The sequence below is a fragment of the Nicotiana tabacum genome, chromosome 6, assembly GCF_000715075.1.
Source record: "Nicotiana tabacum cultivar K326 chromosome 6, ASM71507v2, whole genome shotgun sequence".
Classification (NCBI taxonomy): Eukaryota; Viridiplantae; Streptophyta; class Magnoliopsida; order Solanales; family Solanaceae; genus Nicotiana; species Nicotiana tabacum.
In genome coordinates, this window is record NC_134085.1 from 53,219,543 (window position 1) to 53,291,631 (window position 72,089).

The following is a 72,089-nucleotide window of genomic DNA, read 5'->3' on the forward strand; positions in this document are numbered from 1 at the left end:
TAGACCTCTGTAGAGTGTGGTTTGATTGCTTAAGGACAAGCATTGGTTTAAGTGTGGGGTGTTGATTGTAGACGATAATTATGCAATTTAGATACTATTTACACTCAAATTTGGCCGCACTTTATCAATGTTTGAATATAAAAGATAACAAAATGCTCTAATTAAGAGTTTTACGTTTTGCAGGAGCCACTCCAAGCTAGGAGGAAGCTAAAGAGTGTTTTGGAGTCAATATGGAGCATGGAAGGCCAATTGGAGGATGGCACGTCTAAAAGGAGAAAGAAGAGCAAGGACCAGCTCCGCAGTAAGGTCCGCGGTCAAATCCGCGGCCGCGGACAAAACAATTGTCAAATCCACGGTCCATCCGCAGTCCAATCCGCGGACGGGTAGATGGGAGTCAAATCCAGGGTCAATTATGTATCTAGGGTGGCTAACCTAAACCTATATGAAGCCTAATTCGTCCAAGAGAGAGGAGGAACTATTTTTAGAGAGATTTTGAAGGCAAGAACACGGAATAAAGACATAGAATTTTCCTTAGGTTTATTCTTCTTCGTTTTAATTCTATTGATAATTATGGCTTTATTTAGTGAATTTATATCTCTTAGTATGAGTAGCTAAACCCGTCATCTAGGGTTGATGGAACCAATTGTTGGATAAAGTCTTGACTACGTTTTGATATAATTGAGCCGTTTTTACTCTATGATTGTTCAACTACGTGTTGTCTTGTGATTAATTTAAAGGGCCCTTGATTAATTGTGTCTAGTTATCTTATGTTGCTTGAGAAAGAGCACTTGATTAGATTGTTGGTGAATAACACCACTTTCGGGTAAGTTAAGAGATTAATTGCTTGAATTTAAAAGTAGGGTTAGAGATAACAAAGCTTTGGTGGAAGCATTCTGAGTTGCATAAATTGTTGACTAAAGTAGTTCGAGAGAATGCTTCTAGTAAATTATCGTAATTGATCGAGAGATAATTGCGGTAACCCAGAACTCATATTTCTTATAGAGTGTTACAGCGAGATTATAGCTAACATGTTCGAAATTAATCCGACAATTGAGGAAATCAATAATGCTAGACCATTTTACCATTGAATTCAACTCTATTTTAGATAATTGCTAGTTTTATTGCTATTTTTCCTTAGTTAACTAAGTTCTACTCATTATCCATCAAAATCATGCATCCGAAAATTGTTTAAGCTTATCATTAGCAGTGGTAAAAGTTGTAGTAAATATGTTAGTTCCCTGTGGGATTCGACTTCGGATTGAACGGGATTATATATTTGCAGCGACCGCTGAGTCCATTTTATGAGGCACTGTTGGGCGTGATCAGTAGGCCATACCATACCATACCATAACACTTACTTCAGTTTATTATTACCGATGTTTGCTAAGCAACTCTAGGTTACGCTCTCGTTGCCAATCTTATATGTATAAATCTAAGTCCTTTAATGCTTTTTTATTACTGTTCATCTTAAGAATGACGGCTTAATCTCATCTCATACTTTGTAACTTTTATCCATCTATTGTTGATTCACCTTAATATTGACTATAATCCACTAGTGATAACTTGAAACTTCTTACATAATACATTTTCACTAGGGCTCACGTCTCGTCGGCTAACATCTGAAGTTATTTGCTTGATCCACCTTAGGGATGATACTATACTTTAATAATTGTATTTCATAACATCTTAACGTGATTTATCTTATGAGAGATATTCTAATCCCGTGTAATTCATAAAATCCCTTCTCATTGAATCATTACTCTAATCGAAAGCTATATTCCTAAACATCATCCTCTCATAATTTATCACACTCACACTCCTATTCTGCTACCAGGGCAATATTCTATCTCTTCTAAATGCTTCTAGTCTTAAACTCCTCCGAGTTCATTCAAGATATACTAAGCTTTCTATAACTTATGAAAACCATCAGCTCTCTCATTTTTATGGGCTTAATCCCGAGGCCTTACCTATTTTTGTCACCTTCTCACTCACCTTTTCTTATCCTTAGTCCTATCTATCTACGAACCTTGTCTCTCTACCATACTTTAGCTTGCGACCTGCACATATCTATTTATGCTACTTGCACCCATCCTTTAACTTGTTATCACCATAGATTTCCTTATGTTTTTCTAGAACATTAAGTAAGACATCATGTTGTCTCTAACTCTTCTTTACTCTCATAACTAGACCTTCCGATACCTGGAACCCATATGCTGGAAGATATGCTACTGACGACACCACTATCAGTTTTAGATATTGAATCATGGTGCTTCTAGCCCTATATTTGAAATCTGGACTATCCTTAACCTTCCGTACTTGAGTTTCTCGTACTCTTTTTACCTTTACTGACTTATCTTTAAATCTCGCATTGTATCTTTTATCGCTTTCATAACCTTCCTTCCACATAAGTGGAATTTATATCCATACCTTGAAGCTCTACAATAATATTTCCACCTCTGGTACATACGCAATCCATTAGGAGCTTCATACTGACTTCTTATGACTCAGCTCTATGAGACGATCTAGAAATGAAAAAAGGGTAACATTTCCTAAATTCCCTGTAGCCTCTCATTTATAAGTGTGGCGCGCAATACACCCATAAGTGAAACTCTAATAGACACGACTTTATAGACTCCCTAGGACACGACTGCTCTGATACCACTTTGTCATGCCCCAACCTGGGAAGTCATGGCTGGCACCTAGTGTCGTACTGGCCCGAGTGAACCACTCTGTAACTCATCATCGTTTAACAAAAACAAGAACATACATAGGCTGACTTGGTTGAACACATTCTTTCTATAACTATAACGGGCAAACATAGCCACAACTTGTATTGTGTAACTGTATGAAGGAAAATGATGTATCAACGAGCCATCACTCAAAACATGAATGCACACGGGCCGTCAAGGACTCTGATGTGCTGTACATACTGAACCTATGTCTACAAATCCTTTAAGAGTATCTGACATCAAAATATGGTTAGGACAGGACACTGACCTACCCATAAGTATATATTTACATAGGACAGTCTGATAACCTATAGACTCAGTTGTACTTCGGATGAAATGGAGCTTTGCCATCCTCAGTTGGATATTAACTTTGTCTATGACAAGAGCCTACCAAACTGGATACCTGAACCTGCAGGCATGAATGCAGTGCCCCGACTATAGTGCATTCATACAAAGATGTGTATTATGTAAGGCAGATAACATATAAATAACTTACTTAGAACTGAATGGACATATATGTATGATATATTTAAAGGAATCTGGCGGGTCAATGATATTCGAAAATCATACTTACCTTATTCTTACTCATAACATATCTAAGTATTGAATTATCCAACTTACCTTACAAAGGATGTAGACTGAAAAAGGAAAGTCTCCATTGGCCGAGAATATCTAATCTCATATATACATCTAATTCATGTAATGATATACCTAAACTTATTCCCATATGCTATCTGTACTGGAAACCATCATGTTATGGAACTTCATCTATAACATTCTTCTAGCCATCATACCTTATATCTGAATACTTACATCAAATAGATCAAACATCTGTAGGGATACCTTGAAACATAAAAGTGGCACTTACCCGTTTCATAAGAGACCATCCATAAGGCTCACCCATCAACATGAATAACCTTTGGCTCGTACGCGTAACATAGTAGACCGTTCGTACGACTCATAATACTGAGTACTAGTTATGCGTGCAACTGAGACCGTCCATAACCAACCTTCATTATACACATATGCATTCATATACCGTCCATAGGGCTTCACTGTACACCTACGTGTTCATATACCGTCCGCAAGGATCATGTCTTATACACATTCATTTCATATCACTCATGCAGACATCATTCAATCATCAATAGATAAACTCGTATTCATAAACATACAAGTTCGTGAGTAACTCATTACAATAACCAATCCTTATTCCCTAGCCACTTTCTACGTCATCCTTCGTATTCTATATTATTTAGCCATAAAGAATGTTGTAACTATTTTCAAATCTCACTTTTATCCTTATTTCACATCACAACATTGTTGGGGATTATGATTCTTTCTACTTATAGCTATGTAATATTCATAGCTTGTGAGGCTACTCGTTATAAAATTCATCAACACATAACAAGAGTTGCGGTATTTATGCTCTATCAACTTATATTCTTATTGTTAAGCTTATCTTATTCTCTAGTTTACGACTCCTTAAGTAACATATATCGTCACTTAACATCACCCTCATATATGATGAACCTTACTTAACTTGAGAGCATTGTAACTACCTTCATAGGTTTCTATCAATTTTGTGAACACAAACGTGTAAGTATCGGAAGTCATGCAATTTTTTAGGTCAAATAATTCTTATCTTTCTACAAACTATATATTATGCTACCTTGTTGAATTATTCGTATATAACTATCCCTCATTATACGGATACTATATTGTTTCTGATTCGCCAAACTATTCGTATGTAATGTTTCATTAACATCTAGACGTCTTGTTACATATAAAATACAAGGACCCTTCAGAAGGCTCTATTTACTCCTTAAGGATACATGAAACTGGGACCAACACAATCCATTCAACATTTGTATGACTATACTCGTGAACGGATCTTAATCGTCGGAATAATACATTTACAAAGACTTGCCCCCTTGAATTCCTTATACGGGCAACATAACTTACGAAATCATGCCAAATAAAAGAAAATAAGACCTTAATTACCTCATAAGATCCGGTCCAATCCTTAAGCTAGCTTAGCCTATAGCTCCTTTGTCTACAAGCAATGAACAATATTATCATCACAATGTGAATGCCATAACTTATTGCTTTTGAACGATATACTTTATTCTACAATAAATTGGACAACACCTCCCCTGTTTATATGACTTCCCACAAGTCACAACAACAAATAATAGCCCAAACAACATCAACAATACTCATAATAAACCTTTCAAAACAGTTTAACAATCCCGACAAGCAGCAAACTCGGTTTGTGACGAAATAACTATTGTTCTAAACCCCAGAATTTATCAATAATCAATTATACCTACTAATTTATAGCCATAATACAACTTTTAAATGACCCCATAACAACCCCAAAAGTTCAGCAACTCAAAACTTATTTTTCAGATTACTAAAATACGTTTCTGTCTTGTCTTTTTCTTTCAAATCGAGAAACACAACCAACAGTACACAATTAAGCCTCTTCTCATATAAACCAGCCATGAAATAAACTTAAAAATAAGTTCACAACCAGCAAATAGTGACACAATCACAAAAAATATACTACTCTTTCGAAACTCGCAAGTTCTAGTCGTTATGATCGAGCTACAACTCGTAGATGTTTGGATAAGAGAAGAGAAGCATAAACATACCTTGTACTGATTAGAATACACGGAACCTAGTCACTCTACATCCAAAACCAGTCCCCCAATGCAGCTATAAGAACGAGAAAGGGAAACTAGCATGTTGTCCGGGTTTTTCGGCACTAGAATCACTTCGTATCACCCGTAATCACCTAGGGTTTGTGTGGGATTTTTGGGGAAGGAGTTGCAGGGGTTTTCTCCTGTTTTTTGCTCATGAGATTATGTTGAAAATGTGAGATAATCATCCCATATAAAAGGCCCCTTAGCCGCCCTCAACCTGTGATTTATTTTCCCTTCATTTAAACAAGTAGGTGACATATTTACTTGTCACATACATGTCTGTGCGGTCTTGCAAAAACACAAATATCTCTCTACTCCAATATCGTATTGACAAACGATTTAACACGTTGAAAACTAGATTCGTAGATATTTAATTTGGTAGGTATAACATCCCGTAATTGTAAGTATATTTAGAGAAAAGCTCTGCTATATTTGACCTAAATTTCAGCATATTATGAGTGCAACTTGTGATGACCTTTGCCTAACTTTTGTTCCACAATTCACTTGACTTCAAACATAACACATCACTATCATACGGCTGAAAAAACTCATAACATAACCTCTTTATCATGTTAAGAACCCTAGTCTCATTCCAAAATACGGGTTATAGCATTCCCAACTTCTCGACTTTCGAGGAAACTTATTTTCTTCAATTCGTTTAGCTTATAAGCCTTCCAACCATCTTGGTACTTGTTATTCATGATCTTAAATATTTGTAACCTCCACGGTAATATTATTAACTTACTTTATGTACTTTTAAAGAGGTTCTCATTTCCGAGCTTGCATCAATTGACTTACGACATACTTTTATGTACGAAAATATGGGGTATAATAGTTATGCCTTGTAAGATATAGCTAAGAGCCAAATGCTCCCTTGAATGGATATTTCGATGCTAGAAGTTTCACTAAGGTGATATTTATAGTTGAGGCTTAAGCTCCTCCAATGGTTGATGAAGTCAATAGCTAGCTCATTCTTTCATTGATGAGCATTTGTAAGTTCGATCATGCTTACAATGTGTCTTGTGCTACAAAAACTATTGAGAAACTCTTGCTCCAACTGCTCACAACTATCGATGGAACCAGATTCGAGATCTATGTACCCATCAAATGTATTACCTTTGAGAGATCGAACAAACTGTTTGACAAGATAATCGCTATACATTCCAGCATTGTTGAATGTTTCAACAAAGTGTGTTACATGTTATTTCGGATTTCCCTTGCCGTCGAATTGTTGAAACTTAGGAGGTTGATAACCAACATGCATCTTCAAGTTATCAATTCTTTGCGTATACGAATTTGCATATTTGAGAGATAATTTGGATGACTCAAGCTTATCTTTGATAGCCTCCATGATGAAGTCCTTTAATTTCTCAATGGGAATCATACCTTCAATGGAGACTTGGATCTCCTTGGTTGTCGTTGCTTGCTTTTCGGATGAGTCTCCTTTCTCTTATGATCTTTGAAGATTTAAAGGTATTTGTGTGTATTCTCCTTCTACTATGAAATATAATTTATTTGTTAACTTGGAAAGTTTAGCATCTTGATCTTGCACACGCTTTGACAAGCTTTTAACTACTTTCGTCAAATTTTTAAGTTGTTCTTCTATGGTAAAAGCTTCAATTACCATTGCTTGCACGATCGCCGTATAGGATGAAGAATGATATAGATCATCATCAGGATAGATCTTAGAGGTTGGATTAATGGAGACTAAAGTAGATCCAACGCTCAAGTCATCATCATCGACTTGAATTGAAAGGTTTTTTGGACTTAGATAAACTAAGTTGGGAAAAAACCTTTTCAATCCTTTTGGCGATGTCATTCCCTTTTTGCATCATGCTTGTAGAGGATTTTAATCTTTTTGAAGATGAAGATACGAAAATAGGAATTGATGCGGACGACACTTGGAGTTTTTATTATCTTAAAGAGTTTGCTTTGCTCCTTATAACTGGCCCCAAGCTTCCTAAGGTAACATCGAGTATGCATTTCACATTAGCATAGAACTTGGAATTAGCAACCTTAGCGGATGTTGATCTGGAGTTAATTTTCTATGAAGCCATTTCAATGTTCTTGAACTTTGGTGATTAAAAAGTTGAGTGAGAGGTAGAGATTGTTCCACTGGGCGCGCCAAAATTTGTAGACAATAAAATTTGGTCGAAAAAATAAAATCAAGACCGAAAAATATTGCAATAATTGTAGTATTTGATTTCGAACAATATGAGTATTACAATATCTATAATTCCTCTGGCTCTTCTTTTCTAGTTTAAATTCAAAAGCATTTGAGCTTGATCGTGAATTTATGCATGTTTTTACGAACGATGATCTTGAATTCAACTAGCACAAACTTTGATTTGAACTCGTACTCCTTGAAACTTGATTTGTTCTTCGTTCTTGAGTTAGAACTTGATTTTTTGGACTTGAACTTGATTGCTTGAAGCTTGAAGCTTGTAGAGAAATTTGCGGCGTTTCATCTATGAGCTCTCTCTTGGTTCTTGTTATGATTTCTGGTATCTTTTCTAAGTTATGAAGACCCCTATTTATAGTTGTGGAAGAGAAGAGTTATGATAAGAACAAATTTTTTTCGGCCAATTAGATTGAAGAGCGACAAGGTCGCATTTGATTGGCCAGAACATGTCACTTGTATGCTTGGCGCACTTTCATTGGCCTTGATTTCACTTGGCATGCCTTGTCATTTTTGACACACGACATACTTTATTGACTCTTTTTTTGACTTGGTGGGCCACGTCATTTGATACGTGGTACCAAACTAGGCCTCTAGGAAGATGACATTTTGGGCTTAATGAGGTGAGCTCATCACTTGTAGCCCCAATCAAACGGGCTAGCCCAATAGAGTCACACTTATTTATTAAATCCATACATATTGGATTAATCCAATTATATTAGTCCAATAAATTTAAATTAATATATATTGAATTTAAAATATAGTCCAAAATTATTTTATGAATTTAATTTTAATAAAATTTATATGCTACACTAAGCGTAGCTATAATTTAGCTAATTACACCGTACATACTAATTGCTTGTCATGGGATGTATGTCGCTATATTCAGTTCGGTTATAGACACCATATTCAATTCGGATGTATTCGTTCTTATGTATTTTACAATGTATTCAATTTCATTGTATTGAAATAAGTTGTATTCAAAAATAAAAAATCAAAAAATAGGGTGTATACCGCTCTATTCAATTCGTTTGTATAGACTGTATTCAATTAGACTATATTCATTTTTTATTTAACATTGTATTCAATTTCATTGTGTTCACGTCGACTATAAACAACAACAAACTAACAAAACCAGTGATATTCGACTGTATTGAATTCACTGTATTTATTCATAGTTGTTTTTACACTGTATTTAATTCGGTTATATTTAAACAACAAACATTCAAAAGTACAAGAATTTGCCATGAAAAATAACCTTTGAAATACATAAATACAGCCGAAAATACAAAAAAAAAAGAAATAATAAACTGTATTGCATTGAAAATTACATTGTACCTGTACAGAACACAAAGTATTTATATCATTGTATGTGACTCAATAGGAAAGAAGAGAAGAAAGTTCGTCGGAGATGGCGTCTTCCGGCCAAGCAAAATAATGTATATATTGTATCAAAACCAAAAATTGAGATGAACAAAAATCCGCCAATTCTGAGAATACACTATCACATTGTATTTACCAAAATCCGGTCAGGCGAATACATTCAGATGTAAGATACAAAGAAGGAGAAGAAGCCATGGATTTTGGCATCGCTGTTAGATCCAGATATGGTGATGCCTCAAATCTTTCTCCTCCATTATTTTCGCCGTCGGTGACAGCGAAAATGAGAGAAGGGAGTACGCATCACTCATGATTACACCTTTATTGAATCGGCTTCAAACTTTGACCTAAACCCTCCAAAACCCACAGCTGAATCGGTTCGGTTCTCTCAGTATCGAACTGGTTCTTCTGCAAATTTTCTATTGTAGATGTTATACAAAATATTCAGTGCATTTCTCTTGTAAATCTAAACCAAAGGGTTTGAGATCTCGAAGATCACAAACTCATATAGGTTCATTCTTGCTTGTATTTAATAGAGATGGAGGAATCCACTTGTCGATGGCGAAGAGAGAGGGGAAAAGGGAGAGAGTTGAGAAGAATAGAGAGAGGGGTTGAGGGAAAAGTTAAGGGATCAGTTATATATATTTGTACATTGCTATAAAATATAAAAAGTGGCTATGAATAATAATATTTTTAAAGTATTTTGGTTTATAATAATTAGGGTGCATTATTTAGCTATATCATGTAAAATTTCCATAAATATAATACTCCTTCCAATTCAATTAATGTGTCTTACTTTCCTTTTGGTCTATTTTTAAACAAAATGATTCTTCCTATAATTAATAAACTCATTAACTCCAATAACCAACTTGACATATTTATGACCATAAGATTCAAGTATATTATAGATATTTTCTAGTTTTCATTAATAATTGAATTCCCTAATGTAATTTTAATATTTGTTAAAGGATATAGATATACTGAAAAAAAAGGGAATATATTTAAGGATAATTATATACATGCAGATTGCAGTTGTCGAGATTACATTGTCTGATTATCGGATCCTCCACTTCTCTCCGGCATCCGCTAATGTCTACGTTTCTCCCAATCAAAAGCCACTGTATTTTCCCTTCTCACACTCATTTCAAGAACCCCCCAATTAGAACCTCTCCTGCTCCATCCCTTTTGCCTCAGACTAGCTTTTCAAGATTCAGTGATGGACCCAGATACCGCTATTGCGTCCTCGCCAAAGCCGAAGACAAAGCCAGAGAAAATTCGGAGCGGCAGCTTGAGGTTTAGTTCGCCTTCTAATTTTATCAGTTCAGTATTTTGTATACTGAGGAATTCGTTGGATTAAATTTCTTAATTTCCTTTATGTTTATGGATAATGATGCTTAAGGACCATATCTAGTGTTGGAATGAAATGGGGTTGAATAGAGCAGAATGGTTATAAAGGATTAATGCATGTAGAGAAAATTTAATTTTTAAGGCACCCATTACTTAGAATTGGAATGAAATGGAGTTGAATAGAGCAGAATGATTCACAGAGAATTCATGTGGTCGACCCTAAACAGTGTGGATAGAGGCATAGGTGGTTCGTGCAGAAAATCTCTTGTTAACCCATTATTTAGTATTGGAATGAAATGAGATTGAACAAAGTAGAACGGTTATAGAAAATTCATATATCTGACTACAACTAGTGTATAATCAAGGCTAAGTTGATTCATATAAAACACCTCTAGTTTTAGAGAATCCATTATTTAGTATTGGAATGAAATGGAGCTGAATATGTATATTACAAGATGTTTATGAAGGATTCGTATAGTCAATCCCGACTAGTTTGGGAATGACATGTAATTGATTCATATAGAGAACCTCCAGTTTTGGAGAACCCATTATTTAGAGGGTGTTTGGATTGGCTTATTTTAAGTGCTTATTGGCTTTTAAGCACTTTTTTAGTTTGTGTGGTGTTTGACAATGATTAAAAGTGCTTAAAAGCACTTACTTTTAGGCATAAAAAGTACAAAAATAAGCCAAAATCCAAAAGTTGGGTATTACCAACTTATGGCTTTTGACTTTTAGCTCAAAAGCTACTTTTTATAAGCCAATCCAAACACCCTCTTAGTATTGGAATGAAATGGGACTGAATAAAGCAAAATAGTTAAAGAGGGTTCATTTTACTCATTAACGTCCATCTAGTTTGAGATTAAGGCATAGTCGAGTTGTATATAGAACCTTTGGTTGTAGGGAAACCATTATGTCTAGTCTTGGAGAATCCATTATTTTATATTGGATGAAATGGGATTGACGGGAGAGGAATGATTGTAGTTGATTCATATAGCCTAGTCTTAACTAGTTCAGGATCAAGACATAGTTGATTCATATTTTGGAGAATCCTTATCAAGTATCGTGATGAAGTTGGGTTGAATTGGGGAAATGATTCCAGATGAATCATGCAGTTGATTCCAACTAGATTGAGATTGAGGCTTAATTGATTTTCTGATGGATTGTTGTTCATAATGAAGCAGTTGTTTTACAGTGGCTAGATTCTTCGAAATACTCTGATGGTCTCTTTGGAACCAGATGAATTTTACAAGGGTTAATATTATGATGCAAGCTCCTTTTTGCTTTTCTTATCTGATTATTGATATGTCAAACACAGTGTTGTGAAGAGCGTGAAGCGAGGAAAAACGACAAGCCCCTTTTCGCTTAAAGCGAGAAGCGAAGCGCTCGCTTTTTTGAAGTGAAGTGGAATTTTAAAAAAATAAAAATAAATAAATATTGCATAGTATACGAAGAAGGGCAGTATAACTGAAACGAAAAAATGGGCAGCATTTCAATCTTTTTATCACTGAAACAGTGCAAAAAAATGAAGAAGAAGAGGAGAAGAATGAGAAAGAAGAACTGAAGGGAAAAAATAAAATTCGCCAGCATTTCGCTGCTATTTGGACACTGAAACAATGAAAGAAAAAGAAAAAGAAGAAGAAGAGGAGGAGGAGGATCACATGCCTGAGACCAAACTTGATGATCTTGAAGTTGAAAAGTGTAGAGAACTTGAACCCTATGTCGCCTCTTTCTAAATACAGCTTTTTTAATTAAATATGTTGGCAGCTTTTTTAATTAATTACGTTGGAAGTCCATTTATAAAGAGAAGTGCTCGCTTCTTACGCTTCGCATCGCTTCATCGCTTCTTGCTTTTTCAGGGGAAGTGAGCGCTTTTGTAAATCTGCTACGCTTCAGCTAACAGAAGCGCCATATACCTCGCCTCGCGTTGCTTCTCGCTTCAAGCGAGGAAGCGCTCGCTTTTTACAACCCTGGTCATATGTGTGTTAGTCTTCATCTCATCGAGCTATGTATTTTTCTAATTTTAAGTATGTAGCCTAGTTCCTTATCATATATTTCTCCTTTCTTAGTCAATAACTTGATTATAGTTTCCACAACTGCTTGTAATTTAGAGAATGGATTAGTGTATTACTAGCATAATAGAACTTTAGGTCTCAGGACCTTATGCATTTGATGAACTTAACAGCAGTTAAGGTTGAGGCCTCAAGAGTGAGTAAGCTGTTAGGTTTTATATATATATATATATATATATATGTATATAAAATAACAGTAAACTACTTTTGGACAGGACCTCATGCATTTCATGAACTTTAATAGCCATTAAGCTTCCGTGTGAGAGTAGGTTGTCTCAGGTTCACTTCCATAATATGGATGGACGGCCTGTAACTGTACTTTGTTCTTCTAACAGTATATTTGCATTTATCCATCAGTTAGTGGTGTGAATAGTAGTTCCATCTCTAATTATTATAGCAAAAGAAGACAAAAGACAACTAAAGAAAAGTGCAGTGGCTTGTCCTTTCACTTTACTAAGAGTTAGGTTTGCTTCAGGAACTAACAACTTCATCGGGAACATGTGATCCTTTATGTTCAGTTGATGAAACGAGCTCACAAGAATTTGAAGCCACTTACCAGCCAAAGACAGATTTATTGAAGGCCTTTGCAGTTCTTGTCGCGGCCGTCACTGGTACAGTAGCAATAAATCAATCATGGGTGGCTGCAAATCAGGTGTTTTAACAGGAGCCTGATTATCTTATTTCAAGGCATACTAATGAATTATCCTACCAAAATTTCGTTTGGTTGATCAATTGTTATGCTTCAGGATATTGCCATGGCGTTGTTGTTTGGATTAGGATATATGGGCATCATATTTGAAGAGTCTCTTGCATTCAACAAAAGTGGAGTAGGGCTTCTGATGGCCGTGAGTTTATGGACCATTCGAAGCATTGGGGTAAGACTTTCATCACTTTTTGAAACCACAGAAGATCTTTAGTTGAGATTACTTTTGTTTAGGCTATGTTGACTATTGAATGTTTGATAGAGTGAAAGTAAGCTGGACCATTAATAGGAAGTTTGTTCAGTCTTACTAAAAAGCAACTTCTTGCACCTACTTTTAGCCCTTTAATGCTCTATATGAAGGCTTACATTAAGTGAAACTTCTTTTGTAATTATCTTGTTGCTTTGTTCAACTTCATGTTCTAGCTTTACTATTGCTAAACTGTTGATCTGGTTTTGAATTAGAGTGCTGCTTTATTATGAGCATACTGTGAGAATTAGCACGGGAAAAGAATATTATTGATTTAACTATAATACAATGAGCCCAATTTATAACTATCACAATACATATTCTATTCCTATTCCGTGTGGGACTAGGAATATTTACATAATTATCTAACACTCCCCCTTAGGCTGGTGCATACAAATCATATGTACCGAGCTTATTACATATGTAACTAATATGAGGACCAGTGAGAGACTTGGTGAAAATATCTGCAAGCTAATCATTCTACTTCACAAACTGTGTAGCAACATCTCCTAAGAGTATCTTTTCTTTGACGAAGTGACAGTCAATCTCAATGTGTTTAGTTCTCTCGTGGAACACCCGATTTCATGCAATATGAAGGGCAACATGATACCACACACAAGTTCCATCTGGCTGATCTCACCAAATTTCAACTCCTTGAGCAACTGTTTGATCCAAACTAGCTCACATGTTGCCATAGCCATTGTTCAATATTCTGCTTCAGCACTGGACCAAGCAACCACATTATGTTTCTTGCTTTTCCAAGACACCAAATTACCTCCTACTAAAACGCAATACCCGGACTTAGAATGTATCAGAAGGTGATCAATATCAGAGTATCCAACGATCTGCTCATGCCCTCGATCCTCGAATAATAATCCTTTGCCCGAGGCTGATTTTATATACTGAAGAATACGGACAACTGCATCCCAATGACTATCACCGAGAGAATTCATAAACTGGCTCACATCATTCACAAGAAAGGACATATCAGGTCTAGTCACTATGAGGTAATTTAACTTACCAACCAGCCGCTTATGCAGAATCGCTGGCTCCCCTATCATGGCAGAAGTTTATAATTCGAATCCATAAGAGTGCCAACCAGTCTACAGCCTGTCATTCATGTCTTCTCAAGAATGTCTAAGGTATACTTTCATTGTGAGATCACAATACTTGACCTATAATGTGTGACCTCACTACCTAGAAAATACATTAATCTGCCAAATCGTAAATTTGAAAGTGCTGAAAGAGATGTTGCTTCAACTTAGTAATATCATCCTGATCATTGTCGGTAATAACAATATCGTCACCATAAATCACTAAATAAATACGGAGATTTGAAGTAGAATACCGATAAAATACAAGATCAGCTTTATTACGAGTCTTGCCAAACTCCTGAATAATTGTGTTGAACTTACTAAACCTTGCTCGAGGAGACTTACTTAGACCATAGAGTGACCGGCACAACCACCATACAAGACCACTAGACTCCCCTAAGCAACAATACCAGGTGGTTGCTTCATATAAACTTCATCCTCAAGGTCACCGAGAAGAAAAACATTCTTAATGTCCAACTGATAAAGAGGCCAATGGCAAATAACAGTCATGGATAGAAAAAGGCGGATTGGTGCTATGTTAGTCATAGGAGACAAAGTATCACTGTACTCTAGTCCAAATATTTAAGTATACCCTTTGTCAACAAGGCGGGCCTTAAGTCAATCAACTTGGGCATTTGGACCAACTTTGACTACATAAACCCGACAACAACCAACAATAGATTTACTTGAGGGAAGAGAAACAAGCTCCCAAATACCACTCGCATGTAAAGCAGACATCTCATAACTATAGCTTGTCGCCATCCTGGATGAGATAGTGCTTTATTTGTAGGCTTAAGGATGGAAATAAAGGACCAAGATGATACAAACGCGTAATGGAGTGATGACAGACGTTGATAACTTAGATCGTCATAATATGATTTAGTATTAAGTGTGGATCGTATACCTTTTCGAAGTGCAATCGGTCGATTAGGAGGAGACAAGTCTGCAGTAGGAGCAGGGTCAGGTGCAGGATGTGAATCAGCGGAGCCCGATTCTGGATGTAGATGACGACGATAAGTCAAGGCCTCAAAAGAGGTAAGGCCTCAAATTTATCAATATGGTCAAAAGAGGTAAAGTCAGGACGAGACTCAAAAAATGTGACATCAGCTAACACAACGTACCTACGAAGATCAGGTGAGTTGCAATAATATTCCTTCTGAAGAGAATAACCAATGAAGACACACTTGAGAGCACGAGGAGCTAAATTATTTTTCCTAGGGGCTAAGTTATGAACAAAACATGTGCTCCCAAAAATACGAAGAGGAAGAGAGTATACGGGTGACTGAGGAAACAATACTAATTGCGGGACTTAATTGTGGATGGAAGATGAAGGCATCCGATTAATCAAGTAACAAGCCGTGAGAACTGCATCGCCTAAAAACGTAGCGGAACATGGGGCTGAATGAGAAGTGTGCGAGCAGTCTCAATGAGGTGCATATTCTTTATCTCTGCAAAGCCATTCTGCTGAGGGGTATAAGGACAAGATGTCTCATGAATAATTCCTTGAGAAGTCATAAACTGCTAAAACTAAGAGGATAAATATTCTAAGGCATTATCACTGCGAAAATTATGAATAAAAACACCAAATTGATTTTTTTTTATTTTAGTACAAAAACTGGAATATAGAAAACAACTCAAAACGATCTTTCATTAAGAAAAGCCTAGTACATCTTGAATAATCATCGGTGGAAATAATAAAATAATGAAATCCTAAAGTGAGCTAACTCTACTAGGAACCCATATATCAGAATGAACTAAAGAGAAAACAGACTTTGCACGGTTCTCAACATTACGCGGAAAGGTGGCTCGGGTATGTTTCCTAAGCTGACACGACCCACAATCTAATTACCAGCCTGAGCAACCGAGGCTACTTGTGGAGATGTCTACTTACTTGCTCGATACTGAAGGAACACATTATATTCCCTTTTAGATAAAGAAAATCTCTGGGTACCTGTAGTCTTGGTATGAGCAACATGAGCATTTTTGGGTAGTGGATCATGTAAATAATAGCAAACTTCACGAGTACGTCCAAAACGACCCCCTCGTCGTTTATTCTCTATAGTCTGAGATGCCCGATTTTAAATTGTTTGGGATGCGAGAACAGAGGAGTCAGCTGTCTATGGTGAGATCACTGTGTTACTAGCAATGCAGCAAGACGAAGTAATCGAGAGAATAATTCGTCAATTGTAGGAGCAGTCGGACTAGCCAAAATCTGGTCACTTACTGAATCAAGGTCATTAGGAAGTCTAGCGAGTGTAAGAACTAGAAACATCTTCTATTGTTGCTCTTGTTGTTTTTAACACTAGCAGAATCTTGCATCAACTTCTCAAATTTATCCATAATTGCATGTTCTTGTGCCAAGTAAGTAGACATATCTAATTCCTGTTTCTTTAAATTTGTCATCCGCGATATCACATCATAGAAACAAGATATGTCATTAGTATATAAAGTGCGAGCCTTTTTCCCAAACTAAATGACATGTCTGGAATGGACAAAACAAGGGCATCAACTTGGAATCAATAGATCGGCATAAAATACTATATAATTGAGCATTGATCTTCTCCCAAAGTGCTTTGGCCTTTGCATCTCCCTCACTAGCCTTTTTAGTTAAGTGGTCTTGAACACCTTGGTCTTTGCACCACAACTCGACAGAGGAAGCCTGAGCTCATTAAGGATTTGAAGTAATCATGAAGCTTGAATTTCTAGCACTTGTGTTTTTGAACCTAAAATATCAAATCCGAGAGACATAGTTGTTCTAAGTAAATAATCCTCAAATAGACTGAATTCTTCCTTGAGATTGACTGAAAGTGGCCTGAAAACCATTAGTACGCGGGATCCCTAGTCTAGCTATTCAAAAATTTCTTTTAAAAATATGGGTCGTCTCGGAATTGCATGGCGACCTCACTGCAAAAAAAAAAAAAAAATCTAGTCGAAATTGTGCCGGAAAAGCTCACACGCGCCGACGCGTGAGACAGACGCACCGCCAGAGTCATAGATCTAACCGGCGCATGGAGGCGTGTGTAGGGGACTTTGCCGGAGAAACTTACTGGGGTTTGGTCGCCTTTGATATGGGAACCTTGTGGTGGTGTTGGATTTTGTACGATACTAAGAAAAAAGAGAGAACGCAGATCAGCCCTAAAATCGTCGTCGAAATTGAAGCACAACGACTATTTTGGCTGGCTTTTCTTTCCCGGATGTTTTTTCACTGCCGCTCTGATACCATGTAAGAATTAGCACGGTAAAAAAATATTATTGATTTAACTATAATATACTGAGCCCTATATATAACAATATAGAATACATATTCTACTCCTATTTCATGTGGGGCTAGGATTATTTAACTATCTAACACATACTACTTTTTAACTTGTATGCACTGTGGTGCTCCTCCTCCTTCCGCTAAGACACAAGTAAAGCAAAATTTACAATTAAAACTGGAAGGTCCAGGGCACCTACTAATTCCTTCAAATGTGGATCCTATTTAGACCATCAAAATATTAAATGGAAAAGAGTCTATTTTGTTGTATATATCTTAGAATATTATATAACTTGACAAGTTAACGGGGTATTGCGGCCAAACGCACACGCAAGTATACGCGGTCGTCAAGTAATAAAGTGACTAAAATTTGGATGTCGAACCCACGAGGACTTGTGATCAACTATTAACTAAATTTGACTATCCTAACTATCTAAACAAGAATTAAACCTAGCAGTATTTGATTATAAACTAATTAAAATAAAGAAAAAAAAATAGTGAACTCTGAACAAAAGGATAGCAGATTTTTATGTTATCGATGCGATGAAAACGATCTAGGGTTATGGGATATCTAACAATCATATTGTATTTTTCAATTGAATTGACTAATTAATTTATCTGGTTTATTGGTTGATAGGGTTAATATTGCTCATAAGAATCTGCCGAGTTCTTACTCGCCTATTCAAGCTAACCTAATGCGTATATGCCTATAGAATTGGAACTAACAAGAATGCATTTATAATTCCTGTAAATCAACCAAGCAGGACAATTATGTATATGTCTATCCTAATCGCGAATCCATTCCCCGATGCTCAGGTTCAAGAACTTGCTCTACTCAATCCTATTTGCAATCTAGAATTCCCACTTTCGAGTTCAACTCTAGATTCGTAAATAATATTCAATTGGTGATCAAGCAACCAAATAATTAAGCACAAGATTGAATAAATAAACCAATACGCTAAGTCAAAAAATCAAAATCAATATTCGAATAACAATAGTTATGAAAGAACCACAACCCTGGAACATGAAGTTTAGCTCCACATAAACATGGTAGCCAAACAACAAATCATACAAAAAAACATAAAAAATACTAAGTTTGGTGGAAGAAAAGATGAAACCTGGCCTCCACGGCGGCTCTGTGCTCTCCCTAGGTCAAAAGTTTGTCCAAAGTTACAAAAACAACGTTTTTACATGTATTTATACCAAGTAGGGTCCGGCCAAGATGAAAACACCTTCTCCCGCGCGAAATAGGACTCTGGCTCTATAAATTTGCACAGGAGCGCCGCATGGGGCAACGCGCCCGCGGTGTGCTTGTGGGGAACTTCAGAGAGCATGCAATTTGAGGGCAACAGCAATTTACACAGCCGCAGTGCGCTGCTCGGCGTGGCTGTGGAAATTTGGAAAAACGTAAAACATGAAAGTTGTAGCCCTTTTAAATAGTTTTCCAACGATATATTAAGGAGCCCAAACGAATTTCTAAGCGAAAGTTATGTGCATTTTACTTGACAATGCGCAGTATACCTGTTCGATTCTTCGTTTCGTTCTTAAAGTGCACTATCATCCGTTGATCCCCGAACATGATCCCAACTTAATCTTTGGGCTTTTACTCAAACTTCAAAACTCCAGAATAGCTTGAATTCATTCCATAACATCTATATAGATCAGAATCACTCATACAAGGCATAAAACACACTTTTAGTGCAAAACACTAGCGATTAAAGCCCAAACTCAATTAAAGTGCAGTAAATTAGAGTGTAATAAGTGACTAAAATACGTAATTATAGCCTATCATCAACACCCACACTTAAATCATTGCTCGTCCTCGAGCAATCAAACTACACTTTATATAGACACGACCTTTTTACACAATTATCCTAACTCATAACACCAAGATTATTTAAAATAGACTAAGCACAAGAGTGTAACATCTTCACCTCAAGATTTGACTCACAAGTACCACGCATTATTGACAGCTCACCCACTTACTCTAACATAGAGGTCAATGACATTACCTTTCCTTTATGAATCAAGTGCCCTCACACAACAAAAGAGAGTAGTTCCACACACAATACAATTTAAGAACAATTTGGAACTCAAGATAGAAAGAATTTCATCACTCTCAGAAATAACATTCATATGCCACAAAGATGAACCATAGGCTTGCCCGTAGTGTACTACTCTACTAATTGAGCTCATCCAGCCTAGGATCAAGTAGGACTTTAATTGGCTGTAATGTAGGTTGCAGGACGGGTAGGATACAATTGGATATAAGAGTGACTACACCTCCCTAAGCACTTTAATACATATACTTTACCTTCCAAAACCACACAGTTATGTCAAACCATAACTCCACCTTCACATCAATGTATATTAACTCCATACTTCTTTAAGCACAATTACATCAAGAGTCACCACTTATCGAAGAATGTTTGCACTACAATACAACTATTTTTTTCTTTCTTTTTCAATTCAAGTGGCCCTTACTTTTTTAAAACAGTGCACCTTTCTCCTTATTTCATTAGTTCAACTCAAAAGCCAAACCAACCATCCCACACTTTAACTTTTACAAAGTTCATTACAATTCAAGTGCTCATGAGAGGTGAAAAGGTTCAAATAGATAGTTAATTCAAACAAATGAGTAAGGCTTGTAATGTGGTTGTCAAAGAAATAGGATTACATGCTCAAAGGGTTAACTATGATACATAACAATTAGGCGGGTAAACTATATATATTTGGCTCAACAAAGAAATGCCTATATCACTTTCAAGACTGAACAACGCTACTATTTCGCTTTGCAAACACACCGGGCAAGTTCTAGACATCAAATGCAATGCACATGTGAGAAGGCACGGGAGAAAATATGATATATTGATATTGTGTGTGATGCAATACAAGAGGTGCTATTTATAGTTACTCTATACAAAGGGGATACTACTCCTATTCCAATGTGGGACAATTACATAGCTATCTCTAACATTTACATAGCTATCTCTAACAACACAGAATAACACACAAACCTCACACACACATGGCACATAACTTACTCAGGATTGGACTAATCAGGACACTCCAGTCAAAGCAGTTAAGCAAAGTTAAGATCATACAATTTAAAGTACTTATATAAGAGTCAAAAACTGAGCTTAAGCGTCACAACCAAAGTACTCACTATTTTCAAGGCATAACGAAGTCAAGAGATATTGGTTCAATTCAATTCATAGCATAATGGCTCCTACTCCTAAAAAAATTAAAACTAACTACACCCGATTCAAACAAAACCCTTGGAAAAGAACCGCGGCACAAAGAAAAACCAAGGGAAATTACTACACTGCCTAAAAAGAAAATCTTTTTGTCCTTTTTTCTTTAGACTTAGATCCCTCAAGAAAACTGTCTAGGAAATCCATCGTCGGGAGAAGTCAAATTTTTTTTACTTTTTTCGTTTTTATTTTTATTTTTATTTTTTACACACTACTACTAATCATCTAGGGAAATTAATCATCTAGAGAAATTCTCCCACCCCACTTAAAAGAGTGCAGTGTCCCTAATGCACAAATAAGCAAAATAATAACGAGGGTGGACAAGAAACTCCCTGAAAGGCCAAAGGCCGAAGCAATAACGGCGCACGAGTACTCAGACTTCCCCATGGATGGTCCTTTGTGTGACACCCCACACTTAGTTCTCACCATCTACTCGCTTTTGCACTCTTTCAATGGATTTGCTTCCTATGCTGATAATCCTACAAAATCAAAGCAAACACTGCAAAAATAATATCATAAAAATAAAAATAAAAGAAAGTAGTAAAGCTGGGTTGCCTCCCAACAAGCGCCTAATTTAACGTCGCGGCACGACGTGAATCACTTTTTATCTCCATCTCGAACTTATGAATTGTACCCCTAATTTGGCATCAAGTTTTCTGTTACGCTCCCGGGGTGGTGGGACAATTGTAATTGGGCCAAGCAACCAATATCGCACTTTACACTTCTTGGCCTTAAAATGAGGTATGTAATTCTGTCTCTCTAGAACGACAAATTCCAGAGTGTAAACGCCTCGTTCCTCATCCATTGGCTCTTCCAAAGGCTCAGATGACTCGATTTCCATGTCATCATCCAAACACAATGTTGAAAAATGTATGGAATGAGGACCAATATGCCCTAACTCTAGAATTGTATTACTCTTTACATCCTCATATGTTCATACACTAGAGTCTTCAAATATAACATTATTTGTTACCTCGCATGGCTCTAGTGTACTTTTCTCAACATGGGCATCATCAACAGAAATATGCTCGAATGATTGACTCTCCCCTTTTAGCTCCTCAATTTGGCGTATAAGCTCCTCTTCAACTTTAGACAACTCATTACTATTTTGTTGAGCCTTAGACGCATCAACCTTTGCATTCAATTGAGCCTCCAAGTCGTGAATATCAGTGCCAAATTTTTCAATTTCTTGCCCCAGTTCAACTCTTCCTTCTATTAAGTCTTTCATCTCATCTGTAATTTCCTCATGTTGAGCCTCATATAATTTCAATCTTTCAGCTTGTTCTACAGCCAAGTTTGACCCAAAATCTCCTCTTTTTCAAAATTTTCCTTTTGCTGGTACTCGCTCTCTTCATTTAATTCTTCCATATTGGCCTTCATTCTTATGATTGTTGCCCTCATTATTTTCATAGGTTTATTGAGTTCATCCTGTTGCTCTGCTACCTGCCTCAAAATATCCCTAATATATGCATCAGGTTCCATATCCCGTACTTCATTACCCCTATCAAACTCACAAACACTGTTAGAAAGATCATAAAAACGGCTCAGAGAAGGATGAAAAGAATTCGGACAACCATCCCAATGGCCATCTTGACCACCACACATATTACAGATATTCCACTCAAAAGACTGAGATTGTGCACACAACTCGCTACCGGGAATATTCTGACATTTTTTCCACCAGTGGGGTCCTCCATAATATGGACAAGGATCATCAAAATAAGAATAACCATCACGAATAATTTTCATTCCAAAATATCATGTTAAAATAAATAAAAACTACTAACTAAACTAAAAAAATTGAATAGATAAAAAAATAAATGTCTAATCTAGAAAAATAACTAATTTCTAAATCCCGACAACGACGCCAAAAGCTTGTTGCAGCCAAACGCACACGCAAATATACGCGGTCATCAAGTAATAAAATGACTAAAAGTGGGATGTCGAGCCCACGAAGATTTGTGATTAACTATTAACTAAATTAGACTATCCTAACTATCTAAACATGAATTAAACCTAGAAGTATTTGATTCTAAACTAATTAAAATAAAGAAAAATAAATAGTGAACTCTGAACAAAAGTATAGCAGATTTTTATGTTATCAATGCAATGAAAACGATCTAGGGTTATGGGATATCTAACAATCATATTGTATTCTTCAATTGAATTGACTAATTAATTTATCTGGTTTATTGGTTGACAGGGTTAATATTGCTCATAAGAATCTGTCGAGTTCTTACTCGCCTATTCAAGCTAACCTAACGCCTATATGTCTATGGAATTAGAACTAACAAGAACACATTTATAATTCCTATAAATCAACCAAGCAGGACAATTAGGTATATGTCTATCCTAATTGCGAATCCATTCCCCGATGCCCGGGCTCAAGAACTTGCTCTACTCAATTCTATATGCAATCTAGAATTCCCACTTTCGAGTTCAACTCTAGATTCGTAGATAATATTCAATTGGAGATCAAACAATCAAATAATTAAGCACAAGATTGAATAAATAAACCAATACGATAAGTCAAGAAATCAAAATCAATATTCGAATAACAATAGTCATGAAAGAACCACAACCCTAGAACATGAAGTTTAGCTCCACATAGACATGGTAACCAAACAACAAATTATACAAAGAAACATAAAAAATACTAAGTTTGGTGGAAGAAAAGATGAAACCCGGCCTCCACGGCGACTCTGTGCTCTCCCTAGGTCAAAAGTTTGTCCAAAGTTACAAAAACAACGTTTTTACACGTATTTATACCAAGTAGGGTCCGGCTTAGACGAAAACACCTTCTCCCGCGCGAAATAGGACTCTGGCTCTGTAAAATTTGCATAGGCGCGCCGCATGGGGCGACGCGCCACGTGGTTTGCTTGTGGGGAATTTCAGTGAGCATGCAATTTGAGGGCAGCAACAATTTAAACAGCCGCGGCGCGCTGCACGGCGCCCTATGCGGCGCCGCTGTGGAAATTTGGAAAAACGTAAAACATGAAAGTTGTAGCCCTTTTAAATAGCTTTCCAACGATATATTATGGAATCCAAACGCATTTCTGAGCGAAAAGTTATGTGCATTTTACTGGACAATGCGCAGTATGCCAGCTCGATTCTTTGTTTCATTCTTAAAGTGCACTATCATCCGTTGATCCCCGAACATGATCCCAACTTAATCCTTGGGCTTTTACTCAGACTTCAAATCTCCAGAATAGCTTGAATTCATTCCATAGCATCTATATAGATCGGAATCACTCCTACAAGGCATAAAACACATATTTTGTGCAAAACACTAGCGATTAAAGCTCAAACTCAATTAAAGTGCAGTAAAGTAGAGTGTAATAAGCGACTAAAATACGTAATTATAGCCTATCATCACGGGGCATGTTCTGAACTTTCCAACAAGTAAACAACTCAACATCTCCCAAATAATAGATACTTTCAAGTTTGAAAACACAGCTATTTTCTAGTCTATGCTATCAGCTGTGCCATTAATACCGCAGTGTTCAATGGAAAATGTATGTGGTGAAGTATCTTAGCAATCAGGTACACCCTGTCCAAATCGGGTCGCTAATCTGTCTGTATTCTTTCTTTTGCTCTTGAAGTTGTTTTCTATACTCGTGCTATGATCTTACTTATTTGCATTTTCGGTAGGAATAATATGACTATAGACATCATTACAAACTAAGCTGCATCTCTAATCATTCACATGATAGGATTAAATATTATTTTTTTGTTAACACCCAAATAATGTGGTGCAAGATGAAAACTATTGGTGAACTCTGAATAAAAGTTTTCATCCATAATGTGGTAAAGTAGCTTTACCAAACATTTTGTTTTTATGACGAATTTTGCCAGCATACGTGAAATAAGATGATAATCATAGAGATTGAATGATCATCGAAACAAGCTCTAGGATGGTTTTCTTATTAACAATAATGGAATTTAGAGCGAAGATGTCTTTTTATCTTCCGTCCAAGCGTTGTTTGACATTTTTGCACTCTTTTATGTCCTTGGCAGGCTCCTTCTAATGACGTAGCTCTTTCAGAATTGTCACATGCAACTGCTGAAGTTAGTGAAATAGTGTTCTTTTTACTTGGTGCGATGACCATTGTTGAGATAGTTGATGCTCATCAGGGATTTAAGCTTGTTACTGACAACATCACTACTCGCAAGCCAAAAACTCTGCTTTGGGTGGTTAGTGCTTCATTAATGTTTTCTGTTCCAAATCACTCTTCGGCTCTGTTTAGCTAAGCAGTTCTTTGTTCTTTTCTCTGAATCTGGAGATTCTGTAATATCTTGCTTTTGGTCTAACAAACACAGATACTGGTCTGATTTTTCATAAATTCATTATTTATTGACTGTACAGTGTACTCTTCAAAATAGTGTGATAATTACCCTTCAAAATAATATGATAATTTAAGTTACTCCTCGTAATTGAAGAATGATAAGAATAAAAAGGATTAATATAAGTGGATGATGACAGAAAGTCCACTTTCCCTACCGATTTAGGAATCTATTGAGGCCCATGTTTCATCGCAACATATTCAGTCGTAGTACTCTTTTTATAAAATGCATGTGCCAAGGGGGGAAGTCTCCATGCTAGAGTTAGGCATCTACCATTTTCTTCTGTTGGAAAGTCTTCTTTTAGGAGTTGACAATTCTCAAAATAAGAAATACTCATTGTTTCTTCAATACAGAGATCAGAGATGCACAGTTCTCTTGGAGAGGGTTTTCTGTTAATTGATGGATCTTAATAGTCTTTGTTGTACGTATTTCACATATAATTTGGCTTCCAAATTCCTTTCAATCGTAACTGTTCTTAGTAGTCTACTTTGTGAGTATTTAATTTAAATTTGATATCACTCCTAGATATTTTGGGATTCTATAATGTACAGCAGACTGAGGGTAGTATAATTGTCCTTATTAGATGAAGTACGTGATGTACATAGATGAATTACACACTAAACGCCACGCATGAAAACAACGAGTCAATAATATGAAATACCTGAGAGTTCAGACTGTTTCAACATTTTCGTATGCTGCTTGTTCCCTTCTGTTGTTATTAACTTTCTGATGTGCTTAATGTTTAATTGGTAATTTCAGGTAGGTTTTGTGACTTTCTTCCTTAGTTCAATCCTGGATAACCTGACTTCTACTATAGTGATGGTCTCCTTACTGAGGAAACTGGCACCACCTTCAGAATACCGAAAGTAAGTATGAGCATCTTTGAGCCTCATCTGTACAACCTTCTAATACGAGCTAAGATACTAAGGTTTTTTACTCTATGCTTGCTCTCATACGTCATCTAAAGTTCTAATTTGATCTTGGAAGTATGCACGATTGATATTGATTGCCAGAAGTCTCAAGAAGTTTTGATATCTGAATTAGAGAAAAAAGAGAGGAAAGAAATAGGGATGTACATGTTGAAGCAAGTTAGGTGTCTATAAGAGAAATGAAAAGCCCGGATCTTCCCAAGATGCAACTTTGTGTTACTTCAAGTTTCTTTCAAGTCAATTTGTGGAAACCTTCTTATAAGGACCTATTATATTCAATTTATGAATGAAGAACACAGTGAAATGGTTGCATGTGATGCGATGTTTTAAGAGCAATAAGTACCTTATCGGTCAGTGTCTTCTAGAACTTTACTCTTATTCTTTTAGGGGTTGTTTGTTTCATGGGATAATGAAAAATAATCTCAGGATAGAATGGTCATTTAATCCCATCTTTGGTAGTCCGGTATAATCAATCCCTGGATTAGTTGGACTTGGACCACAGTTCTCGTATTTTCTTATGCCATATTCAATGTAGGATAACAATCCATGGATTGGCTATCTTGGGATAAAACAATCAAATGACATAAATGTTCTTCTCCATAGCTCTTCTCCTAAAGTCCTTTAAGAAGGCTAAGGTTAAAACTGAAAGTAAAAGTTTATCCAAGTTTATCTATGGTAAAACCAAACATATGTTTTATATTATACTCCCTTTATCCCATTTCTAATCCAATGAACCAAACATCTACAAAACAAAGTATATCCACTAAATAATCCCGTCGTTATTTACTCCCCGTCTTATAATCCCCACATTATAGTCCCGGTATAACTTGTTTGCGAACCAAACGACTCCTTAGCAAACAAATCATGTTTGCCTTTCTGTCCAAGGATAGACTAGACTCTCTAGTATCTCACGCTATTATTCATTTCGAGTATTTTACCAGAATTCTGAACTATTTCTAGCTTTTGTTTGTTCAGCCTTAAAAGCTGAATATGGTGTTCAAATTAACAATCTTCAAACTGTGAAAATTGTGGATCTTCCAGCCCCTTATACAATAAATCTTAAATTTGAGGGATGGGCCCGAGAAACTTCTCATGAGATGAATATTGACAATTTATAATTACTTTGTCTTGCTCCTATACCTACCAGTTTCTTGCTCATGTATCCTTTTTCTGAAGGTTCAGATGTCTTTACTGTAAGAAGTAAATTATCTGTAAAGTATTTGTTCGCAGGCTTCTTGGTGCTGTTGTGGTTATAGCAGCAAATGCTGGCGGAGCATGGACTCCCATAGGTGATGTTACAACTACAATGCTCTGGATACACGGGCAAATATCCACGTTGCCGACAATGAAGGTTCTTGAATTTTTCTATCTGACTGCTTCTATTTTCTTGCATGCACATCTTTCCTTGTGTCATAACGGCGAAAACAATCTAAGGGAAAAGGGCGAGAAGGAATTATCAAAAAAGCTCTGGATGACTGATCGTCATTTGGTATAGCTTCCAATATTGAATGATGATTGGTCCACATATGCGTGATTTTCATAACATTGTTAATGTCATATTAAACAGTACATAACCGTACATACACTGACTTGGCCAGAAAACATGCTTGCATTGGCTTTGGAGGAAACTATAACCCCATTCTAAGTAGAGGAGTGCTCATTTAAGTTTACAACAACAACAACAAACCCAAGATATTCCCACAAGTGGGGTCTGAGGAGGGTAGTGTGTATGCAGACCTTACCCCTACCTAGTAAAGATAGAGAGGTTGTTTCTGATAGACGCTCGGCTCAGAAAAGGTGAGAAGGAGGAAAGAAGAAGAAGAGGAAGGAGAGGAAAAAAAGAAGAAAAAGAAAGAAAAGGGAGAGAGAACAAAATGAGGGAGAAAAAGAATGAATAGTACCAAATAGTAACAACAGGGAAATACGATAACTGAAACGAACTAAACAACATGACGTAATATAGATCTGAGAATAAGAAGGTACATGCATGCTACTAATACTACTGGTTAGAAAAGGAGAAACTTTCAACTCCTTACTAACCTTCTACCCTAATTCTCGACCTCCACACCCTCCTATCAAGGGTTCTGTCTTCGGTAAGTTGAAACAGCGCTATGTCCTGCCTAATCACTTCCCCCTAGTACTTCTTTGGCCTACCTCGGCTTCTTCTCAAACCCGCCATGGCCAACCTCTCACACCTCCTAACAAGAACATCCATGCTTCTCCTCTTAACGTGCCCGAACCATTTCAGCCTCGACTTCTACGGAGACCACTCCCACATTGTACCGAATAACTTCATTCCTAAACTTATCTCTCGTGGTACACACACTCATCCATCTTAACATCCTCATTTCTGCTACTTTCATCTTCTGCACATGGGAGTTCTTGATTGGCCAACACTCAGCCCCATACAACAGAGTTGGTCGAACCACCACTCTGTAAATTTTACCCTTAAGTCTTGGCGGTACATTCTTATCACATAGAACACCGGATGCGAGCCTCCATTTTATCTATCCCGCTCAAATACAATATGTGACATCCTCGTCAATCTCCCGGTTACCTTGGATAATAAACCCGAGATACTTGAAACTATCTCTCTTGTGGATAACTTGAGTATCAAGCTTCACATCCATGTCTGCTTCATGAGTCCCGTCACTGAATTTACACTCCAAGTATTCTGTTTTGGTCCTGCTCAACTTGAAATCTTTAGATTCCAAGGCCTGTCTCCAAACCTCCAACCTCGCGTTAACCCCGCCTCGCATCTCGTCGATCAACACTATATCATCGGCAAATAACATGCAACATGACACCTCCCCTTGGATGTGCCGCGTCGGTACGTCCGTCGCCAAGGCAAAAACAAACAGGCTGAAAGTCGATCCCTGGTGCAGCCCCATCACAACTAAGAAGTGTTCCGAGTCACCTCCCACACTCATCATCCTAGTCTTAGCACTATATATCCTTAATCACCCTAAGTGTACGTTACTGGAATGTCGCTAACCTCCAAACACCTCCACAGAACCTCCCTCGGAACTTTATCGTACGCGTTTTCAAGGTCAATGAACACCATATGCAAGTCCTTCTTCCTTTCCCTATACTGCTCCACTAATCTCCTCACCGGATGAATAGCTTCCGTAGTTGAACGCTCCTCCTCACCCTGAGTTTTACCATCCTCCCCAAACCATCGTATTGTGACTTAACAACTTTATACCTCTGTAGTTGTTGCAATTTTTTATATCAATCACCCTTGTTCTTGTACAACGGAACCATCGTACTACATCTCCATTCTTCGGGCATCATTTTTTCTTAAAAATAACATTAAATAACCCAATAAGCCACTCCAAGCCTGGTCCCGTCGATCTGCCCATGCTCATCTTACGCATCGCCTCCTCCACCTCTTCTACCTTGATACTCCTACAATACCTAAAATCACGCCGACTCTCGGAGTGCTCCAACTTACCCAGCACGATGCTTATGTTGCTCTCCTTGTTCAACAATTTATGGAAGTATGTCTTCCATTTTCGTCTAATATGTGCTTCGTCCATCAATACTTTGCCGTCCTCGTCTTTGATGCACTTCACTTGGTCCAAGTCACGGGCCTTTCTCACCCTCACATTGGCCAACCGGTTCCACTTTTGCCCTCGAGTTCCTCGTACAAATGACCAAACACTGTTGTCTTCACCGCCGTGACTACTAACTTCGCCTCTTTCTTTGCCTTCTTATAACACTCCTGGTATGTCCTTTTCTCCTCGTTTGTACTCTGCTAACTTCAAATAAGCTGCTTTTTTGGCTTCCGCTTTATCATGGACCTCTCCATTCTACCACCGGTCGCCTTTGTGACCCCCAGAATAACCCTTTGTGATCCCTAAGATCTCTCTAGCAGCTTCCCTAATTCGCTGTGGTGGTCCTAATACCTCTGTAGTTGTTGCAATTTTGGATATCAATCACCCTTGTTCTTGTACAACGGAACCATCGTACTACATCTCCATTCTTCGGGCATCATTTTTGTCTTAAAAATAACATTAAATAACCCAATAAGCCATTCCAAGCCTGCGGCCCGCATTCTTCCAAAATTTCCTGGTCCCGTCGATCTGCCTCTGCTCATCTTACGCATCGCCTCCTCCACCTCTTCTACCTTGTTACGCCTACAATATCTAAAATCACGCCGACTCTCGGAGTGCTCCAACTTACCCAGCACGATGCTTATGTTGCTCTCCTTGTTCAACAATTTATGGAAGTATGTCTTCCATTTTCGTCTAATATGTGCTTCGTCCATCAATACTTTGTCGTCCTCGTCTTTGATGCACTTCACTTGGTCCAAGTCACGGGCCTTTCTCTCCCTCACATTGGCCAACCGGTTCCACTTTTGCCCTCGAGTTCCTCGTACAGATATCCAAAACACTGTTGTCTTCACCGCCGTAACTACTAACTTCGCCTCTTTCTTTGCCTTCTTATAACACTCCTGGTATGTCCTTTTCTCCTTGTTTGTACTCTGCTAACTTCAAATAAGCCGCTATTTTGGCTTCCGCTTTATCTTGGACCTCTCCATTCTACAACCGGTCGCCTTTGTGACCCCCCAGAATAACCCTTCGTGACCCCTAAGATCTCTCTAGCAGCTTCCATAATTCACTATGATGGTCCTAATACTTCTGTAATTGTTGCAATTTTGGATATCAATCACCCTTGTTCTTGTACAACGGAACCATCGTACTACATCTCCATTCTTCGGGCATCATTTTTGTCTTAAAAATAACATTAAATAACCCAATAAGCCATTCCAAGCCTACGACCCGCATTCTTCCAAAATTCTATCGGAATTTTGTCTGGTACCGTCGATCTGCCCCTGCTCATCTTACGCATCACCTCCTCCTCCTCTTCTGCCTTGATACGCCTACAATACCTAAAATCACGCCGACTCTCGGAGTGCTCCAACTTACCCAGCACGATGCTTACGTTGCTCTCCTTGTTCAACAATTTATGGAAGTATGTCTTCCATTTTCGTCTAATATGTGTTTCGTCCATCAATACTTTGCCGTCCTCGTCTTTGATGCACTTCACTTGGTCCAAGTCACAGGCCTTTCTCTCCCTCACATTGGCCAACCGGTTCCACTTTTGCCCTCGAGTTCCTCGTACAGATATCCAAACACTATTGTCTTCACCGCCGTAACTACTAACTTCGCCTCTTTCTTTGCCTTCTTATAACACTCCTGATATGTCCTTTTCTCCTCGTTTGTACTCTGCTAACTTCAAATAAGCCGCTTTTTTGGCTTCCGCTTTATCTTGGACCTCTCCATTCTACAACAGGTCGCCTTTGTGACCCCCAGAATAACCCTTCGTGACCCCTAAGATCTCTCTAGCAGCTTCCCTAATTCGTTGTGGTGGTCCTAATACTTCTGTAGTTGTTGCAATTTTGGATATCAATCACCCTTGTTCTTGTACAACGGAACCATCGTACTACATCTCCATTCTTCAGGCATCATTTTGTCTTAAAACTAAACCCAATAAGCCATTCCAAGCCTGCGGCCCGCATTCTTCCAAAATTCTATCGGAATTTTGTCTGGTACCGTCGATCTGCCCCTGCTCATCTTACGCGTCGCCTCCTCCTCCTCTTTTGCCTTGATACGCCTACAATACCTAAAATTACGCCGACTCTCGGAGTGCTCCAACTTACCCAGCACGATGCTTATGTTGCTCTCCTTGTTCAACAATTTATGGAAGTATGTCTTCCATTTTCGTCTAATATGTGCTTCGTCCATCAATACTTTGTCGTCCTCGTCTTTGATGCACTTCACTTGGTCCAAGTCACGGGCCTTTCTCTCCCTCACATTGGCCAACCGGTTCCACTTTTGCCCTCGAGTTCCTCGTACAGATATCCAAACACTGTTGTCTTCACCGCCGTAACTACTAACTTCGCCTCTTTCTTTGCCTTCTTATAACACTCCTGGTATGTCCTTTTCTCCTTGTTTGTACTCTGCTAACTTCAAATAAGCCGCTATTTTGGCTTCCGCTTTATCTTGGACCTCTCCATTCTACAACCGGTCGCCTTTGTGACCCCCCAGAATAACCCTTCGTGACCCCTAAGATCTCTCTAGCAGCTTCCATAATTCACTATGATGGTCCTAATACTTCTGTAATTGTTGCAATTTTGGATATCAATCACCCTTGTTCTTGTACAACGGAACCATCGTACTACATCTCCATTCTTCGGGCATCATTTTTGTCTTAAAAATAACATTAAATAACCCAATAAGCCATTCCAAGCCTACGACCCGCATTCTTCCAAAATTCTATCGGAATTTTGTCTGGTACCGTCGATCTGCCCCTGCTCATCTTACGCATCACCTCCTCCTCCTCTTCTGCCTTGATACGCCTACAATACCTAAAATCACGCCGACTCTCGGAGTGCTCCAACTTACCCAGCACGATGCTTACGTTGCTCTCCTTGTTCAACAATTTATGGAAGTATGTCTTCCATTTTCGTCTAATATGTGTTTCGTCCATCAATACTTTGCCGTCCTCGTCTTTGATGCACTTCACTTGGTCCAAGTCACAGGCCTTTCTCTCCCTCACATTGGCCAACCGGTTCCACTTTTGCCCTCGAGTTCCTCGTACAGATATCCAAACACTATTGTCTTCACCGTCGTAACTACTAACTTCGCCTCTTTCTTTGCCTTCTTATAACACTCCTGATATGTCCTTTTCTCCTCGTTTGTACTCTGCTAACTTCAAATAAGCCGCTTTTTTGGCTTCCGCTTTATCTTGGACCTCTCCATTCTACAACAGGTCGCCTTTGTGACCCCCAGAATAACCCTTCGTGACCCCTAAGATCTCTCTAGCAGCTTCCCTAATTCGTTGTGGTGGTCCTAATACTTCTGTAGTTGTTGCAATTTTGGATATCAATCACCCTTGTTCTTGTACAACGGAACCATCGTACTACATCTCCATTCTTCAGGCATCATTTTGTCTTAAAACTAAACCCAATAAGCCATTCCAAGCCTGCGGCCCGCATTCTTCCAAAATTCTATCGGAATTTTGTCTGGTACCGTCGATCTGCCCCTGCTCATCTTACGCGTCGCCTCCTCCTCCTCTTTTGCCTTGATACGCCTACAATACCTAAAATCACGCCGACTCTCGGAGTGCTCCAACTTACCCAGCACGATGCTTATGTTGCTCTCCTTGTTCAACAATTTATGGAAGTATGTCTTCCATTTTCGTCTAATATGTGCTTCGTCCATCAATTCTTTGCTGTCCTCGTCTTTGATGCACTTCACTTGGTCCAAGTCACGGGCCTTTCTCTCCCTCACATTGGCCAACCGGTTCCGCTTTTTCCCTCGAGTTCCTCGTACAGATATCCAAACGCTGTTGTCTTCACCGCCGTAACTACTAACTTCGCCTCTTTCTTTGCCTTCTTATAACACTCCTGGTATGTCCTTTTTTCCTTGTTTGTACTCTGCTAACTTCAAATAAGCCGCTTTTTTGGCTTCCGCTTTATCTTGGACCTCTCTATTCTACCACCAGTCGCCTTTGTGACCCCCAGAATAACCCTTCGTGACCCCTAAGATCTCTCTAGCAGCTTCCCTAATTCGCTGTGGTGGTCCACATCCTAGTCGCGTCCCCCCTGCTCCTCCATGCCCTCATAGCTCGCAACCTCTTCCCCAACTCCAGAGTTTTGTCCTTAGTCAAGTTACCCCACTTGATCTTGGGTTGCCTGCACATCGCCCTCTTCCTCCTACTCCTCCTGATCTCCAGGTCCATTACTAGGAGTCTATGTTGGGTCTTGAGATACTCACTCGGGATGACCTTGCAAATAGTGTATAAAACTTTATCACATTTTCTGCAGAGAAGGTAATCAATTTAAATCTTGGCCACCGAACTCCGGAAGGTGACCAGGTGCTCCTCCCTCTTCGGAAAACTCGAGTTAGCTATCACCAAATCAAAAGCTCTAGCGAAATCCAACAGTGAGGTACCTTTCTCTTCCTATCCCCAAAACCGAATCCGCCATGCACATCATCATAACCCCTAGCATTAGCGCCAATATAGCCATTGAAATCCCCTCCAATGAAAAGCTTCTCGGTGTGCGGGATACCACGCACCATTTCTTCCAAATCCTCACAAAATTGCCTCTTGACCTCCTGGTCCAAACCTACCTGAGGAGCGTATGCATTAATCATGTTTACAGTAAACCCTCCAACTACAAGCTTAATACTCATCAACCTATCGTTTACCCTGCTAACCTCGACCACAAGCTCCTTGAGGTCCCTGTCAACTAAAATACCTACCACATTCTTACCCCCAACACCTCCTGAGTATTACAGTTTAAACCCATCTAAATCCCGAGCCTTAATGCCCACTCATCTAGTCTCCTGGACACATACTATGTTGATCTTCCTCTTCTGGAGAATCTTAGTTAACTCTATAGACTTCCTCGTCAATGTCCTTATGTTCCAGGACCAAACTCTCAGCCTTGGCTCCCTTAACCCCTTTACCACCCTGCTCCCCACCCCCTACCCCACCCGAGGGCGTGAACTTACTCTCCCATTATTCACCACAACCACTATAGTCTAAGAGGTATTAAGTAATCACTACCACTTAAATAGCAAAGAGCGAAAACAAAGGAATATAAGCTAAGAATTCGAAAGGCTAAAAAAAACTCAAAAGGCGCTACTACGAGTATAGTAAAACAAGCAAGCACTAGGGCAGTTAATCTACCTCGTTTCTAATCTACCACCATGCATGCGGGCAGTTAAAATGATATAGATGATAACTTAGAACTTATAGACACTAATTGCAAGTACCGCAAAGCAAGCAAGTGTTGTCTACCTAGAGCAATCAATCCAACTATGGGTAGCCGGCGAGGCAACCAAAAAATATGTATTAAACACAATCAAAGACTGCCGACACAGGGAAATAGAACACAAGAATAATATAACAAATCTTGGAGAACACAACAAGAAACGGTATATACACAACTAATAAGAAAGAACAAAACAATAAACTGGATACACAAAACTAGTATCAAAGAATGAACAAGCAATAGAATATAATAGAACAAGAACGGTAGAACCTGGTGTTGTAGTCGAGGAATTTAGTCGCCGGAAATGGTGAAGCTCGCCGGAAAGCTGCCCGAAGTTATTGGACATGTTGGAACTGAAGATGTGACCACCGGTGCAGAAAAATTCTGCCGGTAATGTGACTGTACGGAAACGTGGGCCTGATTAGTAGTTGGAGATGACAAAATAGTGCTTCCACCCACGCACTGGTTCCACTGTCTGTCGTCTCGTCCTCGTCGTCCCGAAGTCGTGCCACGAAAAGGAACAAGATCGAGAGGAAGAAAAGAGGGGTCGGATATACTGCCTTTTACCTATTTAGATGCGGCTGACGGGAGGGAGGGAAAGAGAGAGGGGAGAGGGCTAGAGAGGGAGAAGAGAGCAGGTCAGAGAGGGGTGGAGAGGGGAGCAGACGAAAGAAGTCGTCTGCTTAGGGTTCAGGAGGGAGGGAGGGAGAGGGGGAGAGGAGAGAAGAGAAGAGAAAGAGAGAGAGGAGAGGGAAGGGGGTCTACCTGCTGCTGCCGTCGAATTTTCAGTCGCCTGCAGTGACTGCTCTTTGCCTGCTGCTTAGGGTTCAGAAAGAGGAGAGGAGAGAGAGAAGAGAGAAGAGAATGCTCATTTAAGTTTAGTTGGATATATATTTGACGCTATGAGTGAAGGTAGAGTTGAAATGAATGCATGATGCTTACAACTCAGGTGCATTCTCTCAAACTGCACTTATTTATGGAATTAAGTATGCAAGACGGAAAGAAAGGAGAGGAAAGAAATATATAAGTTTTTAGTGATAAAGGAAATTTTATTTCAATGCTGCCACTGATTCTATCCGCAGCGTATATTCATTTAAACAAAGAAAAAAAGAAACGAGTGACTTTCATAATCATTCACATAGTTACAACAACAACAACTACTACCCAGTAAAATCCCACAAAAGTGAGGTCTGGGGAGGGTAATGTGTACGCAGACCTTACCCCTACCCCGATAGGGCAGAAAAGCTATTTCCGATAGACCCTCGGCTCAAAGAAACGGAAATAAAAATAAGCAATGACAATTCATCAGTAACTTCAACAAAAACTGTAGAAATAGTAACAGAAGCATAAAAACCAAAAGATAAATGACATGCAACAACAATAACCAGTATCTAAGGCCCGGGGCTAAGATAAATAGCAAGGATAGTGTGGACTCAACATAAACCGCAATCTATCTAAGATCAACCCTATCCAACCCCGCCTCACCCCGGGTATGAAGTAGGGAAAGCTCTACTACCCCCTAGCCTACAAGTGCCTGATCACCTCTCCCCAATACTTCTTAGGCCGCCCTCTACCACTTCTCGTACCCACCACAGCCAAGTGCTCACACCTCCTCACCGGAGCATCAAGGCTTCTCCTCCGTACGTGCCCGAACCATCTGAGCCTCACTTCCCGCATCATGTCATCTACAGGGACCACACCTACCTTCTCCCGAATATCTTCATTTCTAATCTTGTCTATTCTAGTGTGCCGCACATCCACCCCAACATCCTCATCTCTGCTACCTTCATCCTCTGGATATGTGAGTTCTTAACCGGGCAACACCCTGCCCCATACAACATGGCCGGTCTAACCACAGCTCTATAAAACTTACCTTTGAGTATCGGTGGCACTTTCTTGTCACACAAGACTCCAGATGCAAACCTCCATTTCATCTAGCCCGCCCCTATACGGTGAGTGACGTCCTCGTCGATCTCTCCGTCCCCCTGAATCACCGACCCAAGGTACTTGAAGCTATCTCTCTTGGGGATGACCTGTGATCCGAGCCTCACGTCCCTTCCTACTTCCTTCGTCTAAGCGCTAAACTTGCACTCCGGGTACTCTGTCTTAGACCTGCTCAATTTGAAACCCTTAGACTTGAGGGTCTGTCTCCAAACCTCCAACCTCTCGTTAACACCGTCCCTCATCTCATCAATTAGAACTATGTCATCAGCAAATAACATACACCATGGCACTTCCCCTTGAATATGGTGTGTCAGTGCATCCATCACCAAGGCAAATAAGAACGGGCTAAGCGCAGAGCCTTGGTGTAACCCCATAACAACTGGGAAATGCTCCGAGTCGCCTCCCACAGCGCTAACCTTAGTCTTAGCTCCATCATACATGTCCTTGATCGCTCTGATGTAAGCTACCGGCACGCCCTTTACCAGTGTTATTAAAAGCGCCCGCTTCTCGCTTTAAGCGATGAAGCGAGGCGAGGCGCAGTGGTAGCGCTTTTTTGGTAAACAGGCGACTCACATGAGAAAAGCGAGCACTTTTCTCGCTTAAGCAAGAAGCGACGAGTTAGAAATTGCGAGAAAAAGCTCGCTTAAGCGAGCAGAAGGCATCCGCTAGGGCTTTTTTAAAAAATTTAGGCAAATAAACATACGAGCAGAAGGCATCTGTTACCAAAACATACAAAGGTCTTCTTCTCCAGCCCAGCGAAGTCCAGCGACGACTTCATCTCCAAATCTCGGTAAGTTTCTTCTTCTTCTTCTTCTTCTTCTGTTCTTCTTCTAGTCTTCTTCTTCTTCTTCAGTTCTTCTGTTCTTCTTCTTCATGCTCTGTTTTCTGTCTTCTTCTATTATTCTTCTTCTCTTCTATTCTTCTTTCAATTTTTTTCACTTTTTAAGCGCTCATTTTTTGCCCTAAACGACTTCTTTTTCTTCTGTTATCATGATACGACTTCTTTTTCTTCTGTTATGCTCTGTTTTCTGTTTTTTGTTTTCTTCTGTGAATTAATTGTTATTTTTTTTTGGTTGTTGATTGTAGTAAATTTAATTTGATTATTCAATGGCATCAAGCCAAAAAAGAGATCCAGCTTGGGCGTATGGAGTTGCAGTTGGAAATAATAACTCAAGAGTGCAATGTATCTTTTGTCAAAAAATTTATAACGGTGGAATACATTGTCACAAGAGACATCTAATCGGTGGTTTTAGAGATGTCAAAGAATGTCCAAGTGTTTCGGATACTATTAAGAAAGAAATGAGAGATTATGTTGAGAAAAAAATGAGTTAAAAAATCCAATGAGCCATGGAGCATCTATGATTAATCTTCTTGATGAAGATAGTCAAATGGATGAGGATGACCTTGAAGTCAATGATATAATGAGGCCACCTCCCTCTAAATCTCAAAGAAAGAATTCAACAAGCGGAAGTGGATCATCCACCGCCAGTAGCAATATGAAAGGTCCTCTTAATCTTTTTTTCTCACAAAAACCAAATGAAAAGAGAAAGGGTGAAGCTGTTGACTTAGAATCTTGTAGGAAGAGTTTGAGGGAGCGTGTTGTAGATGATTTTGCAAGGTGGATGTATGATGCGGGGCTCCCTTTTAATTGTGTGAATTACACCGATAGTTTTGGTGAATTCATTGAGGCTGTTGGCCAATATGGCCCGGGAATGAAGCCCCCTACCTATCACGAAGTAAGAGTTCCTTGTCTAAAAATGAGGTGGAGAAGACAGACAAGTTTGTCGAGGAGCATAAGGCACAATGGGAAAGCTTGTGGTTGTTCCATTATGATGGACAAATGGACTGCAAAAAATGAAAAAATGGTCATTAATGTTTTGGTGAATTCTCCGAGAGGTAGTGTGTTTCTTGAATCTTATGATGCTAGTGACTCCTCAACCAATTCCAATAAAATGTTCAACTTGTTTGAGAAGACAATATTGAAAGTTGGACCGGAAAATGTGGTTCAAGTTGTCATTGATAACGCAAGTGAGAATAAAAAAGCGGGTGACATGTTGAAAGGAGTTTTCCCAAATATTTATTGGACTCCTTGTGCTGCACATTGTATCAACTTGATGTTTGGTGACATTTTCAATTTAGCCCCATATTCTACAGGTGAATAAGCGGTTCTTATTTTCTATTTTAAGTTTTTAACCTTCATGTTAATTGCTTATACTTATTAACTATGAAATTTGACTTCCTACAGTTTTTGCTAAGGCGATCAAGATACATTCTTACATTAGTCAAAGGCCGTTGTTGTTGAACATGATAAGGAGATACACAAAACAAAGAAATTTGGTGAAATCGGCTAAGACAAGATTCGCAACAGCTATCTTGACCTTGCATAGCTTTTACCTGCAAAAGCAAAATTTGCGAACCTTGGTCTTGTCAACCGAATGGAGTGAGAGTATCTATGCAAAGGAAGCTCTTGGGAAAGAAGTTGCGAGATTTATTATTGGTCCATATTTTTGGAATGACACTGTTCAAGCACTTAAAATTGGTAATCCTTTGGTTAGTGTACTTCGTTTGGTGGATGGGGAGAAAAAACCACCAATGGGATACATTTATGAAGCCCTGGATAGGGCTAAAGAAGCTATTGAGAAGGCATTTGATCATGATAGGAGGAAATATGAGAGAGTGTTTGAAATCATTGATAAAAGGTGGGATGATCAGCTTCATCAACCTTTACATGCAGCAGGGCATATTTTGAACCCCGGATTGTTTTACACAAACAATGAGAACAAGACTTTAGATTTAAACGTTTGGAAGGGGTATCATGCATGTGTTGCGAAGTTGGTGCCAGATGAAGCGATGCAAGACAAAATAGGGCAAGAGCTTGGTGTGTATATGCAAGCCGATGGAATTCTTGGATTAGCTTCGGCCATTAGAGGCAGAATCAAATTGGCACCAGGTGAGCAACTTTTTTCAATTGTTTTACTCTTTAGAGCTTTAACTTTCAAGTTATTAACTTCTAAAATAATACTTCTACGGTTGAATGGTGGATGCAATTGGTTATGAAGTTCCAAACTTGCAACAATTTGCTATTAGAGTTCAAAGCTTAACTTGTAGCTCATCCGGATGCGAGAGAAATTGGAGTGTTTATGAACATGTGAGAAGCTATATTACATTATTACTAAATTAAAGTTTATCTCAATTGTCCTAAGTACTCCTCTTAGTTACTTTCTACATCTTATTATGAAGATTCATACTAAGAAGAGGAACAGGCTTGAGCTAAAGAAACTCAATGATCTCGTGTTCGTAAAATATAATAGAACATTGGCTCGTCGTTACAAAGCTCGCAATATCATTGATCCAATTTTATTGGATAACATTGATGAAGCAAATGAATGGTTAACCGGAGGCCCCGAAAATCATGAAGAAGAAGAAGTGTTTGAAGGAGAAGGTCTCACTTTTGGTCATGTTGCTATGGCAAATGGAGTTGAAGAGAGTGTTTATGGTTTTAGGGGAAGTACTTTAAGGAGCAAAGAAAGAGTATCTACAAGTACAAGTACATGTAAAAGTAGAACCCTAATTAAAGAAGCCTCTGATGAAGAAGAAGATGATGATGACCAATATAATAACTCGAACATGATGACACTTCAAGAGTTTGGAGATCTTGTTGAAGAATAGGATGTTGCTCCTTTTGTGATTTTGTTTTGCATTTGCTTAATATGTTATGACTTTTGAGGATTATTCACTATCTAGTTTTAGTATCTATTATTTGCTTCTTGATTCAAGAATTGAAACATTTGCTTCATATGTTATTTTTAATGAGTTCTTAGCCATTTATCTATGCCTATTTTATTTTTTTTATTTATGTGTTAAATTGCGCTTCACAGCAAAAAAGCGTGCGCTTCGCTTCGCACTTCTCGCTTCTGTGAAGCGAGGCCTCATCGCTTTTTTGCGCTTAACGCTTTCCAAAACACTGCCCTTTACCTCAAGACATCTCCAGAGCACCTCCCTAGGGACCTTGTCATACGCTTTCTCCAAGTTAATAAACACCATGTGCAGATCCTTCTTCTTATCCCTGTAATGTTCCACCAACCTCCTAATAAGGTGGATAGCTTCCGTAGTGGAGCGACCCGACATGAGCCCAAACTGATTGTCGGATATAGACGTCGTCTTCCTCACCCTCACCTCCATCACTCTCTCCCAGACTTTAATTATATGGCTTAGTAACTTGATACCCCTATAATTGTTACAACACTGGATATCACCTTTGTTCTTGTACAGCGGTACCACTGTACTCCACCCCCACTCATCCGGCATCCTCTTCATCCTAAAAATCACATTGAACAACCCAGTCAGCCACTCTAATCCTGCTCTACCTACCCACTTCCAAAACTCAACCGGAATTTCGTCTGGCACGGTCTCTCTGCCCCTACTCATCTTACGCGAAGCCCCCACGACCTCCTCCACCTTAAAGCGCCTGCAATACCTAAAATCTCGGAGACTCTCCGAATGCCCCAAATCCCCTAGCACTATATCCCCGTCCCCCTCCTCGTTTAGAAGACCATGGAAGTACGTCTGCCATATCTGCTTAATCTGGGACTCTCCCATCAATACTCTACCATCCTTGTCTTTGATGCACCTTACTTGGTCCAGATCCCGAGCCTTACTCTCCCTCACTTTAGCCAGCCGAAACAACTTCCTGTCCCTGCCTTTTTCCCCCAATTCCTCGTACAGACGACCAAACGCTGATTTCTTAGCCTCCGTGACCGCTAGCTTTGCCTCCTTCCTCGCCACCTTGTACCTCTCTCTATTCGCTCTCCTCTCCTCCTCGCTTGTGCTCCCTACCTACTTCACATACGCTATCTTCTTCGCCTCCACTTTACCTTGGACTACGTCATTCCACCACCAGTAGCCTTGATGCCTGGCAGAATAACCCTTCGATATCCCTAGCGTCTCTCTCGCCGCCTCCCTCACATAGTTCGTTGTCGTTGACCACAGTGCTTGCGTCCCACTACTCCTCCAAGCTCCCATAGCGGATAACCTCCCTTCCAACTCCTGGGCTTTATCCTTAGTTAAAGCTCCCCATCTAATCCTCGGATGGCCACCAGCATACCTCTTCTTCCTCTTTATCATAATACCAACGTCCATCACTAAGAACCTATGCTGAGTCGCGAGGGTCTCTCCCGGGATAACCTTGCAATCCTTGCACAACCCTCTATCACACCTTCTAAAGAGAAGGTAATCAATCTGAGTCTTCACCGCCGAACTTTGGAAAGTTACCAGATGCTCCTCCCTCTTCGGAAAAGTCAAGTTCGCAATCACCAGCTCGAAGGCCTTAGCGAAATCTAACAGCGAAGTACCTCCTCCGTTCCTATCCCCAAGGCCAAAGCCACCATGCGCCTCGCCATAGCTATTAGCAGCCGGCCCAATATGGCCATTAAAATCCCCTCCAATAAATAACCTTTCAGTAGGTGGAATACTACGCACAATCTCGTCCAAACCCTCCCAAAAGCGCCTCTTAACCTCCTCATTCAAGCCCGTTTGCGGCGCGTAAGCGCTAACAACATTGAGGGTGCACTCACCAATCACCAACTTAATAAACATTAGCTTATCATTCACTCGCCTAACCTTAACCACAGACTCTCTAAGATCCTTATCCAATAAGATACCTACTCCATTCTTACCCCTCATGACCCCAGAGTACCACAGCTTATACCCGTCCGCATTCCTCGCCTTCGACCCTACCCACCTAGTCTCCTGGACACAAGCTATATTGACCTTCCTCTTCTGGAGAATCTTCGCCAACTCAGTAGACTTACTCGTTAGCGTGCCTATATTCCACGACTCAATCCTCAATCTACAAGATCCCTCTTTCCCCTTACCCTCCTTGCCTCCCGTCCCATCCACTGACCCCTCCCTACCCCCCTTCTCACCCCCGGCACCCCCCGAGGACATGACCTTACTCTACCATCCTAGACCACCGCCACTATACCTACGACAGACTACAGAAAACACTAACAAGGACCCAAACTAGAAAATAACAGGTAGCAACTACAAGAACTCTAATAATATGCTAAAAGTGATGCTAACTAAATAGCCACAATTTAACTATCATAAAGAAAGAGACAGGAATGGGGGAAGTACCAACTCCCGATGGAAAGAACCTGGAAATATGACTTGATGCACCCGAGGTCACATAAATTTGTCGTGCGTCCTTCCAACTCTCGCCAACCTTTGCACACACTAGCCGGTGATGCTCCGCTCTGCTCGCCCATATGCCTCGCGCTCGCCTCGGCAGCCGCAAAAAAATCGCACACAACCACCACGAAACCAACAGGGAGGGGGGCTGTCAACCTGTCGCAGGGGTGGACCTGGACAGACTCGAAAAGGGGGGGACAACAAGGAGGGTCATCGGCCAGAGGTTGCCGGCAGGGCTGCTAGGGTTTCGGAACTGAAATTTGGGCTCAAGAAGGGTTGGGAAAAATGAGCAGTAGGGAAAGAGAGACAGGTTTAGGGGGATAAGAGAGAAGAAGGGAGAGAGGAGAAGAGAAGAAAGACAGAGGAGATGCGATTGGAGGTCGCCGGCCAGAAATTACTGGCGTTAAAACAGAGGAAAGAGAGAGGAGGGGGGAGGAGAGAGGAAGGGAGAGAGGATGGCTTACCTGAGGTTGCCGGCGCCGGCGGTCACGCCGGTGGAAAATCAGTTGGTAGAAGAGAGAGCACTAGCGGGGAGAGAGAAAGCCGTTATTATTCAATGTAATAATCTCTCACATAGTTATATTTTGAAAATTAGTACATTAATCTCTGGAACTCTCACTCTGCTAGATCATGTCTAAGCTTGTCCAGTCTTCATTTAAAGAACTCTTTACTTCAGTTGCCAAGTGAAGTTTCTATTCCAGTCTTGGTAACAAGTGCAATGCACTTAATTTTTTCGCAGGGCTTATTTTTGCCATCAGCAGTTTCTCTAGCTGTTCCTTTGGCTCTGCTGTCCCTTACAAGGTACATTTATAGCATAGACCTAAAGAGCTTCTTGAGTTTCGGAAATATTTCAAGCAATAGAGTAGGAAAGAAACTATATGTGATATTATTCCCATGTTCAGTGAAGTAAACGGGAAAGGACAAAATTCCGCAGATGTTCTGGCATCCGAACAGATGGCTCCTCGAGGACAGCTAGTTTTCTCAGTAGGACTTGGGGCTTTAGTGTTTGTACCAGTTTTCAAGGCCTTGACTGGTTTGCCACCATACATGGGTATGCTGCTTGGACTGGGAGTTCTTTGGATAATCACAGATGCAATTCACTATGGAGAATCAGAAAGACAGCGACTGAAAGTACCACAGGCTTTATCACGCATTGACACTCAAGGAGCTCTTTTCTTCCTTGGAATCTTATTGTCCGTTAGCAGGTATTGAAGAATCCTTTGGGTTAATTGTTTCTGCCTCCAATATTGTAGCAGAATTGTTAATCTATCATGACATATTCTCATGTGTCTTAATACATGCTTGTTTGTGCAAAATTCACATATTTCACATTAATGCAATCTTGTTCCTTTTTTGCTTCTATTGACTAGAACAATGTTCTGGTCTTTTCTACTATGAGATGTCAGTTAATTACTGAATTTGGCAAAAGATAAAAATAAATTGTGGTTGACAGCAAGAATTCTGGAACTTGGATTGCTGTAGTGCATCCTTCACTACTTGAGTAAATATTTTATGGAAAAATTACATATTTCTTCCTCTCCTTACAGCAGCATAGTAATAAAAAAAATGCACGTAAAACCCTTCTCTTGATAGAAATACTTAATGTAAATTACACGATCTTTTAAATGATTTGGAGCAATTTACATGAGGTAATGCACCCCATTCTGAAATGACGTGTAGACGATTGTCCCTATATATACCAACAAGGGTAGTGGTGTAGTGGTAAGTACTTCTTCATCCTTTAACCAGAGGTTTCGGGTTCGGGTTCGAGCCCTGGGTATGGAGTTGTTAGAGAGCACTTTACCCTCGGATTTAGTCGGACCCCATTGCGGATACTAGATATCGGGTTGAAAACCCAAAAAAAATAAAAAAAATGTCCCTATGTTCACTGCCAAATAAAAGTGATACTTCACCATATAATTTCATTTCCATATCCACAATCTTTTTCCATAGTTCTAAAAGTGGGGCATTTTCTCACTGGGGTGATCCAACCCCACCCAGGAAGCTGGTCAGGTGTTTCCCTCCTTTGGTTGGAGGATAGCATGATATTGGTGCGATAGATGTTGTGAGCTAGCTCTGTTCAAAAATCTGCAATCGAGGGCATTTGGTATGGATTAGTTCTAAGTATTTATTAAACGGAGTAACCCCACGGTGTGGGATAATACTGGGTATGTTGTTGTATTAATATGAGTAAACCTCTATAAGTGAAATCATTGGGAAAATCTTATTGTTCTTCTAGGATTGGGGGTGGGTGTAGGATCTATTACTCTGTGTTTTGCTCATGCACTGTGTGACTATCAACTGTTATCCATGCCATCTGAATTAGGAAGCTTAGCATTACTTAGCTGTTCTGGTGTATTAACATCCTTTCCATAGCTTGGAGGCAGCAGGTATTCTGCGAGAATTGGCAAATTACCTCGATGCTCATATCCCAAGCACTGAACTTATTGCGAGTGCAATTGGAGTTGTTTCAGCAATCATAGACAATGTTCCTCTGGTTGCAGCCACAATGGGAATGTACGACCTATCCTCCTTTCCCCAAGATTCTGAGTTCTGGCAACTAGTAGCATTTTGTGCAGGTACTGGTGGATCCATGTTAGTAATTGGCTCAGCAGCTGGAGTAGCATTTATGGGAATGGAAAAGGTCGACTTCTTTTGGTATATGAAAAAGGTACCACTGCTGCTATTTGATGCTCCACTTGGAAAAAAATAAACATTTCTGCTATTATAATTTGTTATTTTCTACTCTGCAGGTTAGTGGGTTTGCTTTTGCTGGCTATGCTGCCGGTATTGCCGCATATCTAGCAACACATAATCTCAACATCTCACTTCCCACAGCTCTGGCTCAAGTTCCTTTTCTTCATGGTTCATAACTCACTCAGATGGGCATTTGATCATTGAAGCTATTAGTACATCTTATTGTTTAGTGAGTGAGCAAATATATGAACACTTGACTTTTAGTGGTGGAGGTGAAATGTGTTGGCTGGGGGAGAGAGTGGGACTGAGGATTTCAGCTCCATAATGTAATTTATTGATTTGTCATTAATAAATTAATAATGTACTGTGAGAGTGCATTAATAATTTAGTAGAAACTTGAGACTGCTGGGAGATAACTTCTTATGCATGAGACGCAAGATCTATCGTCAAAGCTTAAGTTCAATTTAGTTAATTCAACAGGGAGCTCCCTTTATTCAGCATTACTTACCCAATGCAGGTAAAAATTCCCTTGTCACAGATGCGCAGGCTTGTCTTGGTTTGGCACTGCTTCACACCCCCAAAATATCTGATGAAACAATTACTAACATTATGTTTGAACTACGGGAGAACAACGAAATGCTCCATTTATTTTTCTAAGTATCAAACTAATTACCCTTCCTATCCATTGTAGCTTTTGTGGATAATTGTCTCTTTTTTCTTCTTTTCTTTTTCTTGTTTTTTATTTATTTTTTGCTCTTTTTTCTCCTTTTCTATGCATTTAATTTTTTTTCCTAATCATATTTTTTTTCTTTTTTTTTTCACCAGATTTCATACTCAATTTTGGCTCCTTATTTATTTATTTATTTATTTCTTTTGTTTATTTTCTTTATTTCTTGCTACTTTTCTAATTTCATTTAACTCTTTTATTTTACATAATCTTATTCTATTCACTTTTTTTGCTCCTTTTTTTTTTATATGCAGTAATAAAAGGTAACTGATACAGGAAACATTCGTTCACCTTTTCTTTATAACTGATATACTATATCTTCTGTCTTTTTTTTACTCATTTTAATTTTCTCTTAGTCAGTTATTAGAACAACTTATACATTAGACTTGTTTTCTCTTCTCTTTTTTTTCCTTTCATTTTATTTTTTTCTTCGTTTTTAATTCCATTTATTATTATTTTCAAAAAAAAAATTCCTTATTTCCTATTTTTTTCATAATCTAATTCTGCACACGTTTTAGACTCCTTTATTTTTTTTTATATTTTACTATATATATATATATATATATATATATATATATATATATATATAATTGATGATAAATGTTGCGCATTTATTTTTATTTTCATATTAATTATTAAAAAATAACTTATTCTAGCATATAGTATACCAAAAATAATATATTAGTAGCATATTATTGCAGTATACTATGATACCCATATGGTATATATCATATACTGACATGGTATCATAGAGGACTGGTTCACTCTTTTAAAAAAAATCATTAGAAAAAGGAATATGATACCGTCATATAGGTCTGGTTCATTCTGTCTAGACTCACACTCAGTCCTCTGTGATACTAATATAGTATATATAACATACTGATAGGGTATTATAGAGGTCTGGTTCACTCATTCAAAAAAATATATTAATCCTGTATGGTACCCACATGGTATAATCATGTACTATCAGGGTATCATAGAGGATTGGTTCATTCCTTCAAAAAAAAAAAAATTAATAGTATACCGTTGTAATTAATGATAGACTTTTGAATTAATTATTATATACCAATATGGTATACAATACAATATTTTGGTATACAGTACAAATTTGTCTTCTTTGGTAGTGCAATTCAATTTCAACCAAAATTTTAAATATCTACTCCAAAACCTCAACCAAATTGACTCACAATAGCCCCATCCTCCAATTAATATTTCGAACATGTCCCAATCAGAATCGGATCAAAACAACTACAAACTCCACAATTTCAATTTATGAGTTTCTAGTTTTAAGGTCCTCCAACGGCGAATTTGATTCTTGTCACAATAAGATCTCCAAAATTATTATTAATACCATAATTTACATATCATAGAACAAGACCCATTGAATTTCAATAATAAAACACTTCAAAACATATATGAAAATTCAGATCTGATATTTTAAACTCAAACACATGGAGTTAACTTTTTTTTTTTCCTTTCAGATATGAAATTTTTACTTAATTGAATTATGTGCTCAGCAAATTCAAATACTAAACAAATTACCAGCTAATTCAATACTTAATATAAAATAGAACTAAAAGAAAGATGGGGAGAAATAAGAAAAAGTTTAGCTCTTTCCAAAAGTAACAATCTTGGAGACAAAAAAGTAGAATTAAAAGAAAATTATTTTGTCATAACCAAAGAATAGCTAGGAAAGTTTGGCAGCTTGGTTTTAGGAGTTTTCTGTGACTTAAGGATTGGAGTTTCGGTAGATGGGTAATAAATTTTAATTGGGCGGGTATATTTTGTAATTATTTTAAAAATAGATTAAAAGGGTAATAAATTTGGGTTGTATAGCCATTTAGCGTGTAAAAATAGCACGGGATAGCGAGTTTTCGGAATGATCATTCAGAAATAGCCGGCGTTTGCAAAGTCATTGGAAAATAGCCACTATTTTGCTGCAACAGACAAAGTTCCAGCATAATAAACTAGAGATCGATGCACCTGTATATGAACTTCCAGCATATTATGCTGGAACTCCAACACGTGGAAAGTTCCAGCATAATATACTGGATATTAGAGCAAATGTATATGAACTTCCAGCATATTATGCTGGACCGGTATATTATACTAGAACTCCAGTATATTATGCTGGAGTTCCAGTATATTATGCTGGAATTCCAATATGTTATGCTGGAATTCCAGTATGTTATGCTGGAGTATTTTCCGAATTTTGAACAGTGTTTTCGTTCATATTTCTCTTTATATGAAAAGTGACTAAATTTTGATTACTTTCGAAACTGTGACTATTTTTGAATGACTACTTGTAAATCTGGATATTTTTCAATTTCTCCCTTTAGCGTAGATTGCTCTTCTCTTAAAGCCCATAGAAATGCAAAAGGCCAAAGTCATACGTACCCGCTATTGCAAGCGTACTCACTTTTTCGCGTAACTGCAGCATACGGGGTTGAAGTAGCAAAGGCAATCACGCAAAAGTCCAGCATTCTAGTAGACAGGACTGAAGTAGCAAGTGTGGTGAAGTTTTTGTTTGTACTTGCTGAACTTAAGTATAGTAGCTGAAGTTTTGTTCTCTATTTGCTGAAGTTTCTGTTTGTAATTGCTGAAGTTTTTGTTTTGTAACTGGCGAACTTCAGCTCTAGAGCTGAAGTTTTTGTTTTGTAACTGGCGAACTTCAGAAGTTTTTGTTTTCGTAACTGACGAACTTCAGCTCTAGAGCTGAAGTTTTTGTTTTGTAACTGTCGAACTTCAGCTCTACAGCTGAAGTTTTTGTTTGTAACTGGCGAACTTCAGCTCTAGAGTCTTCTTCCCTTCATAATGATACAGCCATTTCTGCTCTAACTTCGAGAAGATTTCCAGCGTCATCTTACTGAACTCCATCTTTGAACATCGAAACAAGCAACGAAAGTAATTTACTGTACTGATGGATTATGCAATAGTTAATGGAAACTGCTCTCGATAAAACGGAAACGTTGTGGTATGCCATCCCAACATTTGAAGAATAGAAGAATTACAATAAGACTTGACACCAATATGTTGTTGCTAATGCCATGCATTATCAAATAGGATCTGTAGCTTCGTCGTAAACCAGTTGTATCAGCATTTAACAGATCATCTATTGTCACCATTCAATCAAGCAACAAGACTTCGATATTCTTCGGAGAGGCATTTATGATGCGAAATTGCACTATATATTTCTATTTTTTTCTTATTTATTTCTTCTATACTGACAGAAATACAATCTGTGCAGTGCGACTTCAGAAAGATGTTGAGGGCGGATATAACTTTGAGGAAGAGAAAGGGAGCTGAAGTTGTTTAAAAAGTGGGTACAAGTTAAAACTTTTAAAAAAATGGATATTGATTAAATCGGAGCGACCAAATATGACGCCCCGTGCAATTTTTACCCCATAAACTTGTTCGGATTTTCCTGTATGCCACTATATGTGAATCATGTTTCAATTAAACACTTATACTACTTAAACTTCGTTACTATTAGACATTTTTTGCATATATGGCATAGTGGGTGTAATACTCCTATACCGAGTGAGGTATTTGTTCAACTTTTTTTTTTTGGCTAAATATAAATTTGGTTGATCGGCTAAAACTAATTGTATTTTTTTGCCAATATATATATATAGGTTTTATCGATTATTATTTTTGAGAATGGCCAAAAATTATACATTTATCATTTTTTTTTTGAGGATCTCTTCTTTATTCTTCCTTTGCCACAACTTCTCCACCATCCACCACCATCTTTGCCGTCGCCGCCGCCTCCACTACAATTACTCACCCGTCTTTTCTTCTTTTTTCAGCCACCTCACTTTTTTTACTACCACCTTCGCTTTATCTTCAAATTTGTTATTACCGCCGCCATCATTTTCCTCTTTTTTCTTTAAATCTGAACACTACCACCTTGTTCACCGGAATAAATGGAGATCCCGCCCCTCTCTTTCTCTCTCCCTTATCTCTTTTCTTTTAGAAAATAATAGTTAAATAACAAAACAAAAAAATCTAAAATTGGAAAATAATTAAATTAAAAAAGCAGAAGACAAGCAGAAAAAAAGAAAGATCTGGGTCAAAGTCGGCAGCGGGGAGGGTGATGATGGGTTTTAGCTGAAGAAAGGGGGGGTTTCGATGGGTGGGGGTGGGGTTTAGAATTAGCGCTTTTTATTTTCTTTTTTCACTCATATTCATTTTTTAAAATTACTATTTGGACCCAAATACCAAATGTCATCTGTAATTGGTTACTTTGACACATCATTAGCAAGGGTATTACACTCTATTTCTTTGTCGATTATCCAGAAAGTGCTTAATAGGAACATAATTTTAAGTACTAGAAGTGTTCAATTGAACATGGCTTAAATGACTTTGGCCAATACAAAATGTCAAAGTTGATAACTCAATGTAGTAAATACCTCTAATCGCACAGCCGAATTGTTTATTATCCTACACTATACTACTAGTGAACAACAGAATCACCAAAATTGGCTTCAAAGAGATTTCAAAAAAGTCCGAAAATGATAGTACAACCCTATAATTTAAGGTAAACAAATTCCTGGATGGCAGGAATCTCCCCAATCCTCTTGAGTGACTCCTTGCTGGGTTGTTCATCCACCCCAATAGCCATAACAGCTTGTTTTCTTGGAGCAATTCTTCCAACACTCATGAAGCTGACATTCACGTTCTCCTCTCCCAAGACGCTACCAACTTTTCCAATCATTCCTGGCTGATCAACCTGGCTGCAAAGAATGATACTGCCTTCCAAGCTCACATCCACTTCAAAAGATCCAACCTTTGTCAAATGAGGGACTCCATCCTTAACTCTACCCTCCACTCTAATCTCTCCTGAATCAGATATAGCACTGGCAAACTTGGATTCCACATTGGCAATCTGAACCTGAATGAACTCAACTGGACTTTCTGGTGAACCATCTAGAAGAATTCGTTCTTCAGCTATCCGTAGTCCCCTTTGTTTAGCAGTGAAATCTGCATTTACCAGGTTAATGAAAACACTGGAAATAGGCTCAATCAAGCCTTTAGTTATCATGGCACGAAGCAGTCTTGTGTCGAGATCATCAGGTGCTCTAGCTGAACCATATGTTACTTTCACTGATTTCACACCACTTCCACCTGCAACTAGCTGGACAGCAAGTCTACCAAGTTTTTCGGCAAGCACGACATAAGGCTTCAGCTCTGATAGAACCTGCATGAGAGAGTTGGGAAACATTAAAATTCAGACATTTATTTTATCAAAATTCCATGAATCGCTAGCAACTACACCTCAAAAGAAAATAATGTTTCTACATGTTGGTAAGGACTCCTCTACAATAAAGCAGATTGCAGGTTAATTAGAAAAATGAAAGAGGTTCTACATGGGCAGGCTAATTCAGTAAAGGTACTATATCAAGCCTTCTTTTCCCCCCCTCTGGTTTATGAATAATGGAGGGTGATAACTGGTAATTATTGAATGAACTTACCTCAGCAGGAACCATAGGTGCATTGACAGCTGTAGCAGAGAGCTCCCCTTTCAAAGCGCCAACAACTGCTTCCGCTACCTCAATTGCCACGCCTTCCTGGACAATCATCTAAGAGTATTAGTAAATGTGTGACCTAAAAGAAAAGTGTGACACACATGAATGTGTCATGCACAGACCTGAGCTTCCATAGTACTAGCACCAAGATGTGGAGTTGCAGTCACATTATCATGTTGAATCAACTTGCTATCTTTTGGTGGCGGCTCCACAGTGAAAACATCAAGTGCTGCCTGTGACAGGATTTATATGTCAGTATAATTACGTAAGACATTCAAGGAGAAAGTCTATTCTAGAGTCTTAAATCCAGCAATGGAGAGCAAAAGTGGAAGATAACTAAAGACGGCTTTTGAACACTTGATATTCCAACAGACATGAAGGTTGAGGGAAATACAGAGACAGCAATAGTTCAACAAAAAACTAATTCATATGTTTCCAGTGTCTCAAAGATGAAGGAACCAGGACCTGTGCCACAATGCCTGCATCAAGTGCCCTCACCAAAGCTTCTTCATCAATCACACCCCCACGAGCAACATTCACAATCCGTACACCCTTTTTCATCTTTGCAAAAGTTTCATCATTCAGGATCTTCTTTGTAGCAGGGGTGAGGGGCATGTGAAGTGAGATGAAATCAGCAGATGCGAGGGCTTCATCAAAGCTCACAAGTTCCACCCCAATAGCACGTGCACGGTCAGCAGGGGCATATGGGTCATGAGCAATAACATGCATGCCAAGCCCCTTAGCTCGCCTTGCAACTTCTGATCCAACCTTCCCAAAACCCATCACAGCAAGTGTTTTGCCTACCAGGGAGACACCAACATATTTGTTCCTCAGCCATTTCCCTGGATACCATATCATGATTAAAAAAATTCAGAGGTACATCTCCAAATGCAAAAGCAACAAGTATAACAGGGGAACTTATTAGCAGCCATAGAAAACAAAATTTTCAGACAACTATTCCAAACAAATAAATGTCCAGGAAAAGAAAAAGGAAGCTGCTTAAAGACAGATTGGATTGAGGGGTCCGTAATCAGGGTTATGATTAAAAAATATTCAGAGACAAAAAGTGGCTTTAGTGCAGACAACAGACCAAATAACCAATTAGCTGTCAATTATCCTTTATGTACCTTTTTTATGAAGGTGTCAGCTTGTACTCACCTTGAGTCCTTGACCAATACATCCTACAAGCACATGACAGGTGTCGGGCAAACTTGATAACTAAGACAAGAGCAGACAAGCTAATACCAAGGATTGTAGTTTGGGTTTGAATCTGGGATTTTTTTACTGCTTACTCCTATGCCCAAACCAGTCAACCATCCCTCTGGGGATATGTTAGCCATCATTGATGTAATTGTTTCTTCAAAATATATCAACTCTTCCATTTTCAAAATATATCAACCTTTTCCAAGAATATCATACGGATTTTCTCTTACTCCGAGTATGTTAAGGCTATCCTTTTTTTTTTTTTTTCATCAAACCTTTCCATCATTGAATCGAGTAACTCAGAGGCCAATCCCACATATAAGCCTATCCAACTCAAAATACACACAAACACACATATCCAGAAATTTTAAGGGAACTTTTAAAACATACATATTTAAGAAATTTTTCTAAAATACATACATATTTTAAGGGTAAACCAAATGACTTTAAATTATAAGTTCACCTCTTTAGAAGGTAAATATAATTAAAAATGGTCTTTACCACAAAGAAATTGCAATACACACTACCATGAAGAATATATGCATACATTTTCATATCCAGATCAACTTAAAATAGATCTGATCAGCTTTGCGAGACCATACTGCATCGCAACTTTCATAAGATATTATTCACATTCAAGAATCAAACTAAGAGAGAATTATATTCATGGGCATGTCATTTCTTCTTAATATCGTAAGAGATACAGGGGACCGGTTGAGTGTTTCACAGCGCCTCTACTGAGTCCGGCTTAAACTATATACATTTAGAGGAAAACTAACTGTTTGAATTAAAAAAGATCAACCTCTAAAAGAGTTATACGTACCGGCTTTGACGGAAGCATCAGCTTGAGCAATATTCCGAGCCATAGCGGTGAGAAGAGCGATGCCATGCTCGGCAGCAGCAACTGTATTAGCAGTGGGCGCATTAACCACTAGGCATCCATGCTCCGTCGCCGCCGCTAGATCAACGTTATCAATCCCGACACCAGCACGCCCAACAACTTTGAGCCGTCCACCGGAAGATTCAAAGATCTCACGGCTCACCTTCGTTCCACTCCGGACAATCAACGCATCACAAAGCGAGATCTTAGTGCACAGCTCCTCGGGGCTCAAATTATATGAGCAATCCACGTTCGCGAATTCCTTTAGAAGGTTCAGCCCTGCCTCCCCGAGTTTCTCGGCGACGAGAACCGTAGGTTTGGCGTCCATGGAGAAAACGACGAACTGACGGTGGCTGCTGCTGCGGCGGAGGGAAACGCCGGAGATGCCTAAGGCGGAGGTGGAAGCGAGTTGGTTTTTCCATGAGAGAGAGGCGCGTGATGATTTTGAAGAGAAAAGGATAGTTGAAGAAGCGGAAGCCGCCATTGTGGTAGACTTACTATCTCCGGCGTAACTCGGTGAGACGGCGGAGATTGCGGCGGCGGAAGGAGTAGGAAAATGAGATGTTGTAAAGGAGGGATTTGGAGAGGTTTTATAAGTGCGACTGACGAGTGACGAGTTGGAAATTGGGAATGAAAGAAGTGAGTGGGATGTGTACACGCGCTTGCATATCCCTAGGAAAAGCAGAGGTATCTTAGTTAGCGTTAAAAGTTTGTTTTCTTCTCTTTTCTTTATGGAAGAAAAGGTTAGGAGCTTTATTTACTCCCCGTTTATGTCATCCATTTTGATTGAGAAAAAGAAAATACTTCTTCTGTTTCATTGTAAATGTTGCCATTACTATAATCTTTTAACTTTTTCATATAATTTTTATGTATAATGAAATTGTATACTATCAAAATCAGAGAAAACCGACTTAGGCTTCTTTGGCAGTTCAAGCCCGGCCTCGATGGGATCAAAGCACGGTCCAAGGCCTGTCCCCAAAGCACTCGTCTCAGCAGGGTACGTCGAAGACTCACCATGGTGTACCTCTAGGCAGTATGAAAATCGACGACCGTCATGGAAAGGCGGGAAACCCCCCGAGGGCATGCGATGAGGACTGACAGAGTCTGCAAGAATAGTACAAATCCGTGTTGAGCCGTTATACAACTGTACTAGTAGCATTTCTTCGTCATTTATTAGACATGTACTGTGTTGAGATTCGTCCCTCATATATAAAGGGGACCCTTGTCATTTTGTAAGGATGCAACATATTGAATACAACACAACATTCTCTGCTATTTGCTTAAACAATTGTTCTACACATTTATTGTTTATTCTTTCATTATTCATTTATTGTTCTTCATTTATTTCTCATTATTAACCGCAAAAGGCCATCTTTGAGGCCTCCATTATCATTGTTTCTTTATCAATAGCTCACTACCAACCGTCCTAAATAGGCCTCGAAGCCTCTGTTCCAGCCAGCTCGAGGCTCGTTTCTATGATAGCTTTGGTTTGCATTTCTTATTTTCTTTATTTACACTTAACACCTGTTGCCTAAAAACTAGTATAAAAATAAATTACGTATTTTTAGAACCACAAAATCAAATATAATTGTAATTACCACTTTCCAGGTAAACAGTTTGGCGCCCACTGTGGGGCTAAAAATAATAGTGATTGTTTTGATGCTAGTTTTTTGTTAACACACGTTACTCTTCACACTTTTTCTTATCAAAGATTCTTTGATTTCAAGCTTAATCATGTTTAGCACACAAAATGCACCTCTTCACAACAGTGATGGACTTGGAGAAAATAACGGCATAGGGCTGGGTGTACCACCTGTAAACCCTGAGGGAGTGCCAAATGTGGAGTCAGTTGATATCAACTCCCACAACGTCCTAAACACGGAAGCAGGCGCAGACCCCGTAAGGAACAGACATAGGGAAGCCCAGGCTGGAGGCTGGAGGCCAAGAAGCACGAGGGATGGAAGAAGGAGGAGTCAGCCTCCAAGTCATTTTTGAAATGTTGCAAGCACAACAAGCAGCTATTTCTCAGCTGCAAAGTCAGCAAAAAACTCCAAGCACGGCAGCACCGGAAATAGCAGCTCGAGTCTAGCAGGCACCAGAGAGATTGAGTAACAACGGGTCAGCATGAGACCGCACTATTATGAAGATGCTTGAGGACCTCACTAAAAGGATTGAATCAGGAGAAAAAAAGATAGAGGCTAATGATAAAAAGGTGGAGACTTATAACTCGAGGGTCGATCAGATCCCAGGCGCACCCCCGATTCTAAAGGGTGTAGATTCAAAGAAGTTCGTGCAGAGACCATTCTCATCGAGTGCAGCTCCGAAGCCCATCCCAAAGAAATTCAGAATGCCCGATGTCATGAAGTATAATAGGACCGCGAATGAGCACATTACCGCTTATACTTGTGTTGTAAAAGGGAATGACTTAAAGGATGACGAGATCGAATCCGTCTTGCTGAGGAAATTTGGAGAAGCACTGTCAAAGGGGGCCATGATGTGGTATCATAACCTACCCCCGAACTCGATGGATTCATTTGCCATGTTGGCAGATTCTTTTGTGAAGGTGCATGCCGGTGCCATCAAGGTTGCTACAAGGAAGTCCGACGTCTTCAAGATCAAATAAAAGGAGAACGAGATGCTGAGGGAATTCGTATCTCGTTTCCAGATGGAGAGAATGGAATTGACATCGGTCTCCGATGACTGGGCAGTGCATGCCTTCACTCAAGGCTTGAACGAACGAAGCTCGACAACTTCGAAGCAGCTAAAGCAGAACTTGGTTGAGCATCCCGCCGTGACTTGGGCAGATGTACACAACAGCTATCAATCAAAGATCAGGGTCGAGGACGACCAATTGGGAGCCCCCTCTGGCTTAGTATATCCAAATAGGCTCCTAGTAAAGGAATCAAAGTCTATAGAAAAGGAGTCGAGATCAGGCAAAGAAAGGTATCAGCCATACTTCAAAGATCAAAGAGATATTTTAAGGTAAAATGTACCTCGAAATGATCGAGGAGTAGATCGAGGCCAAAAATCCCGTATGAGCAAGACCGGGTTCGACAGGCATTTGAGGCTAGTGGAGGCACCCCCATTGTCAGAATACAACTTCAACATCGATGTCTCGGACATCTTATCAGCTATGGGTAGAATCAAGGATACCAGATGGCCAAAACTCGGACAGTTAGATCCTTCCCGAAGGAAACCCAACCTGATGTGCAAGTACCATGGCATCCACGGTCATAGGACCAAGGATTGTAGGCAGCTCCGAGAGGAGGTGGCTCGGCTAATCAACGAAGGGCACCTTCTAGAATTCCTTAGCAATCGAGCCAAGAACCACTTTCGAGAAAGAGAGGCGAAGGAAGAATGAACCAGAAGAACAATAGCATGTCATCCACATGATCGTTGGAGGGGTCGACGCCCCCACATAGAGTCGTTATCAAGCGGACAAAAATATTCATCACCAGGGAAAAGCGAACTCGGAGTTACATACCAGAGGATGCTCTCACATTCAGCGAAGAGGACATCGAGACCTTATCTCAACCCCATAATGATGCACTAGTAATTTCTTTTCTTTTGAATAAATTTCAAATTAAACGTGTGCTCGTAGATCCAGGTAGCTCGACCAACATAATCAGGTCGAGGGTGGTAGAGCACCTCGGACTGCTCGACTAGATCGTACCCGCCTCCCGAGTCCTCAATGGATTCAACATGGCAAGCGAGGCAACGAAAGGGGAGATCATCCTCCCGGTTGACGTGGCCGGTACAACCCAAGATACCAAGTTTCATGTCATTGAAGGTGACATGAGATACAATGCCTTACTTGGAAGGCCGTGGATACACAGTATAAGGGTAGTACCATCAACCCTTCATCAAATGATGAAATTTCCAACCAAGGATGGAGTAAAAGTAGTATACGGGGAGCAGCATGCAGCAAAAGAGATGTTCGCGGTGCACGATATGGCACCAACATAGATGCCGAAAGATAACCAACATTCTCGACAACATCCAAATAGATGAATAAAGGACAGTGCCGTGTCCTCGGAGCAAGCGATGAGAACGTACCGAGGCTCAAACGTTATCATTGCTAAGGTACAACCCTCTCCCTTTTCATTTATGTTTTATACTAACTTGTTGCATGTGTTCGATTGAGAGGAATCGAGGTGCCCTCCATCTTGAATACCTTAGGTTTTAAAGCATGCATTGCGCTCTTTTTCCCTTAGACCAAGTTTTATCCCAAATGGGTTTTACCTGTGAGGTTTTTAACGAGGCAACATCCATGTGCTACCTAAGGAGAACTCATCAAGTATCTGAGGCTTCTCTTTGATCTACCTCAAATACTAGGGGGCATCACCCCGAGAGGTAGCCTCTTCAAAACTCAAACTATACCTAGGAGGACCTCGATAGGAGAATGATGTATTGGGCCAAACGGTCGAATGAACCATGTCCATATAGAATAATTGGGCCTTCAAAGGCAAAAAACATGTACGCATACATCAAATAATTGAGGAAGCCTCTTTGCTTATCAAAACACTCAAGAAATTCAATACTTTCACGCAAAACGGCTCAAGGGCCAAAAATCCTTGAACACTCGGGGACTGTTATTGACGTGAACACTCGGGGACTGTTATTGACAGTCAGCTCGTCGAAGCTATCAAAACTCGAATTCGTAAAACCTCAATAAGGCAATTTCAAGCTCGTAAGACCTCAGTGAGGCCGCATCGAATCCGTATGACCTCAGTGAGGCATGCCCAATAAGGCAGTACCAAGCTTATAAGACCTCAACGAGGCATACTCAAATTTATAAGACCTCAATGAGGCAATACCAAGCTTATAAGACCTCAATGAGGCATACTCAAATTTATAAGACCGCAATGAGGCAATACCGAGCTTATGAGACCTCAACGAGGCGTACTCAAATTTATAAGACCTTAAAAAGGCATAACCCCAATATGAAGGCCAAGGATATATATTTGAACTTGTAAGGCCCCTAAAAAATAATACCCTCGATATGTACGCCAAGGTCACCGCACCCGGGGATTAAAGGCTATGGCTGAACAAAAAGACTACGGTTATATCAAAGGCTCCGGCTGAAATAACGCGGCTCGACGTCCGATCACTGCCATAAAATTAAAGGCCTCCAAATACTTTAAACTTCAAAAAGAACCAGTTAATCAAACTACCCTCAGCATAAGCAAATGAGCTTCGATAATATCAACTCCGAATAATAAAGGGGCTTCAAAAACAATCGGCCTCATATGAAAAGGCTTCGAAAATTCAGCCTTCGAGTGAACCTCCCGAGGCACTCGGCTATCGTCACATATCAACTCATAATCGAGGTTCTCATTTGAGTTGTCGAAGAGCCGGACGAATATAAACATCCCAAGGCATAATCAAAACTTCAAAAGTCTTTAGCCAAAATAAGGGAAAACTATAGCCATATTAGAGGTCGCATCGACCCAATCTAAAAAGAGCTTAAGGGCCAATGCGTAAGAGCCTAAGGTACAACCTAAAAGAGCATAAGGGCCAACCTAAAAGAGCCTAAGGGCCAATGCATAAGAGCCTAAAGGCCAGCCTAAAAGAGCCTAAGGGCCAATGCGTAAGAGCCTAAAGGCCAGCCCAAAGTGCCTAAGGGCCAATCTAAAGAGCTTAAGGGCCAACATGATTAAAAACTTGAGGGCCGATAGCCCCGAGTCAAAATTTGACTCAAGGATCGGACCCCGAACAGTCAACCATCATTCATCGAGCATGAAAACCTGAGCGGTTTATATCATAAGTCTGACACACCAAAATGGTTATTGACATGCATCGAAATTTATTTCGAAAAGGCAAAGGGAAAACAAGAAATGACGGAAAGAAAAAACCCTTATATGATAAAGTTTCACGAAGACGTATTCACAAGGCTCACACCTGGAGCCCTTACATGAAAAAGGAACAAATGAAAACCTAATCTACCACTAGGGCTACTTGACCAGACGGAGCTCCCTCGGAAGTTGTGCCTTTAACGGCATGACCCTCGACCCACAAAACATCGACGGCCTCCTCCCTCTCGGGGACTTCACCTTCGTCTTCATCATCATCCGAGACGCTGGTCGAACTACTGGCTGAACCATCATCGGAAGAAAGCAGAGTTGCCGATTCTTTCTCTAGGGCCTTCACCCTCTCAATCTCGGCAAACAAATCGATGCCCCCTGCATATACATCCTCGAGAGCCTGTCTTCGAGATCTTAATGCGTGCTCCAAAGCTTGGGAGATTTTAAGCTCGGCCTCTTCGAATACCTTCCTGGCTTGAGCATTTGCAGCAGCATCAATATCTTTTTGGTACGAGAATATGAGCGTGGTGGCTTTGGACTTAACTGCAGATAGCTCAGCAAATTCAGTATAGAGATCTTTGTACTTACGGCTTTCTCCCCTCACCCCTTGGAGTTGGCGCTCGACCGAGGTCAACTTCTCTCAAAGAATTTCTTTATCATAGGACACCTCATCCATGCGCTGCTTCAGCCCAAGGACTCTGACTTTAAGCTCCTCTCACATTAGATCATCTTTTTGCTTGAGCTGAAAAAGTCAAATTAAGCTCGAAGGTCACCTAGCTCCCCTACTTTTCAGCACGAAGTGCCTTAAGTATGTCCAATTCAGAAACGAGCTTCCTAAATTCATCCTCACAATGAGCCAGCTCAGCTTGTGACTTGGAAAAAGCTTGGTTGGAGAGTTTAAAGGCCTGAAAACACAAAAGAAGGGAGTTGGAAAAGCAAGAATCAAAACTCAAAATACAGCGGCCAAAACAAGATTACCTATTTTCGAACTTCTAGGCTTCTTCAAAGATCAATGAGGCGTCGATATCAGGGCCTTCCTCAACCCCAGCAAAATATCCTTCAAACATACTATTCTCTCTAGGGGATGCCCTGTCACAACCCAAATTCCCCCCCATCGGGAGTCGTGATGGAGCCTACTGTCGGAGCTAGGCAAGCCAACCTTAACATACCTTTTTAACTAATTTTCAACAAGATAATAATAAAACAATAAATTCAAGCGGAAGTCTTGACTTAATAATAAATGAACGAAAATGCGGAAAAAAATTAACATCATCCTCTACCCAAGATTTAGTGTCACAATACTCACGGGCTACTATAAGATACTACAAATAAGAGTTTGAAAGAAAATACATAAGGAGTCTGTTTCGATACAATGAAAACAAACAGAAATGAAATAGATAAGACTCAGGGCCCATGCACGCCAGCAAACTACCTAGGAGTCTCTGGACTGAAGGCACGCTCCCAATCTACTGCTACTGCGGTCCGTAAGCTACTCCCGAATCTGTGTACAAAAAGGGCACAGAAGTGTAGCATCAGCACAACCGACCCCATGTGCTGGTAAGTGCCTGGCCTAACCCCGGCGAGCTAGTGACAAGGCTAGACCGGACCTACCACAATTAACCTGTACAGATATATGTGCAACAACAGAAAGATATACAGAATTTAAACAGATAATAGGGAGGGGACATGCTGTGGGGTGTAACCATTTGGATATAAGACCAACTAATAGAGAGATGGAAACTGAATAATTAATATCTATGAAAGAGAGCAAGTGAATCAACAACTGCACGGCACCAACCTTCGTGCTTTTACTCTTAATTCTCGCCAAAACTGTCAAATATAGTGCACGACATCACCCTTCATGCTTTTCCTCACATAACTCTCACATCAAGGCACGGAATGACCTTTCGTGCTCAAATAATTAGAGACATGGCACGGAAAGACCCTTCGTGCATAATTATAAAAACATGGCACGGAAAGACCCTTCGTGCATAATTATCAAAACATGGCACGGAAAGACCCTTCGTGCATAATCGCTCTTCCTCACCCAATCAACAGTCACAACCAATCGGGGAAGGGAATATACAACAAGATTAAACATCCCGGCAAGGGAGAACAAATCAACAATAAGTCCCGGCAAGGAAAAAAAATACCACATTTCCTTCTTTAACTCATCTGCTTCTCAACTATCACTTCATTATTATATTAGCAAGTAATTAGCTCAACTATTTCACATCTTTCGAATTTAAAAGCAACTACGACTCACTGTCATGCTAGACTCCGGTGCATAGATAACCGTCACCATGCCTATACACCGTACTCCGCAGTTAACACGTAGCAAATAACATCCAAATCCTAATCCCTCAAGCCAAAGTTAGAACAAACACTTACCTCGAGTGCTCCAAACTCAACTCACGCTTCTAGTATAGCTTTACCTCTTGATTCCACCACCAATCCACTCAAATCAATCGTTTTGAAGAAGAAAAGTTGTTTGGAAAATCACCTCTTAGGTTTTGGATTTTTGAAAAGTGAAAAATGACTGAGATTTTTCGGACTTGTATACCTTTCTGAGGACCTGGCGCGGACCGCACAAGAATGTGTTGCGGCCGCGCCGAGTGGGAGAAAAATTGGGGCTTCTCTGAACCCTTCCTGCGTGGACCGCACTGTTTTGGTGCGCGGCCGCGCTGGTTAACCCGAACCCTAGCCCTCAGACTCAGCCACGCGGACCGCACAGAAAGGCATCGCAGCCGCGCGGTACAAGCGCGGACGCGCTGGTGTCTGCAACACCTGAACCTGCATTTTCTCAAGTCCAAGACCTCCCGGGCCCCATTCAAAACTCACCCGAGCCCTCAGGGCTCCAAACCAAACATGCACACAACCTTAAAAACATCTTACGGACTTACTCGTGCGATCAAATCGTCAAAATAACATCATATACATAGGATCAAGCCTCAAACACGTGATTTTCTTTCAACTTTCATAAAAACTCAAATTCCCCATTTTAAGTCCGAAACACGTCATATGACGTCCGTTTTTAGCCAAACTTTACATATAGTGCTTAAAACATATTAAAGACTCATACCGGGCGTCAGAACCAAAATACGAGCCCGATACCACAGTTTTCTGATCGATTTTCTTCTTCATTTTCCTTAATTAATTTCAGAAAACAATTTCACATAAAAATTCATTTCTCGGGCTTGGGACCTCGGAATTTAATTCCGGGTACACGCCCAAGTCCCATATTTTTCTACGGACCCTCCGGGACCGTCAAATCACAGGTCCGGGTCCGTTTACCCAAAATGTTGACCGATGTCAATATTATGCGTATTAAATATCAAAATTCATCAAATTTCTCGCAACATTCGCATATTTCAACATAAAAGCTTTCCGGCTTCGCGCCCGGACTGCGCACGAAATATCGAGACAACTAAAAGCGAGGTTTTCAAGGCCTCGGAAGCACGTAACAAGGAAGAATTATGGTGATGACCCTTTGGGTCGTCACAATCTCCACCTCTAAAACAACCGTTCGTCCTCGAACGGACAAAAGAAAGAAGTACCTGAGTCGGGAAATAAATGAGGATAACGGCCCCGCATGTTGGACTCAGACTCCCAGGTCGATGCCTCAGGAGGCTGACCTCTCCACCGAACACGCACCGAAGGAAAACTCTTCGACCTCAACTGTTGAACCTGCCGGTCTAGAATAGCCACCGGCTCCTCTTCGTATGACAGATCTTTGTCCAATTGGACAGTGCTGAAATCTAACACGTGCGATGGATCTCCGCGATACTTCCGGAGCATAGATACATGAAACACGGGATGCACAGCTGACAAGCTAGGTGGCAAGGCAAGTCTATAAGCCACCTCTCCCACACGATCAAGAATCTCAAATGGACCGATAAACCTAGGGCTGAGCTTGCCCTTCTTCCCAAATCTCATCACGCCCTTCATAGGCGATACACGGAGCAATACCCGCTCACCAACCATGAAAGCAATATCTCTGACCTTGCGGTCTGCATAACTCTTCTGTCTGGACTGAGCTGTACGAAGTCTATCTTGAATAATCCTGACCTTGTCCAAGGTCTCCTGAACCAGATCCGTACCCAATAATCGAGCCTCTCCCGGCTCAAACCATCCAACTGGAGACCGACATCGCCTACCATACAAAGCCTCATACGGAGCCATCTGAATGCTAGACTGGTAGCTATTGTTGTAGGCGAACTCTGCTAAAGGCAAAAACTGGTCCCACGGGCCTCCAAAATCAATGACACAAGCTCGGAGCATATCCTCAAGGATCTGAATAGTCCTCTCGGACTGACCGTCCGTCTGGGGATGAAATGTTGTACTCAACTCAACCTGGGTGCCCAACTCTCGCTGAACCGCTCTCCAGAAATGCGAGGTAAACTACGTACCCTGATCCGAAATGATAGATAGCGGCACCCCATGAAGGCGAACAATCTCCCTGATATAAATCTCGGCTAACCTTTCAGACGAATAGGTGGCTGCAACAGGAACAAAATGCGCCGACTTGGTCAGCCTATCAACAATAACCCAAACCGCATCAAACTTCTTTCGAGTCATCGGAAGTCCAGTAACAAAATCCATAGTAATCCTCTCCCACTTCCACTCGGGAAGCTCAATCCTCTGAAATAAACCACCGGGCCTCTGATGTTCGTACATAACCTGCTGATAGTTCAAACAACGAGCCACATATGCAACAATGTCTTTATTCATTCCACGCCACCAATAGTGCTGCCTCAAATCCTGATACATCTTCGCGGCGCCCGGGTGAATAGAATACCGAGAACTGTGGGCCTCCGCTAAGATCGACTCTCGAACCCCATCAACATTGGGCACACAAACTCGCCCCTATAATCTCAATACGCCATCATCATCTAAGGTTACTTTCTTGGCACCTCCACGCTGCACCGTGTCTCTCAAGACACACAAATGGGGATCATCAAATTGCCGATCACGGATACGCTCCAATAACGAAGAACGAGCGACCGTGCAAGCTAATACTCGACTAAGCTCAGAAATGTCCAATCTCACAAACTGATTGGCCAAAGCCTGAACGTCCAAAGCAAGCGGTCTCTCACCGACCGGAATATAAGCAAGACTGCCTATACTGGCTGACTTCCTACTCAAGGCATCGGCCACCACATTGGCCTTTCCCGGGTGATATAAGATAGTGATGTCATAATCTTTCAACAATTCCAACCACCTCCTCTGCCTCAAATTCAACTCCTTTTGCTTGAACAAATACTGAAGACTCTTATGATCTGTGAACACCTCACATTCCACACCATACAGATAGTGCCTCCAAATCTTCAATGCATGAACAATGGCTGCCAACTCCAAATCATGCACTGGATAGTTCTTCTCATGAACCTTCAACTGCCTCGAAGCATAGGCAATGACCTTGCCATTCTGCATCAACACTGCACCCAGTCCAATACGAGATGCATCACAATAGACTGTATAGGGCCCTGAACCTGTGGGCAAAACCAATACCGGTGCCATGGTCAGAGCTGCCTTGAGCCTCTGAAAGCTCGCCTCACACTCATCCAACCATCTAAACTGGGCACCTTTCTAGGTCAATCTAGTCATAGGGGCTGCAATGGATGAAAACCCCTCCACGAACCGATGGTAGTAACCTGCTAACCCTAGGAAACTCCGAATCTCCGTAGCTGAAGCTGGTCGAGGCCAGTTCTTGACTGCCTCTATCTTCTTCGGGTCTACCTGAATACCTGCTGCTGATACGACATGACCCAGGAATGCGACCGAACTCAACCAAAACTCGCATTTTGAGAACTTAGCATACAACGGTCTGAAGAACCACTCTGAGGTACTGCTCATGCTCCTCCTGACTGCGGGAGTATATCAGAATATCGTCAATGAAAACAATCACGAACAAATCCAGATAGGGCCTGAATACTCGGTTCATCAATTCCATAAATGTTGCTGGGGCATTAGTCAACCCAAATGACATGACCAAAAACTCATAGTGCCCATACCGAGTGCGAAATGCTGTCTTAGGGACATCAGACGCCCTAATCTTCAGCTGGTGGTAGCCAGATCTCAAATCTATCTTTGAAAACACCCTCGCACCCTGAAGCTGGTCAAATAAATCATCAATCCTCGGTAGTGGATACTTATTCTTAATTGTAACCTTGTTTAATTGCCGGTAATCGATGCACATTCTCATCGAACCATCCTTTTTCTTAACAAACAACACCGGCGCACCCCAAGGCGAAACACTGGGTCTAATGAAACCCTTATCAAGCAAGTCCTGAAGCTGCTCTTTCAACTCTGGTGGGGCCATGCGATATGGCGGAATGGAAATAGGCTGAGTGCCCAGGGCCAAATCAATACAAAAGTCGATATCCTTGTCGGGCGGCATACCCGGCAAGTCTGAAGGGAAAACCTCAGGAAACTCCCGCATACCCGGCAAGTCTGAAGGGAAAACCTCAGGAAACTCCTGAACATACGCCAAGTAGGCCAAACATCCCTTCTCGACCATACGTCGAGCTTTCACATACGAGATAACACTGCGGGTACAATGACCAGAAGTCCCTCTCCACTCTAAACGGGGTAAATCCGGTAAGGCTAAGGTCACGGTCTTGGCATGGCAATCCAAGATAGCATGGTACGGGGATAACTAATCCATCCCCAATATAACGTCGAAGTCGACCATGTCCAAAAGCAACAAATCAACACGGGTCTCAAGACCCCCAAACACTACGATACAAGAACGATGAACTTGGTCGACCACAATAGAATCACCCACCAGTGTTGACACATAAACAAGAATACTCAACGAGTCACTAGGCATAACCAAATAGGGTGCAAAATAGGACGACACATATGAATACGTAGATCCCGGGTCAAATAACACAGAAGCACCCCTACCACAGACCAGAATAGTACCTGTAATCACAGCATCTGATGACTCGGCCTCTGGCCTGGCCGGCAAAGCATAACAACGGGGCTGGGCCCCACCTCCCTGAATCATATCCCTGGGACGATCTGCTGCTGGTTGACCCCTACCTCTAGCGGTCTGAGCTCCACCTCTAAGACCTCTACCTCCACCTCTATGTCCTCTACCCCCGCTTCTAGCTGGCTGGGCAGGCTGTGGGGCAACTGGTGCCTGGATCATCGGGCGAGGACCCTGCTGCTGAGAACTACCCGAGGCTCGGGGGCAAAACCTGACAATGTGACTTGGGTCACCACAACCATAACATGCCCTCGGCTGCTGGGACTGCTGGCCCTGTCGATCTGTATGTCCTCCCCTAAAGCTCTGAAGTGGCGGTGCACTGATGGGTGCTGGTGGTGTGCTGAAGGTCTGCTGATCCGAATAATACTGCTGAGGACCACCACCGCTTGGAGTACCATGAGAAACCTGAAGTGCCGACTGGAATGGCCTCTGAGGATGGCCTCTACCATAAGAATCCCTACCTCCAGACGAGGTACCACTGAATCTACCAGAATGACGGGGCCTCTTATCAGACCCATGACCACCTCTCTGAGCAAGTGCCATCTCTATCCGGCGGGCACCATCTGCCTCCTCCTGAAATGAAATCTTACTACCGGCACTCATGGCCATCTGAACACGGATCGGCTGGGCCAACCCATCAATAAACCTCTGCACCCTCTCTCTCTCTCGGTGGGAAGTATCACAATGACATGACGAGCGAGATCAATGAACCGGGTCTCATACTGGGTAACCGTCATAGGACCCTACTGGAGACGCTCAAACTGCCTACGAAGAGCATCTCGCTGAGTATCTGGAAGAAACTTCCCCAGAAATAACTCTGAAAACTGATCCCAGGTCAATGATGGCGACTCTGCTGGCCTGGCTAAACAGAAATCCCTCCACCAAGTCTTGGCGGATCCTGCCAAGCGAAAAGTGCCAAAATCGACCCCATTGGTCTCTACAATGCCCATAGTCCGTAGAACCTCATGACAGCTAAATATGAAACCCTGAGTATCCTCTGAGGGAGTGCCACTATATGTAGTTGTGAAGAGCTTGGTGAAACGATCAAGCCTCCACAAAGCATCCGCAGACATAGCCGCACCATCACTGGACTGAGCCGCAATACCTGGCTGGGCTGCCATAGTTGGCTGAACTGCCACTGCTGGCTGAACTGCTGGAACCTGAGCCTGAGGAGCTACCGGCTCTGGAGTACGAGTATCGGGAGTCTGAACCCCTCCCCCAGCCTGAGATGTGGCTGGAGCTACGGGAAGCAGACCCGCCCTAGAAATGCCCTCCATAAAGCCTACCAGTCGGACCAAAGCATCCTGAAGCACTAGAGTGGCTATGAAACCCTCTGGGACCTGAGCTGGGCCCACCGGAGCTGCTGGAGCTGGAACCCCTTCGTCGTAGTCAACATGAGGCTCCACCTCTGAGACTGCCGCTCGGGGCTGCGCTCTGCCCCGGCCTCAGCCTCTGGCACGGCCTCGCCCTCTGCCCCTAATAGGAGCTGTTGTTGGGGGCTCGGGCTGCTGCGCGGTAGAAGAGGAAGCACGTGTCTCGCCATATGCGAAAGAACAGAGTGGAAAGACAATCAGTACTTGAGAAACAGAATCGCACGACAAGAATGAACAAGGTGAAGTTTTTCTAACTCGGTAGCCTCTGCGGGATAAATACAAATGTCTCCGTACCGATCTCTCAGACTCTACTGAGCTTGTCCGTGAGTTGTGAGACCTAAGTAACCTAGCACTCTGATACCAACTTGTCACGACCCAAATTCCCCCCCATCGGGAGTCGTGATGGCGCCTACTGTCGGAGCTAGGCAAGCCAACCTTAACATACCTTTTTAACTAATTTTCAACAAGATAATAATAAAACAATAAATTCAAGCGGAAGTCTTAACTTAATAATAAATGAACAAAAATGCGGAAAAAATTAACATTATCCTCTACCCAAGATTTAGTGTCACAATACTCACGGGCTACTATAAGATACTACAAATAAGAGTTTGAAAGAAAATACATAAGGAGTCTGTTTCGATACAATGAAAACAAACAGGAATAAAATAGATGAGACTCAGGGCCCACGCACGCCAGTGAACTACCTAGGAGTCTCTGGACTGAAGGCACGCTCCCAATCTATCGCTACTGTGGTCCGTAAGCTACTCCCGAATCTGTGCACAAAAAGGGCACAGAAGTGTAGCATCAGCACAACCGACCCCATGTGCTGGTAAGTGCCTGGCCTAACCCCGACGAGGTAGTGACGAGGCTAGACCGAACCTACCATAGTTAACATGTACATATATATGTGCAACAACGGAAAGATATACAGAATTTAAACAGATAATAGGGAGGGGACATGCTGTGGGGTGTAACTATTTGTATATAAGACCAACTAATAGAGAGATGGAAACTGAATAATTAACATCTATGAAAGAGAGCAAGTGAATCAACAACTACACGGCACCAACCTTCGTGCTTTTACTCTCAATTCTCACCAAAACTGTCAAATATAGTGCACGACATCACCCTTCGTGCTTTTCCTCACATAACTCTCACATCAAGGCACGGAATGACCCTTCGTGCTCAAATAATTAGAGACATGGCACGGAAAGACCCTTCATGCATAATTATCAAAACATGGCACGGAAAGACCCTTCGTGCATAATTATCAAAACATGGCACGGAAAGACCCTTCGTGCATAATCGCTCTTCCTCACCCAATCAACAGTCACAACCAATCAGGGAAGGGAATATACAACAAGATTAAACATCCCGGCAAGGGAGAACAAATCAACAATAAGTCCCGGCAAGGAAAAAAAAAATACCACACTTCCTTCTTTAACTCATCTGCTTCTCAACTATCACTTCATAATTATGTTAGCAAGTAATTAGCTCAACTGTTTCACATCTTTCGAATTTAAAAGCAACTACGACTCACGGTCATGCTAGACTCCGGTGCATAGATAACCGTCACCATGCCTATACACCGTACTCCACAGTTAACACGTAGCAAATAACATCCAAATCCTAATCCCTCAAGCCAAAGTTAGAACAAACACTTACCTCGAGTGCTCCAAACTCAACTCACGCTTCTAGTATAGCTTTACCTCTTGATTCCACCACCAATCCGCTCAAATCAATCGTTTTGAAGAAGAAAGGTTGTTTGGAAAATCGCCTCTTAGGTTTTGGGTTTTTGAAAAGTGAAAAATGACTAAGATTTTCCGGACTTCTATACCTTTCTGAGGACCTGGCGCGGACCGCACAAGAATGTGTTGCGGCCGCGCCGAGTGGGAGAAAAATTGGGGCTTCTCTGAACCCTTCCAGCGCGGACCGCACTGTTTTGGTGCGCGGCCGCGCTGGTTAACCTGAACCCTAGCCCTCAGACTCAGCCACGCGGACCGCACAGAAAGGCATCGCATCGCGGCTCCAGCGCGGACCGCGCGGAAATGACCGCGGCCGCGCTGGTGTCTGCAACACTTGAACCTGCATTTTCTTAAGTCCAAGACCTCCCGGGCCCCATTCAAAACTCACCCGAGCCCTCGGGGCTCCAAACCAAACATGCACACAACCTTAAAAACATCTTACGGACTTACTCGTGCGATCAAATCGCCAAAATAACATCATATACATAGGATCAAGCCTCAAACACGTGATTTTCTTTCAACTTTCATAAAAACTCAAATTCCCCATTTTAAGTCCGAAACACGTCATATGACGTCCGTTTTTAGCCAAACTTTACAGATAGTGCTTAAAACATATTTAAGACTCGTACCGGGCGTCAGAACCAAAATATGAGCCCGATACCACAGTTTTCAGATCAATTTTCTTCTTCATTTTTCTTAATTAATTTCAGAAAATAATTTCACACAAAAATTCATTTCTCTGGATTAGGACCTCGGAATTTAATTCCGGGTACACACCCAAGTCCCATATTTTTCTACGGACCCTCCGGGACTGTCGAATCATAGGTCCGGGTCCGTTTACCCAAAATGTTGACCGATGTCAATATTATGCATATTAAATATTAAAATTCATCAAATTTCTCGTAACATTCGCATATTTCAACATGCTTTCCGGCTTCGCGTCCGGACTGCGCACGCAATATCGAGGCAACTAAAAGCGAGGTTTTCAAGGCCTCGGAAGCACGGAACAAGGAAGAATTATGGTGATGACCCTTTGGGTCGTCACATGCCCCTACGACGGGAATTTTCATATCTTGGGCATCCCGTATTTTCCTAGGAGAGAATGATGGGCCCGACAGAGGCTCATCTACATTGATCTCCTCGACTGGTTTGACGGGCTTCATCATTGGTCTCTCCAGGCTCATCAACCAAGTGCCCCTCAGCACCCGATGTGTTTTGGTCATTGGACAACCTGGGGACTTCGTCTAAGCCCCCTTTAACAATTCCCTCAGTTCGGGTCGGGACCACCTCGGCGGCTTCCGTTCCAGAAGCCTCCAGCTCAGCCACCTTTAACTTAGTAGACTTTAGGGCAACGACATTTCTCCTCCCCCTAAGTGCCAGCGGGCAGTCATCACTCTCTTCACCCTTGGCACAAAGACTTTTGGCCGCTTCCCGAGTTGAGGCCACTAAATCGTCCTCGGGCTTTTGAGCTTTAGCCTTTTTCGGCTTCGGGGACCCAGTCGGTGATTTCTTCTTTCTCTTTTTTTTCTTAGCAGGCTTCGGGGTATCTGCTTCCCCAGGCGGGGGTTCCCTCATCAAAACGGCCTCTCCAAGGCCTGCATAGGTACAAAGGCTGAGAGTACTAGCGAGAGATATCTTCTCTAAAGAGCTTAAGTGTGAACATAGATAAGAACTCACCATGAATTTTGGCCTCCCAACGGGTCTTAGCCAGATCGCGCCACATGCGCTTAGCGTATGGGTGGATTGAATCAAGTTGTCGGACCCAACCCGAGAGATTTTTGACAGCACTGGGGTACCACTCAACAGTTGTATCATCGAAGAAAGTTAATTCAAAAGTCAAGAAAAGATATCCGATCAGCGAAACATGTTTACTTAGGATTCATATTCCATTCCTCGGGGAATGACATTCTCTCAACAGGGATCAGGTCCGAGGTCCTGAATCGAACAAAGCGACTTATCCACCCTCGGTCCTTGT

The 72,089-nt window shown here is 40.6% G+C and overlaps 3 protein-coding genes across 7 annotated transcripts; 2 read left to right on the forward strand and 1 right to left on the reverse strand.

The window, feature by feature from the left end:
• Nucleotides 1-10,003: 10,003 nt before the first annotated feature.
• On the forward strand, nucleotides 10,004-46,268 carry LOC107809238 (sodium/proton antiporter 1). 5 transcript variants are annotated; one of them, XM_075254738.1, is made up of 10 exons: nucleotides 10,004-10,289; nucleotides 12,888-13,064; nucleotides 13,159-13,287; nucleotides 24,984-25,160; nucleotides 26,070-26,176; nucleotides 27,470-27,590; nucleotides 43,900-43,961; nucleotides 44,063-44,365; nucleotides 45,537-45,831; nucleotides 45,914-46,268. In XM_075254738.1, the coding sequence occupies exons 1-10, from the start codon at nucleotides 10,086-10,088 to the stop codon at nucleotides 46,031-46,033; spliced, it is 1,695 nt and encodes a 564-aa protein (XP_075110839.1). In that variant the 5' UTR covers nucleotides 10,004-10,085; the 3' UTR covers nucleotides 46,034-46,268. The 5 variants fall into 5 exon arrangements, 3 of the variants coding, with proteins under 3 accessions (XP_075110839.1, XP_075110841.1, XP_075110840.1); XM_075254740.1 differs by having other exon boundaries at nucleotides 10,040-10,289; nucleotides 12,931-13,064; XM_075254739.1 differs by having other exon boundaries at nucleotides 10,068-10,315; nucleotides 12,931-13,064.
• LOC107764004 (uncharacterized) lies at nucleotides 39,937-40,764 on the forward strand. Its single transcript, XM_075254741.1, has 2 exons — nucleotides 39,937-40,119; nucleotides 40,212-40,764. Exons 1-2 carry the CDS (start codon nucleotides 40,006-40,008, stop codon nucleotides 40,638-40,640), a joined length of 543 nt encoding a protein of 180 aa, XP_075110842.1. The 5' UTR covers nucleotides 39,937-40,005; the 3' UTR covers nucleotides 40,641-40,764.
• Nucleotides 46,269-50,896: 4,628 nt separating the features above from the next.
• LOC107794066 (D-3-phosphoglycerate dehydrogenase 1, chloroplastic-like) lies at nucleotides 50,897-55,005 on the reverse strand. The gene is made up of 5 exons (XM_016616519.2): nucleotides 54,139-55,005; nucleotides 52,578-52,954; nucleotides 52,235-52,345; nucleotides 52,059-52,154; nucleotides 50,897-51,784 (listed from the first exon to the last, which is right to left on the reverse strand). Exons 1-5 carry the CDS (start codon nucleotides 54,677-54,679, stop codon nucleotides 51,113-51,115), a joined length of 1,797 nt encoding a protein of 598 aa, XP_016472005.1. The 5' UTR covers nucleotides 54,680-55,005; the 3' UTR covers nucleotides 50,897-51,112.
• Nucleotides 55,006-72,089: the final 17,084 nt, after the last annotated feature.

Bases quoted from the DNA above. Each gene is read 5' to 3' on its own strand.
- LOC107764004 (XM_075254741.1), top strand. From the start codon at position 40,006: ATGGTGGATGCAATTGGTTATGAAGTTCCAAACTTGCAACAATTTGCT. The intron at 40,120-40,211 runs GTGAGAAGCTAT...CTTATTATGAAG, and splicing joins ATTGGAGTGTTTATGAACAT to ATTCATACTAAGAAGAGGAA.
- LOC107794066 (XM_016616519.2), bottom strand. From the start codon at position 54,679: ATGGCGGCTTCCGCTTCTTCAACTATCCTTTTCTCTTCAAAATCATCA. The intron at 52,955-54,138 runs GTACGTATAACT...TATGGTATCCAG, and splicing joins TGATGCTTCCGTCAAAGCCG to GGAAATGGCTGAGGAACAAA. The intron at 51,785-52,058 runs GTAAGTTCATTC...TCTCTCATGCAG, and splicing joins CACCTATGGTTCCTGCTGAG to GTTCTATCAGAGCTGAAGCC.
- LOC107809238 (XM_075254738.1), top strand. From the start codon at position 10,086: ATGTCTACGTTTCTCCCAATCAAAAGCCACTGTATTTTCCCTTCTCAC. The intron at 13,288-24,983 runs GTAAGACTTTCA...TGTCCTTGGCAG, and splicing joins GGACCATTCGAAGCATTGGG to GCTCCTTCTAATGACGTAGC. The intron at 43,962-44,062 runs GTACATTTATAG...TCCCATGTTCAG, and splicing joins GCTCTGCTGTCCCTTACAAG to TGAAGTAAACGGGAAAGGAC.